We start from the raw sequence: 72,089 nt of genomic DNA, 5'->3' as shown, positions 1-72,089 counted from the left end.
CTGGGTTAGAATCCGACAAGGAAGATAAAAAAATAAAAAGTAAAAAGCAGGAGTGGTATTAGGATAATCCTAGCCAGGGAAGTATGTTCTGAGGTAAAAGGTAAAACACTAGTGTCTGCTTGAGTCTTTATCAATGAAGTACATTCTAAAATGATCAACCAGATCTTGATCCATGAAACCATTACATCATCTAACAAGAGCTTTGGTAGAGATGGACAATGAAGAAACAAATCGCTAAATCACAAATTCTCTTGTGTCTAAAGAGAATGTCTCACAACCAATATAATCAACTCCCTAGAATTCATTTTAGGGAATGACATTGTCGTTTTGTATAGAGTACACACATTCAAATAGCTGATTTTTGCAGAGGAATTCACAGACAGTCATTAGGTAAGCGAATAAGGTGCTAATTGACTGAATGAGTATAATTGACTAATCTGCAGTATGTGGAATAAATTCTTGTGTTCTCAAGACACAACTAAAATGTAAGTACATATCCCCACAATCTGATACTCCTAATAAGTTAAAAAATGTTAACACCAAGTTTCATTACAATTTAAGAAGCAGTTTTCTAGATATATGCAAAAATGAGGGTGTGGCATATTTATGTATCACTCCATTATATCCTCTGCTGGGAAATGAATGCAGAATTGAAGGTCAGTGGGTGTCTTATGATCCCACCACCACACCAATCACCTTTTTACACCCTGGAGCTCTACAGCGGATGTCATTGAGCTACAGACAGCCTTGCCTCTGCCAATTGTACCTCCACAACCCGTGGGATCCCCAGCTATGATAGGCAACTTGGCACAGGCAGAAAACTAACCTGAGCCCCTGACTGCATGATGTCCTGCACACGTTTAGTGAATTGGGCCCAACATTTAAAACAGACTAATTCAAGCTGAAAACAGGACTTACCATGACGCCACAGCATAAAGCTGTTCTCTGACTGCAGTAAAGAAGAACTCAGATTGCATCAATAAACAAACAAGACACATGTGTCGTAAGATTACATTTAATTCCAATTACAGTCCATAGCCTTATTCTCTATAACAGAGTTATTTGTAACATTGTTATTATGAACCAGGCTTACCAAGAGTTATTTACAGTGGCTATCAAAAGTATTCGCCTCCCCTTGGACTTTTCCACATTTGATTGTGTTACAACATGGAATCAAAATGGATTTAATTAGGAGTTTTTGCCACTGATCAACACAAAAAAGTCCATAATGTCAAAGTGAAAAATAAAATCTACAAATTGTTCTAAATGAATTACAAATACAAAACAGAAAAGAATTGATTGCATAAGTATTCACCCCCTTGAGTCAATATTTGGTAGAGGCACCTTTGGCAGCAATTACAGCCATGAGTCTATTTGGATAAGTCTCTAACAGCTTTGCACATCTGGACACTGCAATTTTTGCCCATTCTATTTGGCAAAATTGCTCAAGCTCCGTCAAGTTGGATGGGGACCTTTGGCGAACAGCAATTTTCAACTCTTTCCACATATTCTCTATTGGATTGAGGTCCGGGCTTTGACTGACCTTTTTGTTTTTAAGCCACTCCAGTGTGGCTTTGGCTGTATGTTTGGGGTCATTGTCCTACTGGAAGATGAATCTTCTCCCAAGTCCCAGGTCTCTTGCAGACTTCAGCAGGTTTTTCTCTAGGGTGTCTCTGTACTTTGCTGCATCCATTTTGCTCTCTATCTTCACAAGCTTTCCAGGCCCTGACGCAGAGATACATCCCCACAGCATGATGCTGCCACCACCATGCTTCACGGTAGGGATGGTGTTCTCAGGATGATGTGCGGTGATAGGCTTGCGCCAAACATAGCGATTAGCGTTGAGGCCAAGAAGCTCTATTTTGGTCTCATCAGACCATAGAATTTTCTTCTACTTGGTCTCAGAGTCTCTCACGTCTTCTGGCAAACTCTAGCCAAGATTTGATGTGAGTTTTTTTCAACAATGGCTTTCTTTTTGCCACTCTCCCATAAAGGCCAGTTTTGTGAAGCACCCAGGATATTGTTGCCATATGCACTGTGTCTCCCAGCTCAGCCATGGAAGACTGTAACTCCTTTAGAGTTGCCATAGGCCTCTTGGTGGCCTCCCTGACTAGTGCCCTTCTCGCCCAGATACTCCGTTTTTGAGGACGGCCTGTTCTAGACAGAGTCACAGTTGTGCCATATTCTCTCCATTTCTTAATAATGGACTTTACTGTGCTCCGGGGGATATTCAATGCCTTGGAAATGTTCTTCTATCCTACCCGATTGGTGCTTTGGAAGAACCTTACCGGATTTGCTTTGAATGTTCCTTTGTCTTCATGATGTAGTTTTTGTTAGGAAATGTACTAACCAACTGTGGGACCTCCCAGAGACAGGTGTATTTAACCTGAAATCATGTGAAACACCTTAATTGCACACAGGTGGACTCCATTCAACTAATTATGTGACTTCTAAAGACAACTGGTTGCACCAGAGCTTATTTAGGTGTGCCATAGCAAAGGGGGTGAATACTTATCTAATCAATTATTTTCTGTTTTATATTTGTAATTAATTTAGAACAATTTGTAGATTTTATTTTTCACTTTGACACTATGGACTTTTTTGTGTTGATCAGTGGCAAAAACTCCTAATTAAATCCATTTTGATTCCATGTTGTAACACAATAAAATGTGGAAAAGTCCAAGGGGGGTGAATACTTTTGAGAGCCACTGTAAAATAAATCAATACAGTTGACATTTAGTGCTCCATTCCTGAATGGGGTAATGGATTCAATAACTTACCTTCTTATTATGCTGTTGAAAAATGTTGGTCTGCTACTGTTAAGCTGTTACAGAAAATACCACAGTGTGTCATTCCTAGTCAAATTATTTTAAACAAAAGTGTACTGTAGGTCCAGAAACTAAAACAGCACCCTATTTAGTATTCTAACAGTAAAATATGGCAAGTCCCTTCAGGTAACAGTGTTTAAATTCCTGAAAGACTATGTCCTCTTCTGATTTACTGTTGGGAAACACAGTTTTGTTAAAGGAGAAAACAACCAAGGTTTTAAAAGACATGTGTTTCCCTCTCATCAGCATAACAACATTGTCCCATGTTTTGCTGTTTTTCACTTGGTCTTGCCCAATTTTTTATGGGCACTTTTTTTGTTAAAGGTAATAGGACCCACCTGAACCTTACTCTCCCATTCTTTGCTGCATATAGAAACTATGGGCCGCACCAAATCAAACCCTGATCGCTCTTGCGAAAGAGTGTTTATGCAATAATATTGCTAGTTTCCATATCGCATTTTCTTTATCATGAAACCAAAACTAGCAACTTCCAATCCATGAAATGGGCGGAGAGAAATTTCACAGTAGGAGGGACCGCCGAAAGCAACATGAAAGCAACATGAAAACATTATGTAAATCCAAGCCGGTATTTGTGACATTTTGAAGGGGCGGAAACAAGGCGGTAACATGCGAAACGGCAGGCGAAGACATCCAGGGCAGAAAAAAATAAATGTCTGTGTTACTACTGTTTCGTTTGAATATCAGTGAATGCTATTACATACAACTAGTAGTAGTAATAATAATAATAATAATAATTGCCTGCTTTCATTTTTATTGTGTAAAATATTGAGAAATACGGACGTGAGTTTCAAAGAAAACACACACAAACACACACACACACACGGCAATTACCTCGTTTCCATGACGTCTGCAGCATCGTGCTGCATTCTTCTGTCACTGTTATGAAAATGTGCCACATTGTTTTCATGATTTTTGTAAAAATCCATATATTATATTTCTTAGCAGATGCCCTTATCCGGGGCGACTTACAATTGTTACAAGATATCACATTATTTTTACATACAATGACATTATTTTTTTACACATTATTTTACATACAATTACCCATACAGTTGGATTTTTACTGGAGCAATCTAGGTAAAGTACCTTGCTCAAGGGTACAGTAGCAGTGTCCCCACTTGGGATTGAACCCACGACCCTCCGGTCAAGAGTCGAGAGCCCTAACCACTACTCCACACTGCTGCCCTGTAAAATGCCCTGGCTTGTGCCAGCACCATGCAATGCCAGCATCCTCATACCCGACTGGCACGTCCAGAGCCCTGTTGTGCACAAGGCTGCATAGTAACTGCACAAGAACGAAGATTAAAAAAAAAAAAAAAAAAACCTTGAGGCAAATAGAACATCCAAAAACCAATGTAACACTGTCATCAGGATCAATATTGGTACATATTATATACAATAAGAAGTCGAATATACAATTTTCTGTCGAAAACTCTGAGATGACCTTTATACGTATTACATAATTGTGTTATTTACATGGATTTATACATTTCGAGGGGACCGCTTGGCATGCTGAAACGGTATAGCCAAAATGTGCTCCCTTGTACTGGAACGATGGTCTTGTTCTTACATGCCGAGAATTTGGGCTTCATAATGTTTCTGTGTAGGCCAACATGTTGGAGTACTTTACAGAGTAACCAAATGTTTAAAACTAAAAGTTAATATATTTAAAGTGATTAAAACATTCATACGTTCTTTGATAGTATTCTAGTTTGAGATGTGATTTATAGCTGGAATTGAGTAGATTTGGTCTGGCGATAGCAAACCACTCCCCCTTCTCAACCCACTTGTGCTCTAAATTACTTAGTTAGACCAATAATTGCCAGGTGGGACACCGGCCCTCCAGGACCGGAATTACCCACCCCTGCCATAGAGAATGCTGAAGGGATGGGTTTCTGATGCTGAATCAGTGAGACCCTTTAAGAACCGATTTGACAACATTCTGGCATCATTCAGCTACTAGACAACCGACAAGCATTGGTGGGCGTAATGACCTTCTCTTGTTCTTAAGTGTTATTTACTGGGGAAGGGACTTTATTTGAGATTTTAGCCAAGCTGAAGTTCCATGGGGGGCACTTCTACAGCACAATGCCTCAAATACCATGCTCAGACCCAAAGAGAAGAGTGCTTCTACTTGGCCACTCAACACCACCTCATACTCTGCAGCCCCCTTACTTGGAGGACACCCATCCAGGCCCAACCTTGATTAGCTGCTGATAGATTTGATGCTAAGGTGGTCGGGCTGACGGCTGCAAAGAGGAAGTGCAGGTTGGAAACCAAACTTGTCTAGCCCTTGTGGATCTGATACACGGGCTTTCCAATAATAAAGCCTTACCTTTCTTTCACTGTGCAGGGGAAGCAAGGAAAGGAAACAGAATGAGAGTTACCAATGAGTACATACAGTACGGCTCAGCAGAATTGCAGGTATTTCAGTATTTCACTGTACAAATAACAACAAGATCAGCTGCAACTCCCAAGAAGAAATAGCAATCTACAGATATACAAGCAAACATTTTTAAAAACATGTAACAGCCACAACAAATAAAGAGTGATTTCTATCACCCTGAGCAGGTTATGATCTCATGTCTGGTTAAAAATGATTTGATAATCTTGAATACTTAGGGAATATGATGGTTGCAGCCTAAATTCCCCTATATCCTTGTAAATACGAATGGTGACCCCAACGTTTGCATCAGTCCAGTACATGCCAAGCTTCCAAACTACTGTAGACAATATCACAGTGTGCCTTTCCTTGTCAAGTTATATGCACTCTACGTCCATAGACATTATTCTTCAGTCGGTTTCACAGATTACCTTATCTAAGATAACATTAGGTAGTGCCAGATTAGTGGTAATCAGTGTTAAACAGTTAATAATCGTTTCCCATTCATAAGCATTGCGCACATTCAGAGAGTCTGGGAAAAGAGAAACGGCTCAGAGAGGCCAGTGCCACCACTACATTGACCCGACTCAGGGTTTAACAGAAAGTCATACTACTGACATAAGGGTCAAGGACGATTGTTTAATGGTATGTGAAGGAGATGAAGAGGCTACCAGAATGACATCACCATACTGTGGACACCAACAAAGGGTTTGGAATTCCAGAGAACAAGAGAAAATTCGACACAATTAAGCCATTTACACAGTTATTAGTGACAACACAAAACCATCAAAAAACCCTGTTGATAACCCTAACCCAAACGACTGCTTCTGAAGCATTGTAGTTTGGACCACAACCAGCCAGTACACATCACTAAACCGAGTAGACAACCCTGTCAATAAAGCAAGTCGCAGAATCAGTACAGCTATCTGCAGTGGGGACGGTGGAAACAAACCCACAAAACCAGGTTATAGCAACTAAAATACCACATACCATTCTGGTGACTGTTTAGTGCCAACAAAGTAAAACTCTCTTCCCTACAGGATATTTAAGAGATCTTGTTCTATGGTTATTTAATTCACGATTGTTACTGTTCAATTATTGACACAGTTAATCTGGCATCAGTGTCCAAAAGCCTACCATTAGGAGTAAGACTACCATCACAGTTCCATTTTTATAAAACAAGGATGAGCATGGATTAAGTTGAAGCAGACAATACACACTGTTTATCACCCAGTACTTCTGGAAACATCCTAACACACTCCCTGCAAAATACAGTAAACTAATCATAAAGAGCAACTTGGAAAGTTAACAAAATATCGCATCTTGTATATCTTATCTCAACAATGTATTCTTCTTCTTCCTGTTTAGATTTACTCTGAATAGCGTTTTCTGTTTCAGTCATCACATCCTGGAGACTTTTAAAACTCAAAGGCCTCACAAACACGTCTTACATAAGTTCTGCTGGTACACAAGAGTTGAACCGTTTACCTGCCCCCCTGCAGCACTGCTGGATCTAAGAAATTCCACATTTGTTCTATGAGGTATTTCATACTGATGTATTTCTACATCCACTTATCATAAAATCTTATCATATATTTACTTCTCTTAAGCTTTTGCCTCACCTGCTCTTAAATATTAAGCTTCCTCACCTGGGGTGCAAACTGTGACTTCAGGTCTGTCCCATATTCTTTCAGCTTTTTTTGTAAACCTTTGCTTTATACCTGCTCTGTCAAAGAATACCCACTTGACTTCCACAGGGGTATATTTCTTCTTTTCCCAACACATTTTTTTTTCCGAACCAACAACCATACAGCACATGAGTTTAATGTATAATATGCTTAATTATACTTATACTAATTAATTATAATTATGCTTAAATATATAAATTAGATTATACAAAATTCTGTGTGACGAAAATCTTGAATTAGTTTTCACCTGTCCTACCGTTTAATCGGGTGCACTGCCACCTAAATATGCATTGTCATCTAATTCTGAATAAAAACAAAACAAAGAAATATGCTCAGACTAAATCTGGGGTTTGTTAAGAACACAGTCAAAAAGTATGCTAGTTCAAACAAGGCTGTCTGCAATTTGACACATACAAACGCATACCCCCCATCCCAAACACCAAGAGCAGTCAAAATAAAGTAGACTGGAGCTAGAAATCTGACACGGTACTGTACCTACTAGTTTTTTCTAGTCGTGCATTTCCATTGGTTATACAAGTCTGATAGGTCCAGTTTTGAGAAACGTTGATGTAAACATATATATTTTTTTATTTTAAAACACAACACAATATCTGTTACTCCATTTGCACTGGCTTATTCCTGTCAATCAGCTGCTTTCCTTCCCTATTGGGAAAATGGCCCAGAAAGTGCAAGTATAACAAATTACTTTCTTTACCCGAAAACATTTTTGAGCAACCTTGATTAACAAACAAATAAAAGCATTCAGGAATGACACTCAGGCTTGCCTAGTGTTTGCCCATCCCTACAACTGATGTAGCTAATCATATTACACTCCATCTTGTTATTGTTGTATTGATCTCAATGCAGAGCAGAAATAATACTTAAAGATGGTTATGTTACATTTGCTCATACCTGGCTTTTCAGTATCCAGTAGTAAACTCACTTTCTTTTTTTTTAAATAATTTACTGCTTGGAAAGAAGTAAAGGGATTGTTTCTTGTTTTGCAGTTAATGTATGTCATTTATTCCTGTTTTAATTAATACTTGCAGACTTAAAAAATGTTAAAGGGAAGCCTGCACACCTCTATCTTTTTGCTCCACCCTGCAGTGCTATTAATCTGTCATGTATACTGTGAAAATAATTGTCATAGTCACCAGTTAGATGTAAAGCATGTTTAATAAACAATGTTCACTTGGGATAGGGATCCTGTAATTGAACTGGGCCCTAGAATGATATTTTTATTTTTTATTTTATTTTTCATTTATTTATTTCTTAGCAGATGCCCTTATCCAGGGCGACTCACCAGCTTCTGGTTTGAGGTGCATCACACGGAAAGGCAACTCCACTCCAACCGCACTGTACAGGGAGACTATGATTAGTACACAGACACGGGCCAAACAAGCCACTACAGTCAATAAGTCCCATTTATTTGAAACCAAGAAAGGGTACATTAAATTTTAAATATATTACTTTATATACAGTTTATATTTTTCTAATATTGCCAGTTTCAGATCTTATTATAAGTGTTCTGTATGATCCTCTATTGCTGTCCCTGCTTACATTAATAAGAAACAAGGATTACTGTATATCCCGGTAGCTCTTCCATTCTGAGTGCATAAAAGTATAAATATATATTTATAGTGTCACATTATTTCCGTATATACCTTTTATCTGACAAATAGTAATAAATACTATTTGTCATTTAGCCAAATTGGAGGAGTAACAAGCATTCAACCACCTTTGGCTTTTATGTTGGGGGTATTCCTTAATTATATATATCCTTCCCAACAAGCAATTCGCCACATTTTAGGCCTGCTTTTCAGTCATATATGTGAATGCGCACAGCATTGATAGCTGTAGTATAACATGTAGTATGGAACGATTACACTGTTTGGCCCAGGATCTTGCCTTAGACCAGCAGGAGCTGTCCTCAATCAAGGCTGGGTGATGGAGGGCCATCGACCCCCAGAAACACAGTTGCAAAGGAGGCAGGGGGAGGTGAGGGGGACAGACTGTCAGAACGTTTAGTGAAAGGTGGGCTTCGTCTGTATAGTATTTGTTAACCAATAGGAATAGCGAAACAGGTTGAACCACACCTCTAGAATTACAGCAAGCCTCCTATTAACGAAACCTCTGAAGTACATAATAAAACATACATAGAAATCACTTCTCATCTGGCAGCAATGTCACCCAAAATCCTGGGATAAAAACAGGACATAAGATTTGAAGAACATACAGTTTAAAGCAGCCCTCCAATTTCAACAATTTCGACTTCATAATTCATATTTGCATTTGTGAATTTTATTTTAATGTTTTCTTTTTCTGCAGATCAAAAAAAGAAAAAAAATTTAAAAGAAAAATAATTGTATACTTCTTTCAATAGTTATATAGCCTATGCTGATGTATAGAAAAGAAGGTTTACAAACATCTCCCTCACATCTTTCATTTACACTTATATTTATCCTTATGGGCACTTATATTCAGGTGCAGGGGCTTATACTGCATATGAAACCAATGGATGAATTTAATTTTCTCAGAAAACAGCCTATAGCTAAGCCCATGTGTCTGTTTCCTCGATTATACTGTGCTGTTAAACTTGTGTTCGGAACACTGTCCCCCCTTGAGCACTTGAGTATGATACATGTTGAGGGAATATATCCCAGAGCACTCACCCTCCAACAATGAGCTTGACCACAACCCTGTATGAGACCAGGATCCCAAGAACCTCCTTTAGGACTCCTTTCTTCACACTGCATCAAGGGAAGCCCGGGGGTAAAGAAGGCGGACATTAGGTCATCATTCAGAAACAAACAAAACAGCTTCAAGTTTGTCTAATGATTCAAACTGCTGCCTGGCCTTGTCTGATATCTTTGGTGTGGAGTCACAACTGAAAATAAGACCGGTCTCTCTCACTTACATGCTGGAAGAAGCCAGGTTGGTATCTTCATGCTTCAGCTTGCCATCCAGCACCAGGCCTTGACTCTCTCGGTTGTTCGCCAGCAGTGGCAAAAGGGTGTAAACCTTTCTGAGACTGGCAGAGGCAGCCACCTTGTCACTGAAACAAGATAAAAGCTTAACAAAATAATCTGAATATTTTAAATAACTTTGTCAAAGGGGTTTGGACAATAGTTGAACTGTTTGAAGAAACTTATCTGAAACTTGCTGGTTTTGTATTTCACTGTATTTATAGTGAGTAAGCTGTATCAGCAGTGTGTGGAGTAGTGGTTAGGGTTCTGGACTCTTGACCGGAGGGTTGTGGGTTTAATCCCAGGTGGGGGACGCTGCTGCTGTACCCTTGAGCAAGGTACTTCACCTAGATTGCTCCAGTAAAAACCCAACTGTATAAATGGGTAATTGTATGTAAAAATAATGTGATATCTTGTAAGTCACCCAGGATAAGGGCGTCTGCTAAGAAATAAATAATAACTAGAATGTAAGTTTCTGGAGAAACTTCGTCTGCGTTGTAAAACACAACAGGTCAAGGTCATTTTTGGATATGGCATACTTGGGTTTTCTATACAGTTTCTATAGTAGATATGACTATCTGCAGTGTTTAAGGAGCAATATACTGTCAAATCTGCAGTTACAAGATTTGGCCACCAGGGGGCAGACAGAGAAAGTTGGAATGTGGCATTTTTCTGGGCACTGCACCCACATTTCAAATTCGATCACTACAAAAATTAATAGCAACTAAATTCAAACATATTGGAAGAGCTGAGTGAAAAAATCGAGTTGATCGGTTGAAAACTGTAGGAGGAGAAGCTGTCCAATATTTAGCGGTCATTTCTAAAATGTCAAAATGTCCATATCTGGCTCTGAGAAGGTCACAGGTCAACGGAACCAGCGTTGACTTTTAGAGAACCAATAGGTTTCTATACATGTTCAATTATAACTATGACCCTATTTTGCTCCTAAAAGGAGTTATAAGCTGTTTAATTTTTGGGGGTCATGACCTGTTACCCCCAAATCCAACAGTCCGATCGCCACCAAATGTAATAGCAACTCAAGTGAGATGGAGTGCAGTACTTGTACAAAGTTTTGAGTTGATCAGTTCAAAGCTCTAGGAGGAGATGCATGCGGAATTTTGTTGGAAACTGGAATAATAATAATAAAGAAACCGAGAGAAAACAAGGTCTGCGTTTTACAATGCAGACAATAATAATCAAGCAGAATATGAGTTTTCACCCAGTTCTGTACTGCAATTATTAAATAGGGTTTGTTCTGCAATGCGGTTGGCAAAACGAGTTTCATTACTGGGAGGGTACTTACTCAGTCTCTTCCACAGCCACATTGGTGTATTTATCATCAGAATACAGCACCACGTTGGAAATCTGCTCGGCTGTCAAGAGAAATAGAGACATACAGGTAAGTCAGAAGCAACAACACCACAAATTCAAATTGAAACTGGCTTTATTAGCATGACAGGAGTGATCCAATGTTGCTAAAGCATTTCAACACAAATGTTACATGAAGTAAAATATAATGTCAATGACACACAATATCAATCCCTCCGGTTTGCTAACTGGTATGTATTTTTTTGGTGGTGAAGGTAAAGAAAACACGGCACCTGTTACAGCCAGGCCATGGCCACCTCAATCCTGACCCGAACACTCCTTGCCCCTTTATTCTTTTCTCAAGCATAAGAACATAAGAACATAAGAAAGTTTACAAACAAGAGGAGGCCATTCAGCCCATCTTGCTTGTTTGGTTGTTAGTAGCTTATTGATCCCAGAATCTCATCAAGCAGCTTCTTGAAGGATCCCAGGGTGTCAGCTTCAACAACATTACTGGGGAGTTGGTTCCAGACCCTCACAATTCTCTGTGTAAAAAAGTGCCTTCTATTTTCTGTTCTGAATGCCCATTTATCTAATCTCCATTTGTGATCCCTGGTCCTTGTTTCTTTTTTCAGGTCAAAAAAGTCCCCTGGGTCGACATTGTCTATACCTTTTAGGATTTTGAATGCTTGAATCAGATCACCGCGTAGTCTTCTTTGTATAAGACTGAATAGATTAAATTCTTTTAGCCTGTCTGTATACGACATGCCTTTTAAACCCGGGATAATTCTGGTTGCTCTTCTTTGCACTCTTTCTAGAGCAGCAATATCCTTTTTGTAACAAGGTGACCAGAACTGAACACAATATTCTAGGTGAGGTCTTACTAATGCATTGTAAAGTTTTAACATTACTTCCCTTGATTTAAATTCAACACTTCTCACAATATATCCGAGCATCTTGTTGGCCTTTTTTATAGCTTCCCCACATTGTCTAGATGAAGACATTTCAGAGTCAACATAAACTCCTAGGTCTTTTTCATAGATTCCTTCTTCAATTTCAGTATCTCCCATATGATATTTATAATGCACATTTTTATTGCCTGTGTGCAATACTTTACACTTTTCTCTATTAAATGCCATTTGCCATGTGTCTGCCCAGTTCTGAATGCTGTCTAGATCATTTTGAATGACCTTTGCTGCTGCAACAGTGTTTGCCACTCCTCCTATTTTTGTGTCGTCTGCAAATTTAACAAGTTTGCTTACTATACCCGAATCTAAATCATTAAAGTAGATTAGGAATAGCAGAGGACCAAATACTGATCCCTGTGGTACACCACTGGTTACCTCGCTCCATTTTGAGGTTTCTCCTCTAATCAGTACTTTCTGTTTTCTACATCTTAACCACTCCCTAATCCATGTGCATGCATTTCCTTGAATCCCTACTGGGTTCAGTTTGAGAATTAATCTTTTATGCGGGACTTTGTCAAAAAGCTTTCTGGAAATCTAAATAAACCATGTTGTATGCTTTGCAGTTATCCATTTTCAATGTTGCATCCTCAAAAAAGTCAAGTAGGTTAGTTAGACATGATCTCCCTTTCCTAAAACCATGCTGACTGTCTCCCAGGATACTGTTACCATATAGGTAATTTTCCATTTTGGATCTTATTATAGTTTCCATAAGTTTACATATAATAGAAGTCAGGCTTATTGGTCTGTAGTTACCTGGTTCGGTTTTGTCTCCCTTTTTGTGGATCGGTATTTCGTTTGCTATTTTCCAGTCTGTTGGTACAACCCCTGTGTCAAGAGACTGTTGCATGATCTTGGTTAGCGGTTTGTAAATAACTTCATTCATTTCTTTGAGTACTATTGGGAGGATCTCATCCGGCCCAGGGGATTTGTTTATTTTAAGAGCTCCTAGTCCCTTTAACACTTCTGCTTCTGTTATGCTAAAGTTATTTAAAACTGGATAGGAACAGGCGAACTGTCTACTTTTGGGATGTAATTGTTTTGCGCCTCTAGTACTACATTTTTAAAAAACAGTGTGGCAATGTGGCCACGCCCTTGTGCGTAGTTTGTTTATATGTTACGTGTTGTGTGTAAATGTTGGTGTATAGTCATCGGTACACGGGATATAAATGGGTCTGTGTAACACGAGTATTTAAATTGTATATTTGTATTTAGGCACGAGGATGGCACATCACATCACGTGCATTTAAAGTATTAGTATGTGAACACGGGAAAGTGCACTTTAATTAATTCACGTGCAGTTGTACCGAGATTCCAATTGAATGATTGACTAGCAATCGAGTCTCGGTACAACTGCATAAAAGCAGCACGTTTTCGTGTGTTCATAACTATGTTATTTTTTCACATAAAATGTAATATGTTACAACGTTTAGTTACCTGTCTGAAAAAAAAAACATTACATTGAAAATGACTGAAAAAAATCTAATTATATTACAGTAATGCGTTGCATGTGTGCATCATTCCCCAACACTGTTTGAGGTGAAGTCGGTGAACACGGGGGATTGTCTGTGCATAATAATGCTGTAAACTCCTGTAGTCTATACAAATGGAAACGTCACCAACTATAGAAAACATCATGTACATTTTTGACAAACTTGTATCTTCATAATATTTGGCGTGGTTCCCCCAAGCCCCCTAGCAGTGCCATTGAGAGCTGGTGGATTGAAAAGCTGGTCTGTATCTCAGATATCATTAAAGAAGTGTCTTTGATTGTTGAGAGGATAGCAACTGCAATAATGGAGCGAATGTGCTGGGTAAATACAAAGCTGGTCTGGGGTCCATGCTCAATGTCACCTCCGGCTGCTCGCAGCAATCGAGAATTCAATAATCCAACTGTCATAAGGAGCTTGATCCGAAAATCCTAGACAAGATATTAGTTGTTGTTTGCTGTGCACAGCTTGTGCTTTAAATAGAGTTCTCAGACATATTCTTACCTCTCTCCCCATTGGAAACTAAAGAGGGTTCAGTACAGTAACAGGTTCAAGGCTCATCCTGATATTGAAATGCACTTGTAAACCTGTTAACATAGGTGAGCTATTAAACACTGTGCGTGTATTGGTTAATACATTGGTAAGCAATGATGGTGATTAGATTATGATGTACAGGGGTTTGGGGCACAAAGGTGTTTAACATTTAGGATAGCAGTACAACATGAATGGGGTGAAACAGGGCAGATCTTGGTGTCACACCAGTAAAACATTATCTCAGCAAACAGCATGCTCCGTTACACAGCCACAATTGTGAATTACAAATCTACAGGTTATGCTTTTAAATCAAACACCTATTAATGTATTAATTTTACAACATAAAAGGCTGCCCTTCCTTCACCTTCACAATTGAGTACCAATCAATGGTAATTAACTTCCTCATTGAATGATTTAAAAGGTGTTGATTGGTATTTACATGAGATGCAAATGTTGCTGCCCCTATCCAGAAGCAGAAGGGTTGTGCTGAGTCAACTAAGAGTTTGGATACCACAGGGAGTTAAGTTTGCATAGCAGCACGATATGTCCAGGTCGGTTTTTGAGATGAGAAAGTTGAGCATGAAATGAGAACCTGGACTGTGATTCAATTCAGTTTGCAGGAGCAAAGGCCCGGCAGGCCTAGAGATGGAAAGAACAGTGAACTCAGAACAGCAAAAAAGAACAGAAGAAAGCGACTAGACAAAGGGGTTCCTTAATGAGGTAGTTGAAGGAGGAGAAACAACCACGTGGATGGAGGTGATTTGGAGAATCTGTAGCAATGTGCAGGCACAAAGGGGAGGGGGTGTTGGTTTTTGACTGAGGGGAAGGATGAGAGAGAGGGATGAGATATAGAGGAGGCATTAGTACTGAACCCAACCTGCAGCAACCCAATCAATAACAAAGTAACTTTGAATCACAATCAATGGAAACATGAATGCATGCATTAGATCATGCTACCATCAGATTGAAAGGAGTATGATCTTCACAAAACAAATCCTCTTTCAGACAAACACTCCCTAGTGAAAGTTGAATACATTTTGATTTTATTCCCCAGATGATTTATGATCCACTATGTGTGAAAAAAAGGATTCGGTTGAAAAATACACTACTGTGATAGGTTTCTTGCAAACACTGCAGGTTGTTCTGTAATCCTTTCACAGCCTGGAGCCCAATTCAGGAATTGAAAGAATAGGTAAAGGTTAGGGTTCTTTTCACGTTGCGAGGGAATGGAATACATTACCATGCCTTGTTGTGAATGTGGAATCACTGGAATCTTTTAAGATCCGGCTTGATAAAGTTTTGGTATTAATCAGCTTCCATTCAAGCACTGAACTACTTCTTGTTCCGAAGTTCTCATTTTTTTAATTCTGGGGTTGACCCTGCAACATTGTAGATAATTTGATCTGCAGTCAAAGTTTTGCATAATAAAATTAAAATCAGACACCTTAGACATTTAGTTTTAATTAATATGCTTTACATATTTATTTTTTATTATTATTATTTACAAAGGAGCGAACCTTGTGATACAACAGTTTCTTTCATTTGTCCAAATGAGCTAAATACAATGAACTAAAGTGCAATCAAACTCTGGACTGGGAGTGCTCATGGCCTGTGCATACCTTACCTGGAGAAAGCCAAGAACTCGTTAGGCTGTGGGAAACCAGCAGATGACTGCATGGTTAGATTGAACTGTGGGTCTTACAGCTCGAGTACCTACAGCTTGCCCCACAAACTTCCCCAGAAGGTATCCAAAAGGGATAAAACAGACATCAACGTACACTATTTGCAGCCTGCTGTCCTTTACAGCTTCAGTAGCATTATTTAAGATTGCACACACATTTAAAAATGTCTATACCAGAAAACTCACTTTGCATAAGAGTCTGTTCTATCAGATAAACCACAGTACACTTCCTAACATGGAACAGTTAAAAGCACACCAAGGCTGTGGGGAGGATTTCTCATGAGACTTTGAATACAGAATAATTTGCTCATACTTATCTACAAGTTTGAACTTAAACTCCAGATACAAATTCTTAGTTCACATGTAATTTAAGTTTACAGAACCATGATACACAGAGCCCCTTTGAGATATGTTTAAGTCTCTTGCTGTTTTACTCCTTGTAGACACTTTTGCAGGGAAAGCATTGTCACCATTCATGACACTAATGTTAACCATTAGTTACAGCACCCCCTTCTAGATAGATAGTCTACTGTTACTTTTAAAATAGCCCTGTTTGCAGCAGTCTAATCTGAAATGCAGGGAGGTTTCACATATTAAATATTAAATATGCAGTGATTTCCATTGATCACAAATGACAGTCCCTATACAGCCAGTAATACACGTTCATATAATTACATTATTCTCAGGCTACTTCTCTGGGTCTGGCTGGAAGAAAATCATGGATTTAGGCCTGACAGAACTGGGGTGGTGTAGTAGATAAAAATAAAGACAAACCCATAATGCCTTTAAAAACAAAATCTTTGCTAAAAAATAAACCGCTGATTGATAATTCTGCACAGAGTAGCCTACTTTTCCATTTCAGTGTGTAGATATTTTTTATATTTAAGATGTATATATTTTAATATATTATAAATATGGTTACTGTACATGTATGGAGAACACACAGCAAAAACAAACACAATTAACCCTCTGGTCTTTTCATACAAATCCTGAGGAAGTCCTTAGTCCAAACATCTCCTCTTCCTAATTCCTTGTCTTTGGCATTTTGGCATGGCAATATATGACTTGATTTGATCACACCTGTACTGTAACCTCGCTGAGGACTACAACACTATGTAACACAATTTTTGTTCCTGGGTAGTAAGTGTTTCCTAATTGCTTATGCCTCAAAAGTATAGAAAATGGCTATTATTTCCCCACAAACTTTGCTTTTGTGACCAGGACAGTGATATTATGAAATTTACCTATTTCCAATGAGAAAACTGGCTAATTTGTGTCTTTTCGTTCACATAAAGTCAGAAAAAAACAACATATGAATCCAAATTAACATGTATTTATACTAAAGTAATACAAAAATGACTACAAAAGATTTAGAAGGGAGTAGTTTTTCGAGATTTACGATTATACTGTAAATCACTTTCACGAATCAGCCCCCAAATGTAGTCTCCCATCATGTTCTCGTTATACTGTCCTTGGTAGCGGCGTTCAAAGTCCAGTATATCCTGGTGGAAGCGCTCACCTTGCTCCTCCGAGTACGCTCCCATGTTCTCCTTGAATTTATCAAGATGAGCATCAAGGATATGGACTTTGAGGGACATCCTACAGCCCATTGTGCCGTAGTTCTTCACCAGAGTCTCAACCAGCTCCACATAGTTTTCGGCCTTGTGATTGCCCAGGAAGCCCCGAACCACTGCGACAAAGCTGTTCCAAGCTGCTTTCTCCTTACTAGTGAGCTTCTTGGGGAATTCATTGCACTCCAGGATCTTCTTTATCTGTGGTCCGACGAAGACACCGACTTTGACCTTTGCCTCTGACAGCTTAGGGAAGAAGTCTTGAAGGTACTTGAAGGCTGCCGACTCCTTATCTAGAGCTCTGACAAATTGTTTCATAAGGCCCAATTTGATGTGCAGTGGTGGCATCAGCACCTTCCGGAGGTCCACCAGTGGCTCCCACTTGACGTTGTTCCTCCCCACAGAGAACTCGGTCCGCTTGGAAGGGTCCACCATGCAGAAGTAGCAGTTGCCTGAGTGGTCAGTGGGTTCCCGCCAAATTCTTGAGATAGCGAACTTCATGGCTCTCTTTTCCCCTCTGTACCATCCTACAAAAATACATTTATTTCACCCATGACTAATGTGTAAGAGATTCTCGCAACATTTTTCATATAAGATATATTTTTTCAATAACATTGAAAATTGTAAAACATTTTAAAATTAAAAACTTTTACAATTTTAAAAATGTTATAGTATAAAATTCCGAGCAACAATTGTCCATCTTACCTTCCAGAGTTTTTTTGCAGTGCTTGCAGGTGAAATGAGGTGCTCAGGGTTTGTATTGATCCCAGACAGGCATGCCGAAATATGCCTTGTAGGCCTCACACATCTTAGCAGATGCTTCCACGGAGTACTTTTTCGCTCTTGTCTTGATAAATTGGCCGCAGACATAGCAAAATGCGACTGCCGGATGCTTGCAGCCTCTTGATGCCAACTCAGAAAAATGCAGATATGTATCCACTTAGGCAGCTGGAACTAAACTGAACTGGTGGGCTTAAGGCCCCTGCATTTATACTACTATTTATATTACTGGAAAGTTCTAGAAGTTACTCCAAGTTTACTCAGCACTGAATCTATCTGGAATGTTCTGGAAAATAGGTATATTTCAAAATATCACTGTCCTGGTCACAAAAGCAAAATTTGTGGGGAATAATAGCCATTTTCTATACTTTTGAGGCATAACACTTACTACCCAGGAACAAAAAAATAAATAATTTGTTACACAGTGCAATCGTTTAACATTGCTTTTAAATCAATCCATTCATTCATATTCACTTGTAGCCTTTATTGTTATGGACTCTTGTTAGGAACATGTGTTCATTTTTCCAAGTTTATTTTCTCATACCTTTTTTTTCCCCTCATCCTTAATGCTGGTGTAAACATGTGTACATTATCTGTAAACGATTGCCACAACACCAAACCAACGCATACCCCTTTGCAGAGGGTCATTCATTTGAAATGATCACATTGGGGTGTATTTTTTGGGAGTCACCATCAAAAATGAAACCGAGTGTGTTAAGCATCTCCATAGAGAAAACAAACCAGCCAGTCTCTATATAACCCATAGATAAACACGGGTCTGGAGGGAATTTGATTTTCATGTTTTAGTGATAAATCATTGCAAATTGGCTCGGAATGAATTCTAGCTCTAGACTACAGTCAAGGGCAATTCTGATAAGTTGACCTTTCAACTCTATGAAGATTCTATAGGGAAAGACCTATCAGTATGCGGTCCCAATGTCTAGATCAACATTCCCTTGCCTTAAACATTTTTATATGTAATTGGGGGGTTATAACCAAGATTTACAAATTCATTGTTGCCAAAATGAAGACAGACACGTTAGCAGCAGTGGGCACTGTGCATCTAAAACCATGCCCAGGACAGTCTTCGGCTCGACTGTGCCCCAGCCCTCAGCTCCTACCAGTAGGCCACACCGGAAATCCAGTCCCCAGCCTGACCACTAGACCAGTCCATCTTCCACACACCCCTGACCATTAAGTGAGGTACCTCCTATTACAGACAAGCCATGCTTGAAGCTGAAAGATTTAAACACTGTGAAGCAGCTTCAGTCGTGTCTTGAAATTCAATGTACAATTCAAAATGATATTCCTCACAACAGGTTACATTCTGATTTGCACACTACATCATTCAATACAGATTTATATTAATATTCTCTGAAATAACAACACAGCTGGGATACAGTTCCAGAGATCATTGCTTGTCGTAGAAGGAACATCGGCCACAATTTGCAAGTAATATACAAATCAGAAGGATGGTCCCTTCACCTCCAGTCTAACGAAAGCTTGCACATGAAGCGCCAAGCTCTTCTGAGGTCCAGACACAAAGCAGCACTCCTTTAGCTGTGTATTTGGGGAGCGGGTGGGACTGTCAATCGTCCAATCACAGATCAGACCAGAGCACGGCCTTGCTGCCCTTCTCGACACTGACCACATGGGCTCCAGAGGGGGACCAGGCCACAGCGTTGATAGATGAGCTGAAATTTAACAATTAAAAAGCATTATTTTACTCAATTTATCCAGATTATCTTTTAGTGTATGACAACATGACCTGAAATATATTTATATATCCTCAAGCTATGTGCTATGTATTTCTAACTCAAAAATATAAATGTCAATAGGGTTTGGAAATCTTTTTTTTAAGTTGGTGATTTAAAGCAGTTATATTTAAGTAACCCCAAGCAGAAAATGTGTGTTCCACTGCCTGCAGTGAAGATAACAAGCTAATTCTAGAGCACAAAAACAGATATGGGGTGCTGTGCATACATTTCTTCATCTAGTTTTTGTACATTGTGTAACCTCTCTTTTACTTTGTGGTGGCAGGTGGTGTCCCAGCTACCTCTGTGCACTTTGGTCTGCGACTCACCTGTGGTGTTTTCCCAGCGCCTTCTCCACTTTCCCCGTCAGCACGTTCCACACATACAGAGTGCCGTCAGCAGAACCTGCAGCAATGTAGCTGCCATCAGGGCTGGGGAGCACACAGGAGACAGTGTTAAAACAGAGGAGCACACTGCTCCACATGGGTGCCAGTGTACCTGAGTGGTTGAATATTGTTTAACGGGCAATGCAAACATAATGTACATGATAGTGGGCTTATCTGTTTAAAATGTAGATATCTTGAGTTTCATGTTATGTTATATACTTTTTGCAGTATCAAAAGGTTATATTTAAAGTGATTGCAGCTCACAAAATAATTCCATAAATCTTATCTGTTGTGCTCTTCCATTCGTTATGCAAGTCTCAAATTTCCAGTTTTGGAAGCAACACGTGGTTAAAGAAATCACTGTTTAATATCAATGCTTTCAGATAGTGTTGCACCTGCTTGGTCGTTTCACCTGAAGCGTGACATTGTTCCCACTCCTTCAATGGCTTATTGCCTGATAATAACCAAACAGCTGCTTCCTCTATCGACTGACACGCTTTCAGCCAGTAACATTCTATGAACCAGAAGGGTGAAGTGAAATAAAACAGGAAGTACAAGTGTAATATTTCCTGTGAAAAGACAGAGCAAATTAGATTCAAAATAAAGTAGTAACAAACATCATAACGCGTTTCTTTCCAACCTTCACATTTGAAACTTATGCAGCTCATGGAAGTGCAAAATAAGTAAGAATCATGGAATTATTTTGTTAGCTACAATTACTTGGGAGTAATAACAAGGGCTTTCTGTAGATCTTCATTTTATAGAATTTATTTTCACTTTGAATTGGGTGCAAGCCATTTATCCTGATGCAACATTGTATATTCACTCTCTGTGCAGCAAGTATTAGAATCCTACTGAAAAATGGTTGTTATGCTGTTAAAACCTTTATTACCACCACTTTAGAACACACAATTTCAAAAACCACCACATAACTAAATCTTGGGGGGAAAAAAATATCCAAATTTGGTGCCATAATTCCTTGTACTGAAAGTTTTGAAATTGCCATTTTGAAACTAGTTATTAATTTATTTATTGTATTAATATTTTTAATAAATTTTGTTCTTATGACAAACTTGTCAAAACTGAGCATTTTTCTTCTATTTCCCTGTGTTAACCAATTCATAACATTTCCTCGCACATCAATTAGTATCTCTAACATGACCCATCTCTTTATATAACTCTAGTGTTGCTTGATAACTTAAAAACCATATCCACTAAAAGTTCATACAAAGCATGTCATAAAACAATGACTAGCTCACCATGAGAATTATTTAAAAAAATGTTCCCTGATTTACACATACACAAAAAAAAACCCTCTGGATATAAACTTTAATTTGTATGACTGGTATGCTTTAGGAGTTGCTTCTTTTGGTAAACTTCCTCTTTCACCCATCAATCAGTTATTCATATTGGCTTTCTACAAATTAAATTAACCAAATTAAATTAATTTCTGGCATATTAGATAAATATTGTAACCTATAGGCCGAAATCAGCTATCCTATACTAATCAGTTCTGGTAGGTCAAACAGAAAATGTTGTGCAACACAGAAATTGTGAATGTGAAAAGCAAATCATGCAAGACTCTTTTGGCAATACTTTTCTCGTTTGTGGGTTATCTGTCCTTACCCCACACAACCTCTGTGTATTCATGTCTATCACTATCTAGAATGCATGACTTTCTCACATTTGCTTTGGTCTGAACAGACAGTGAGAGGATCCCCCTTCAATATGGTTTTTCTTACCTAAACATCACTCTCGTCCAATCGGAGCCACACTTGAAGCCTTGGACGCTGAAAAGGGAAAGTCAGCATTATTAATCACTGAAAGCTGGCATCATTTTTATAGAATAAATCTGTTTATTTCAATCAGAACAACTGCTTGCAACAAAGTGTAATGTATCACCATAAAAAAAATCATCAATAGAAACACTGCCTGTCTTTCCTCTTCCCTGATTATGCCTCTTCACTAAATTGCTGTCCTTTAGCAGCCCCAGCTGAATGCCTCCCTTATTATTATTATTATTTATTTCTTAGCAGACGCCCTTATCCGGGGCGACTTACAATTGTTACAAGATATCACATTATTTTTACATACAATTACATTATTTTTTTACACATTATTTTTTACATACAATTACCTATTTATACAGTTGGGTTTTTACTGGAGCAATACAGGTAAAGTACCTTGCTCAAGGGTACAGCAGCAGTGTCCCCACCTGGGATTGAACCCACGACCCTCCGGTCAAGAGTCCAGAGCCCTAACCACACTGCTGCCCTAACAGACTGCCTCCCTTAGCAGACTGGCCCCTCACCTGAATGTCTGCCGCACAGTGTTAGTCCGCAGGTCAATGATTTTCAGCAGGTCATCTCTGGAGCAGGTGAGCAGCTCCGTTCTGTCAGGGTTTAGGTCAAGAGATGTGACCCTCCCAAACAGCTCCAACTCACGTACAATACTCTCTGCCCTGAGGACAAGCAGACCAGACAGGTTAGGTAACATTCACATATGACACCATACTGTGTCCAAGTGCACAAAGAATAACCGTGCTCCAAAGCAAATAAACCGGACATGGTATGGGTGAGATATTACTCAATAAACTCCAAAGGCCTCTTGCTGTCTAACTTTTATGATGTTCTTAAGTTGTAATTGTAAAATTACTAAGAAAGGATTCATTTAATTTTTCAATTGTATTTGACCGAAAGAATCACAGAGTACAGTGAAAATTAACTCAATATCTACAAAGTTATCATGTGGAAACCATAAAGTCACATGACCCAACATGGCAGCTCACAGGTCAAAGAGGAAAGCACCATTATTTTGCCGGAGGAGTTTTCATAAACCCAAAAATATTAAGTCAACATCTGAAATGTTTTAAAGAGATATTAGCAGTTGAAGCAGTGATTGCAGTTTAACAAAAAACATATAAGCTCCCTCTTACAGGGAAGCTTAATAAAATGCTTCACTACTACAGACAAATAGGCAAGCACCATAATCTCCTAGAATGGGAGTTTAAATCCCATGTCTGAGGTACAGCTACTGTCACTACCATAGCCATCAAAGCTACAAACCTCACCTGATATCCCAGTAGCGGACTTTCTTATCGAAGTGGCCACTCATGACACACTGCTCAGTGCAGACAATGTCATTGCAGCTCGATCCTGCAAACACAGTCTTTATACCTGCAGATATACAGGAAAAAATTATTAGCCCCAGAGCTGCACCACAATGCTACCCACCCAAAACTGTTGCAAAAAATGGATGCATATTATAGCTTATAAATCCATCTTGAAAATGTGCAGTTTTTAATTTCTTACTGCAACATTTAATTTCTGTAGCATGCATTTTTGGCTTGGAGGTATAATGAAGGAGGTTTGTGTCTCTGAAACTAAAACTACCTTTGGGGAATGTAAACAAACTGGACTGTCAATAAACCACCAAAGACTAGTACAGTTGTAAAATTGAACATGATGGGATACTGCCACTTACAAACACAAGTCTCTCGCAAATACAAATATGGCACTTTTATTAGAATCATTGCACTTTTTTCTAGATTTCTCACATTAACATCCATGGTCACCAATAGGCAATGTGTTGACACATCACTAAACTAGAAGCGCAGTTCTGTGTGTGAGGCGAAGGGATCTTGAATACTTTGAAAGATCGTCTTCTCAGTGCTGTTTTCCATCCGTCATGGGCACCCCCACTATAGACCCATAACTTATAATGAGAATTGACAGCAAATATATTGGGATTTTAAAACACTTGCAGGTGTTTCCATATGCGATATCAAACAAATCTGAAATGAGATAGTAAGGTGGGAAAGAGCCCAAAATGTTGCTTGTAACAGCAAACGGCCAGTCTCTCAGCACAATAGTGAAAGAGCATTTTGTTCTATAGAATATATATACTGACCAGTTTGAGAAACTGTTGGCAAATCAGTTCACTAAAAATGTGTGAGTACAGAGCAAATGTGAAAAAAGCAAGAGAACTGAATACACGTAAAATTGCATTGATGTAACAGCCCCCTGCCAGCCTCAGTGGAAAGGAGTAACACTTTGTTCTGTAGAAAAGTTAGAAACACTCCGGAAACTGCTGATGGCAACAGGTTTGTGACGCACCTACTTTTAGAATGAGCACAAAGCAAACTTGTTAAATATTTGTGAGTGTGTGTGTGTGTGTGAGAGAACTAGCACTATTCAATAAAGTAGGGATATCACAAAACATGTCAATGTGAACTTCACTGCCCAAACTGCTTGCTTTGGTAGCACAGCTTATTGCTAGAAACAACTTGTATGGTGGATGTGTAGTTAACAACATTTAGTACAATTCCTGTAGTTGCACAACACAAGTCATTAGATAAGACTTCAAAGAAGGAGTATCGTCTCCAACTTCATCCAGCCGTTGGTCTCTTTGAGACTGCCTGCAGACCCATTTCTAATCCTGTGTGGTTTTGTGGTGCAGACTGCTTTTCATCAGGGGCTACGATGCGACCTCCAAACTCAGCTATGATGCAACAGATACAGCTGATCAGATTGGAGGAATGCAGACAACTGCACCACTGTGCACCCTCAGACTGTAAGGTGTCTTTCAGACAGACTATTACAGCAGACACGGTTGTATTACTAATAACAAATTTTAAAAAAAGAATGTGAAAAACTGTTCAGCTTTTTTTTGCTTTTATTTACAGGAAATTGTCTTTTCGCAATTTAAATGATACATTCCTTGCACATCCAGCTGTATGGTTCATAAATAAACAAGTATGTCAGTTACATACATCTCCCCCACAGCTGTATATTTACAATTCGAGCTATCAATATGATGAAAAAGTTGATGACTGTGACATCTATCAACAGTTTGTACCGAAAAGTATAGATATTAATTTTGCAATGAAATGTTTAATTGCAATATGATAAGCGATTCTCCAGACATATGCAAACATGTAGAGTGACTGATGTATGAACAGGCAGACAACCCAGTATGTGCCCAGAATCTGATATTATCAATAACTTGTGTTAACGTTAAAACCAGTGCCCTCCATAAGTATTGGGACAGTGAAGTCATAATTGCTATTTTTGCTGTACACTCAAGCAATATGAAAATACGATTAAAAGATGAATATGAGGCAAAGGTACAGTGTCACCTTTTATTTCTGGCTGTTTCAACACATATGTTTTACCAACTAAGAATAACAGCAATTTCAGAATTCCATCCCCCCATTTTATGTGAGCATAAGTATTGGGACATTTGGCTCACAGGTGTTTCTAATTCATTAGGTGTTTCCTGTTGCATTGATTGTTCACACATAAAAGAGCTGTGAATGTGTAGTCTCAGTTCTATCCTTTGCTTTTGCCTTTGGAGTCTGCGTTTGGTGTCAGTAGGCATAATCCAACATGAAGATTAGGGATCTGTCTATGAAAGAAAAGCAAGCGATTTGGATGCTAAAAGAAAATAGGAACTCAATTAGAACCATAGCACAAAAGTTGGGCATAGCCAAATCAACAGTTTGGAATGACCTGAAAAAGAAATCGGCAACGACTAGGTCGGCCAAGGAAAACAACAGCAGTTGACAGAAAAACCAGAGCTGTGAAAAACAACCCTAAAATAAGTGTCAGTGAAATCACCAACAACCTCCAGAATGCTGGGGTGAAAGTGTCACAATCTACTGTTCGCAGAAGACTTTGGCAGCAGAATTACAAAGGCTACACTGCAAGATGCAAACCTCTGATTAGCACCAAAAACAGAAAGGCCAGATTAGGATTTGCTAAAAAGTACAGAGATGAGCCAGTAGAGTTTTGGAACAGAGTTTTATGGACAGGTGAGATGAAGATGAACTTTTATCAAAGTGATGGTAAGGCAAAAGTGTGGAGAAAAAAAGGAACTGCAGATGATCCAAAGCATACCACCTCATCTGTGAAGCATGGTGGAGGTAGTGTCATGGCATGGGCATGCATGGCTGCCTCTGGAATGGGCTCACTCATCTTTAGTGATGATGTAACAAATGATGGCAGCAGCAGAATGACTTCAGAAGTGTACAGAAGCATCTTGGCTATCAGTGTACAAGAAAATGCCACCAGACTCATTGGGCGGCGCTTCACAATGCAACAGGAAAATTACCCAAAACACACTGCCAACGCAATCAAGGAGTTCATCAGGGAAAAAAAGTGGAAAGTTTTTGACTGGCCAAATCAATCTCCTGATTTAAATCCGATTGAACATGCATTTCACTTGCTGAAGAGGAGACTGAAATCAGAAACTCCCCAAAACAAGCAACAGCTGAAAATGGTGGCAGTAAAGGCTTGGCAAAGCATCTCAAAGGACGATACCAAGAGTTTAGTGATGTCAATGGGTCACAGACTCACTGCTGTTATTGCATGCAAGGGATTTGCGACTAAATACTAACTTTTATACTTCTTAAATTTGCTTTAAGTTGAATTGTCCCAATACTTATGCTCACATAAAATGGGGGGATGGAACTGTAAAAGTGCTGTTATTCTTAGTTGGTAAAACATATATGTGTTGAAACAGCCAGAAATAAAAGGTGACATTCTGTACTTTTGCCTCATATTCATCTTTTAATCGTATTTTCATATTGCTTGAGTGTACAGCAAAAATAGCAATTTTGCCTTCACTGTCCCAATACTTATGGAGGGCACTGTATATGAAGAAATATGTGATGTGTGACATACAGACGTACAAATGTCATCCCCAGCACGGATAATAAATATGGGTAGATTGACAAATATTATTTACTTTCATTACTTTAAGTAGGTCTACTTCATAACCAAAATTAATTACTTCCATGTTTTCTAAATATATCTATTAGTTGTTTTCAACACAAATATTTTATTTAAGACCAGTAACTTGTCAAAAAGCTTTTCAGATAAAAAACAAACAAATAATAATAATAATAATTCCTTCAACAATTAGTCTCTGTTCTTGATAATAGTCACTCACTAAATGCATTCCACCATACAAAAGCACAACACATTTAGTTTAAAATGCAAACAGTTTGAGGATCCAGCACTGATTTTCAATAAGCATTTCATTAAGCAGCATGTTTTTCTATTTATATATTTGTGGTCGGACACAGACTTATGAAAAACTAAGACAAGCTAAATGCCCTCCTGTAGTACTGTAGGCGAAGAACATTTTCCTGCTTACAGACTTTGCTCCTGAGGTCCCAGAGTTTGAGTGTCCTGTCATGGCTGCCTGAGACGATGCGAGCGTTATCCAACAGGAAGCGAGCAGACAGCACCTTCCCGCTGTGACCCGTCAGAGTGTGCTGGCAACAGAAGTGACAGGAGGTTAAAGGAATCACAAGCCACAGAGGCATACAGGGCTAACACATCCAGAACGTCACACTCTGAATCACAAAAAGTCTGTCCTGAACTAGAGGTCTCAGCTTGAAAACTGCAGATCACGCACGGCCCCTGCCCAGGCCCTGAGTGCTCCTTGCTGATTGGCTATATCGGATGTGTGTCGTTGCCGTGGCTCCTTGGTCTCTCGGAGACACGGACTGAGACTTCATCCTATCTGTCAGGAGCCCCTGAGCCCATCAGTGCACAACTACAGCATGATGGCAGAAAGCAGGGGCTGCTGGGAACCAGGAGTTTCTGGGAGGGGACCCTTTGCATCAGAACTTACTTCACATCACTGACCTCATCAACTCTCCTGGGGCTGGATTTTCAAAATTTTTAATCTGGATAAATGTAATCCAGCAGTGACATTTTCTGAAAAAACAGATCAAAATGATCCAGATAAAAGTAATCTCGATCACAAAATCCGGATCACCATTATCCAGATTACAAGTTTTGAAAAACCAGCCCCTGGAGTTAACCATCAACCTCCTAAATACACTAAAAAAATCCTGTATGTCATTTTTTGTTAGTGTAGGGAAAATACATGCACCTATTAAGGGTAAAATGACTACTGACTTGAGTCTTACAGTGGAAGTAAAACATAGTCGAACAGGTCGCCACTTTCTGAATGTCTGGTGCTCTTTTTGTAAATGGACCATTTAAAACGTTGCTGTTTTGCGCTATATTTTAAAACTGCTTGAATTAAAAAAAATATATATATATGTTTATTAAATGTTCTGAAACAGATTTTCTGTCCTTGTCAGCCCAGCTGCACTGCACATCACATAAGAACAGTCGACTTTCTGAGGTTCATTCTGAGACTCATTTTTCTATTCGAGTAGTCGATGCTGCCCCTAATAACTACAACATTTTTATTTTCTTTCAGTATGGAACACAAACTATTTAATATGGTTGGTCTTTCTGTTATTTCGTACTGAAATGCATTTAGTGCGGCCTGGACATTTGTTGCTTCTAACAAAGTCATGAAACACATTTAACATGACATGCAGGCGAGCCGTAACTCTGAGCTCCGTGGTGGGTACTTACTCGCAGTCTGAAGTCATCCACTGTCCAGATCCTGCTGGCGAAATCATTGGAGGCAGCGAGCAAGTAGGAGCCCTAAGGGAGAGGGCAGAAAGAAAATAATAATAAGTATTCATGCAGGTCCAAGCAATGCAGCTGCTGAGTGGATTTTTATAAACTAAACAATTACACAAAATTGGGTCAGCCTGCTGTAATACCTCCCGTCATTCCCACAAAGGGTTTACTGGAAAATATATGCAGTTTCATGGGGATAAGATTTCTAAATTGAATGGTAGTTTTTACAAAACAAACAAAACAAATCCAAAAATCAGCAGACACAGGCGAATAATTTGCAAAGCAAGCCTGGCCCAAGTCTGCTTAAGGCTGCCTTTTCCAATCTATAAATGGACTGCACTCACCGCGCTGTCAAACTCGATACTGGTGATTCCAGCATTGCTGCCTGTGAGAGCTCCTTTCAGTTCACAACGACCTAAACAGAGAGTCACATTAGCTACACATTGGGAACACTGAGGCCTGCATATCACAAACAGTAGCTTCCACTTTGCTGATGCCTTTTCAGAAACATAAAATAAGACCAAATAAGGCAATAGAATGGACGAAACAGCTATGCAATGGAAGTCTTATTTCCATCCCAGCTTTTCTAGTTATGCCTATTTACAACAAAAAAATAAATGTAGTTATTGCTCAAGGTTACTACTTTAAAGACACACATATATTAATTTTTTGCATTCCAATTCTGGTTTGTTATGGTAGTAGAAACAGCTCTTAGGAGTTTACATGGTTAAGTATTTTGGTAGTCTCTCGAATTATACTTTCAACCCTGATTAAAATGAACAGGAGGTCTCAGCTTAAACTTGAGATCACACACAAGCCCCTGCCCAGGTCCTGAGTGCTCCTTGCTGATTGGCTATATTGGATGTGTGTCGTTGCCGTAGCTCCTTGGTCTCTCGGAGACACGGACTGAGACATCATCCCGTCTGTCAGGAGCCCCTGAGCCCATCAGTGCACAACTAGAGCATGATGGGAGAAAGCAGGAGCTGCTGGGAACCAAGATCTACAGGGAGGGGACCTACTAATCAGACCTTTTACATCACATCACTGACCTCATGCTCTCTGCTGGGTCGTCAACTGTCTAGCTGTATATGTATCACTTGGCTTTCTAGAAATCTACTTACAACCCAACAGTCTCCTCTTCTCTGAAGCAGAAGCAGTTTTAAGAAAAGGAATGAAAGAAGTAGCTAGGCTGTTAGTTTTAGCATCATAGCATGTTACCTGAAACAATCTCCCATAGTTTCACTCTCCGGTCCATACCCCCCGTTGCTAGTAGGCGAGAGCCTGGGCTGAATCGCACTGCATTCACTTCCCCTTCATGGGCATCCTAGGAATACAGTCAAAAAAGAAACATAAGTTAAAACCTATTGACATGTGAAATTTTGTTTAGTGCAACGACATAAAAGAAGAACTAGAAATATCAGGTGGCTGAGTGAGTAAATTAGTGTATTATTGAGCAGACCTGTGTAGTCTTGCAGCCGATTCAATGGTGCTCGGGGATCAACTAATAAGATACTACACCTGCCTATATGTGCTTTGAGTATTCTCTACAAAACGCACTCATTCCAGAAGAGAATGACTAGACACGTCTCAGTCTGTGTCTAGCCTTTTTTCCCGTGAGCCCAGATTTATATCTAGTTTATGTCACAAGTGAAATGTCTTTTGAACTTAGACCTCAGTGGACAGTGGTTAGTCCACATCAATAAACACCCCCACATAACTGGCACTGGACACCCTTACAATGATCTCAAAACCAGTAGCCACATATGGGATTAGCATGGAGACACTCTCTTACCACCCTTACTGGTCTCACAAGGTCTTGTGGGAGAAGCTTATTTGGCCTAGTTTTATGCAGTTCCAGCTCTGTAAATACAGGACTCAACTATTTAGTACTGCCAACCCAACACATTTCATAAATGTAAAACTGCAGGTTCTATCTTTAGCTATGAAACTTGTGCAGATGGCTTTATTGCAAGTGAAAAAAGACACCACTGCTTCTTCTTTTTACATTTTTACTCACATCCCAAATACAAATAAAAAAAGAGAAACTTTTACAATAGAAACTTTAGTCACACATCTTTTATGGCTGGTTTCAAAGATCCTGATTATTATTAATATTGCACTTCCTACTGTTGCCATTGGTAAGGTAGACCAAAATGTGTGTTAAATGCGGTCTTTGAAAGCAGTCGTTAAGAGATTTCAGCTGGACAGTATTCCAACAAAACTTTTTCTAACTTCACCAATTTGGCCAGGTTTCTAAAACAAAATTGAGGTCTCAGCTTAAACTTGAGATCACACACAAGCCCCTGCCCAGGCCCTGAGTGCTCCTTGCTGATTGGCTATATCGGATGTGTGTCGTTGCCGTGGTTCCTTGGTCTCTCGGAGACACGGACTGAGACGCCATCCTATCTGTCAGGAGCCCCTTAACCCACTGATGCACAACTAGAGCATAATGGGAGAAAGCAGGGGCTGCTGGGAACCAGGAGCTACTGGGAGGGGACCTGCGAATCAGACCTTTTACATCACATCACTGACCTCCTCAACTATCAATTCAATTGATCTACATTGATCTGTTTTGGGGTTACATTTACATACTATTCTACTATAGTAATCAACACAGATGCCCCTTTTTCCACCTAACCTTCCTTCACATATTCCTGTTAAAAGGCAGATACTCACAAACACATGCAGGGCAGTGGTAGGCACACGGACCTCTGCACACACTCCTGTGTGCACCTCTGTGCTTTCAGGGGAGCTGCCATAAGAATTGACAGATCGACGCCTACACACAAAGGGAAAAAATTAAATTACAAAATAAAAATTACTACAGGTTTTATAGAAATCTAACTATTACCACAACAATGATTCCAATGCTCTTTTACATTGCACAACATAGACATTTTGCTACTGTCCAGCTGATGGACACCATTTCACTTTTAAATAGGGAGTATTATACACTTCAGTGTTTCCCAATAACTTCAGAACACAGCACCCCCTTACGCACACACTACGTAAAAAACTAAACAGGGCAAAACTGAGCATTCATTTAAGGTAAAATCAAAAAGGAAAGCAGATGTATACTTTTGTACTCAAAATCCTTTAACCATTTACTGACAATAAGCCCCACGACAGTGTATTTGAAGACCAACATACAAGAAGGGTACATTTTGCTTTCAAACTAAATCAGCTTGATTTGTTTCCTTGCACACCACCAGACCCCAGGATGGGAATCATTGATCAATTTGATCACTGCCTCTGATATAATATTATTCACTTGACTGTTAAGTGTCTCTCTGTTCCTCAATCTGGTGTACCCAATACAAGGTGACTGCTTTCTCAGCCCTCATTCTAAGGCATACCCTTCCTATAGACTGTTGCTGCTCGCTTACTCCCATTCTAGTTTTCTGTTACACTCTATCCGATACAAGACTAATACAGAACCTTTGCTAATTGCATGGAATTAGTTTCCAGTTGTATGATTTCTAAACTCTGGTCCTCTGGTCCTCAGTAGGTTAAAGTGATATCTTTGGTGTTCATTGTATTCTCCTCTCGACAGAAGTGGTCCTTGATGCGATTTTGTAGTCAAATGGCTCAAACATCTGATGAGCAGCAATTGAAACCAAAAAAGGGAAAATAAACTCTCTCCCAGAGCCAGTGTTTGGAGCAGAGGTATTTCTCGTTTTGAAAGATTTTCCTTTAGTGAGTAGTCTGGCTGGCTTACAGGTATAAAAAAAAAAGACAAAAATAGAAGGAGCAATGTAATTGGCTAACAGGTTTTGGCTTTGTCTCGTGCTGAACACCACCCCCACTCTGGACCATAATTGAACACCATGCACTACAATATACACATCCAAACACAGTTTTTTGCTAAAGCTTCACCTTGTGATATCAGGGGTGCGATGTCCAAGAATCGGAGACTCAGAGAGGCTGCCGACACAGGTGACAAAAAATCCCAATGAAAAAGTAGGGGTATTGGGGTTGGGGAGAGTAACACAGACAAAAAGAAAATAGGAAATGGAGTTGAAGACATAGAGGGCAGATTGAAGGTAGAGGAATTTGAAGACACAAGATTTCAGGAGGAGACACAGGAAGTCAAGTTGAAAACACAAGATTTCAGGAGGAGACACAGGAAGTTGGATTGAAGATACAGGAAGTCACGTTGTTGAGTTGACATAGAAAAAAAAGGCATGGGAAGAGAAACAAGAATCGTATCACCGTGGGTGGGACTGAATCATCACGTGAAAGAATTTTAAATGTAATATTAAAGAAAATAAAAAGTGTGCTAACCTACCCAAAGATATTGGTGATAGAGTCCAGAAGGCCTCCGGGTGGCTGAGAGGCGCGTTTACTAGCAAAACACAGAAAGAAAAGACTTTGATTGGAAACCAGTGCTTTCAGTCTAGGCTATGTTAGGCAATGCCTGGATTAGGATTAGCAGGTAGGGTTAAAAAAAAAGATTTTATCCATGATAGCTGCAAAACATTAAAGTAAGGGATCGGTCAGGTTACTAATTTTTTAACCCTGATTTAAAAAAGAATTCCATTTGGGGGGTAGAAATCTGGCATTATCAGATATGATCTGAACCCCTACTTATATAGTCCCAATATGCGGAGGACAATTCTGCTTCATTAAGTAGAAGCATTTAAGGGCACATAAAGTTATACCACTGTAATTGTAATACAATAAACTGTTTTATTTGGATAAAACAAAACTGGCAAAGAACAAAAATGACAAAGGACCTTGAAACTGATCTTTACATTGTTTAACCCTTTCACCCCCTATTTCTAAAGTTCTACTAACACTGCGGTGGGTTTGCATTCAACCCTTACCTAGGTGTGCGGGTGATGGCCTTCCCAGGCGACGTCTCCCCCCCGGGCTCAGCAGTATCGTCGGACAGGACCTCAATGTCATCATCCCTGTGGAGTGAGCACAAGCTGCACTGGTCAGCCAAGGAGCTTCCGTAACCAGAGGAGCAGCAGTTATTTGCATTGACTGGAGTGGGCAATTTTGCTTAGCCAATCAGCAGTTAATGTTTTCAACACATTAGTCAACCAATCGGTTGTGCAGGGTTGGTTGAATGTGTTAATTAGCCACCCTGTAGAGAAATGAATAGCACAATTTGGTGCGAAGTTAAACAAAACCACGTTTTACCATGTTTTCTTTTGGTGTAAATATAAATCTTATTTTTGCAGCACACATTATGCATTTTTTAAAATGTACTTTTGACACTGAAAATATGCACGCGCAGTAATTATTGAGGCTTCCATTTTAACCCTCCCCACTGCGTTATCCTGTGTTAGGATGGGATACGGGTTGTACGTACAGATGAAAATTGTTCCTTTATAACATGAAGTTTGCATTGTGCATCTCCACAGACACATTAGTTTCTTGCAATTCACTTTCACTTTGTGCCCGCAGGGCCACCACAGTGTGGGACATATTCCCTGAATATGATAATACATGAACAGAAATATAACTGGATTCATTAATGAAACTGTGTGTCTTGAGAAACAGGGCAAACTGCTGTGTCTTGAGAAGGGGGCTGACATACTGAACTATGTGACCTACTGATTAGAGGACCGGCGCCTGAACTGGATTAGCTGAGTGGACAGTTGAATTATGTACAGATAATTCACACGTGCAACAACAATCGTTTTGACACAAGGAAGACATAAACTAGCGATGTCCCAGTGGAAAAGGACATTAAAACATCAAAGGACTGTGATCTTAAAAAAAGGCAAGATACACAAATGATCACATGAAAGTGGCTAGTTAGCAGAGTGAAAAGGACTATAAATATCCAAGCAAAATTGAATATGTTGCGCTCCACATCGAATGCTAAACAAGGTGCTGTCACTCTAAACAAAGCTGCAACTCCGGGACTCTAAAAATGGAATCAAGACGGGACTCTGCCTGAAAACTGACCCAAGAAGAGGAAGCAAGCTGCAAGCGAGTTGCTACCACAAGCAACGAGACTGAGGCCCAGCTGGAGGACTGTTATCAGACAAACCAGTCTAGGTCTGCAGTACACCTAAAACCATAGTATCCAAAAGAAACTGTGCCCTGCTACTGGCGTAGCTAAAAGATTCAGCGAAGAGGACAGAGCGGACGGGCGCTGTTATGGATCCTATACTGAGGACTAAAGACTTTGTTGCAGCTTTTTGTTGATTCTATCATGAACTGAAAGCTTTGTTACCGAGTTTGATCCAATGTAAGATTGAACACTTAGTTGCTGAGAGGAGAGTTTTTGTACTGGACACTTCAACAGATTGAGTTTCCAAGCCAGCAGACCAAAAGTCTAAGTTTCAAGGAACCGTTGAGTATAATTTCAGTTGCATTTTCCTTTCATGGAACTAAATTAATTAATTGTAACACATTCACATAAAATTGAACTGTTAATTATTTAGTTCGCACACTTTTCGTGTGAAATAACTTTTAGTGAAACATGATTTAGTAACTATGTAATCTACCTCACACTGTTGTATGAATTTATTTAAAAGTAAACTTGCCATATACTTAATCTATATACCATTAATAAGCTTAATGTGATATATTCTAAGATTGTCTGCATCGTTTCAGTCTGTGGGTGTGTGCTTGCGAGCAAGCTACTACGACGTTACAGCTTGCTCGAGTGCTGTTTGTGTGTGAGGAGACAGGCAGCTCATATTTTAATTGCCTGCTAGCCAGCATGAGTGTAGTGAGAGCTTTTTGAATTGTGTTTGTGCTTTGAGACTAAGATTTATTTCCTTGTGTCTGCATGTGTATGTGTGTTCATAGTAAATCCTCGATCTCTGTAACACGTCAATTAAATATTAGATTAAATGGCAATTAAATAAGAGAACTAATCAACCCAGATAAACATTAAATGATCAATTATTGAATTGTTCCTACAACAGGTATATCTCAATAGTGCGAGCACTAATACAAAAAGAGACCTGAAAGATTGTTAAGAAGTTTTGGACTGATTTTTATTTTAACAAATACTGCAGAAATATTCTTTTAAGGTTATCTTAAGGTTATAGTCTAAGTTTAGGAAAGTATCCAAAATACAAAACTATATGTATTATTTTGTTCCATTTTAGACAAATTAGTAGGTGAAATCCAAACCTTTCTGCATAACCGTATATTTGAATTGTCACAATATATTAATGCATTTCGCAATTCAGAAAATTCAAAAGTAATTTGAACACATCTTTCTTTGTAATTGTGTATAGTTATCTTTTAAAAGATTTACTCTTGTATATGTGTTTATGAATTTTGAGATTTAATATTGTGAGGTGGTTGTTTTGTTTAGATTTTTTTCTCAATTCTATTTCATTTTGATTTAGTTGATGAAGCTTTTTTTTTTTTTAATCTTCCAACAGTGCCAGTGAAAATCAGCATAGACAACTTTCCTGATCCAAAAAGACTGGTGGTGATTGTTATACAGTTTGATGTACTTACAGGAGGTAACACTACAGCCATTGCTGTCTATCACCCCAAGGGTTTATTGTAATTTCCATGGGAAGTACTTTTTATTTTGGATGTTGCATAAATCCATCCTTTCTTTCACTTTGGAACTTTAAATAATAATTCATACTTTACAATATAAATATTTCCATATTTTAGGTTAGTGGATTCTAACTTCTTATGGGTAACTTACTCAAAGTGTCCTTGCATGAAGAACATCATTCTACATATACAGTAAAAAGATCCTGTTTAGGTTCTTGCTAATTAAAACCTTTTGCCTGTTGCTTAGGTTACTTACTCAGTGTCCATGCATGAAGAACATTGTATTCCCTCAGAGTGATTTATTTTGCTATTTGCAATCATTGCATGTGAAATGTCAGTGTTTGTCACCCTTAACACTTCCAGACAATGGTAACAATCTCCCTTCTCACCAGGTCTGCAATCCACCACAACAGAAACTGGCTACCTCGCCTATCGAAAACCGAACTGTAAATGGTCCATTAACAATGCCTTAAGCAGGGATAATCATGCCCCTCTTAATTCACAATACAACAATTTAAAAAAATGCAAATGTGTAACGAGCAAAAGTTCATTAAGTAAAAGTATTGTAGAGGACAGAAAAGGTTTAAAAACAGTAAAAAAAAAGTTTATATATATATATATTATACACACACACACTTTTTTTTTTTCGTTTAAGTCAACACCTCCGAAGGTATCTGTATTTACTAAAATATAGCAATTCAGGACATCCTAAATATTTAATATATAATATTTAATATATTCTTAAAATGGTATAAAATAAGAAATGTAGCAATTCCAATGACAGATCACCACAAACCATATCCTCAGCAAGTTTCATCAGATTAATGTAAATGCAACATACAGATGTCAGGACTGCCCAGTCCCTGACCACATTCCGGCGCCTCCTTAAGACTCACCTCTTCAAAGAGCACCTGTAGAACTCCTCTGTTGTATCCTGGGACACTATCACCCTTCATTTTAAATATGCTTTATTTTGCTCTTATCTGCCCCCTATTTTACTGCATTTAATCCTGTACCTCAGAATATTGTAATCTGCCAAGTGTTTAATCTGTAGTATTTTGTACTTAATCATATCCTGATGTAACTATCACTATTTAATCATATCCTGATGTAACTTTCACTATTATCTGCTGTATTATTGAATTGTGGTTTGTCACACTTGAGAATTATTGTATTTCTTGTTCTTATTGTATGACTTATATTGTAACACTTGAATGTATTTGTATTTGCTTTTGATTGTAAGTCGCCCTGGATAAGGGCGTCTGCTAAGAAATAAATAATAATAATAATAATACAGATAGTCAGACAAATTGCTTCACTACTCCCTAAGAATATTTCTGAAGGTAAAATGAAGAACACCTATCCCACTGAATCACTCTGCATGTACAGTAAAAAAAAGATAATGTTTAGGTTCTGGCTGATTAAAATCTTTTGCCTATTGCGTATAAAGGGAAGAATGATCTAGGTCAGGGATTCTGAGTACACAGGAGTCTCGGTGGGGTTAATGAGAAGGGAATATTCTTTCCATAACATTTGTGTTTATATAATATATATGGGGCAGCAGTGTGGAGTAGTGGTTAGGGCTCTGGATTCTTGACCGGAGGGTTGTGGGTTCAATCCATAGTGGGGTCACTGCTACTGTACCCTTGAGCAAGGTACTTTACCTGGATTGCTCCAGTAAAAACCCAACTGTATAAATGGGTAATTGTATGTAAAAATAATGTGTAAAAAAAAAATAATTAAATAATTAAAAAAAAATAATGTAATTGTATGTAAAAATAATATGATATCTTGTAACAATTCTAAGTCGCCCTGGATAAGGACGTCTGCTAAGAAATAAATAATAATAATAATAATAAATAATAATAATAATAATAATAATAATAATAATATTATATAAAAACTATTCATTATTCAGGGACACTCCTAGATCAGTGAAGTCTATTAGTGTATTTGTGGCTAGAGGCTATTTCAATCATTTATAATGGCAGCTACATTTAGATCTGCCACTATGTAGATGATTAAAATAGAGCTCGATGCATTCAAAGTATTATGCACTAGTGTGATCCCACTATCATGACATTTGACTGACATCTCATAAATGCTACTATGAGTGTTCTCTAAATGAACTGACTTAATAGTCCCAGCTATTTTTACAGCGCAACTTTAGGCGTTCAAAGTGTTTTCCAAACAAGGTTTGTGTCCAGGTTGTTAAAATAACATTTTGGGGGGGGGGGGGGGGGGGGGGGCAGATTCACAGCTACTGCTGTTCTTTTAAAGTGGAATATTTACATCCAGAACATGAAGATACAGCTTTGCTGATCTCTGTTTACACTTGCCTGAGGACAATATACAGTCACAAGCTCCCATTATGCAGAATGCTGGTTAGCTGGCTTTCAGCAGTTTTAGCAGCAAGTCCTGTGAAAGCTTTACTCACAGGTCCAATTGCAAGGGCTCCTTTGCTGCATCAGCCAGTTCCTTCTGCAACTTAGCTTGTCTTCTCCTGAAATGTACAGAGCAGTAATATTATCTGACTGATGACAAAAATATTAATTTTTGATTTCTTGTAGAGATGCATCAAAATAAAAAAACAAATTCTTGAATCAGCTATTAATAAAAAGCTAAAATACAAAGTCTATATTATACAATAGTATGTAAAAAGACAGTTTCCTTCTTTGTTGTGATCTCATCTGTTCAATAGCTTTTTATAAGAAATGTTCATGCAAAGTCTGCTTGCATTAGTAGGTCTGCAGGACTTAAATAATACAATCTCAAAGAATCCACAAGGGATAACATATAGCAAGCCAAGATTTTAAAACGGGCATCACTGAGAAATACAAAACGTTTGTCATTTTTAAATTATTACTACATATAGCACTTGAGTGTTTTATGAATACGTTAAATCAAGTTATCTGACTCGTGAGCTGTAATTGTTAGAAGTTAGTGCTTCAAACTAGGATTAGGGCTGCATTTTTTTCAATGTAACAAAAGGCTTATTTCCCAACATTTCACAGTAGCATTGTCACATTCAAAATTGATTATTTTCTCTAAGTTATATGTAGAATATTTCATTTTTTCACCATTAGTCAATTAACAAACAAAACAAAAACAAATAAATGTAAAAATAAACATATGAAATGTCCCCTTCTTGTACTGGACAGAGGGATCTTTAGCAGCAATGTTTCTGATATTTGAAGCAACTGGTGCCTTTAAAGAAAACGTGCAGCTCTATGCAGTGTGTTCAATCGTTTACCAGAAGCAAACTGAACCTGGCTGCCGGGTTTCTAAATGCAGTGTAACAGGTAGTGCGTCAATAAGGCAAATTTGCTATATTTATTTTTTTAGATCCATTTTTTTTTTTTTAAATTTTCCCGAGAAACTACATATTAAAACAACAATGGGTACATTTCACGGAAATCGCAAAATCTGTCAGGGGTAGAAAATTCCAGAATTTTTTTAACATGCCCGGTCAGACATGTAGCTCCAACTTTTACATGCCCAATGCAAAATTCTACACGCCCAAAGTGTGAAACAAAAAAAAAAAAGCTTTACCCTACCTTAAAGTGAGCCGTTCCAGCCTTTTCGGATTCCTCAGTGACAGATGACTTCTTAACTGCATGTCCAGCTGTGTGCCTAGTGCCATGAGTCTCAATACACCCAATGTTCCACAGCAGCATCTGGCTGAAAATCAGCAAGATGAGGTCCATCTATGCTGATTGTCATGAACTCATTCATGGTGTCCATTGAAAGGCGAGAGCGCAATGGAGTTTTCAATCTGTTGCACTAAACCCTCTTTCACATGCATACGTACTTGGAGATAGAGCCAGCATAATTTCAACTAAAAGAAGAACATTTTTAATGTTCTCCTCTGGCTTGGTTTTGAGCAGGTATTTATATAGAAAGCATACTGCAGGTATTCTCCTTGATTTTATTTAGTTAGTTTTAGAGCAATCCACACACTTTGGGCACAGTCTTTTTCTACATTACTTAAAATTCGCTGTGTGTCTAATCAAATTAAACATTTCCAAAAGTTGCAAGAGCTTCTGCATTCATTATAGGCCATGTAGTCAAAGACATTGAAGTTTGACAGTAGTTTCTGTAGTAAAACTTGAAAACGATTTCCATTGCAGCTAATGGTTTCAGTCAGGACTTCCAGTTATTTTTCTTGATCATTTGAATGTCCAGACAGCCTTATACACTTAAAGGTTTTCTCAGCACTGCCACTAGAAAATGCCTGCAGATAAAAGATCACGTTGGTGTCCGAGTCCTTCTAGTCGTACGCAAGCCTCTTCCAACATACGACAGACTTCCTTTATGCAGCAGTCATCAGATTGAAACTTTTGACACTGCCGTCAGTATGTCAAGCCAGTAATGCAAAATGTTCATAAAACGCACACTTCGGATCTCATTTAAATAGCTCTTAGCTTTAGGTGATTTGTCATGCCTCCTGTCTACTGCAATGTTTTCAAGGTGTATATCAATCTGTACAGTGTTTTTCAGCACGGCCACTACTGCTTGCTGTTGGCTAACTAGCCACTTAATTTGTTTCAATGTGCCCATTTTCGCCACAGAATTATCTCCTTCAAAGTTTCGGAGAATACTGATATAGTTTTAAAATGCCTTTGACTGTATCCTCAAACTTTCCTTTCAAGTAGCTAGATTCAACAGCATCTGCAATAGCCAATTCAAGATTATGCGCTATGCAATGAATGTGTATGAGATAAGGAATGTCATCTGCTATTCGTGCTGCAACACCAGAGTTTTTTCCCACATGTTTACAGCAGCGCCATCCATATTCAATCCTACTATTTTCTCTAACCGTTGTTCTTCATTTAATTTAATTTCTTCTAGAGCAGTGGTTCTCAAACTTCATGGCACTGCGACCCCCTTCTACCAGTAAATATTACTTCGCGACTGCCCTGTATTACTGCACAATAGTGAGCACTGTTAGTAAAACATGCATTACAAGGCAATATCAACAAAACTAAAATATAGCCATTGCTTATTTTTACAGCCAACAGTATAGAAAATAATATAAAAATTACATTACTTACCGAATGGGAGGGGTGAGCTTGCATGGATGAACACAAATGCTTGAAACGGGGCTCCATGTGGCTGAGGTAAAGATGAAGGTCATCTTCAACATTGAGGCGGGTCCTGGACTTGTTTTTTATTAAAGTGAGAGCAGAAAACCCTTATTCACAAAGGTAGGTAGACGGGAAAAGCATGAGCGCTTTCAGAGCTGCAGATAACAGCTCTGGATATTCTTGTCGCACAGAAATCCAAAAGTTAGGAAGAGGTTGCTGAGAAAATTTGGGCTTCAGTGTCTCGTCACAAGAAAGGTCCATCAATGTTTCTTCTGCTGTAGTGGCAAATTAGCACTTGCAGTCACTTCAGTAATAAAGGGGTTTCTAATCCACCCCTCTGCTTTCCAATCCTTTTCAAGGAAGTACTCTCGAAACCGTAGCTGAAGGCTTTCCAGGTGGCTGGCGATAATGTATTGCAAGTCACTCTTTGAAAAGGTGGTCTCATCAAAAAAGTTATCTAATAAATAGAATGCTTCCAGACTGCCACGATTTACACAATTGTACCACAAGGCCAGCTTCTTGATCCAGCTTTCGATTTTGTCAATGAGAGTAAGGACAGATGTATCTTGTCCTTGGAGTAACATGTTAAGGATATTCAAGAGATCAAAAATATCTCCCAGGTAAGCTGGCAAAGCAAGCCATTTAACATCTACAAACTTTTCGGCCAGCGGAGAATTGTTGCCGGAAATAAATACTCACTTCCTCTCTAAGCTGAAACAAACAAACAATGAGTACCTTGACCTGCGACAGCCAGCAAACTTCTGTGTGGTAAAGTAGCTGACAGTGCTCTGCTCCCATCTCATCACACAAAACTCCAAACAGACAGGCATTTGTTGGATGAGACTTGATAAAGTTGACAATATGAACAGCTTCTTCGAAAACTTCTTTCTGAACGGGTGACATTTTTTGTTTGTTTGTTTTTTATAAACAAAGGCTTGCCTGTGTATCATGCAGTGAGTGCAAATGGCATGTGGTGCAAGAGCCTGCACTCTGTGACTAACCCGCTGGTTTTTCCTGTCATGGCATGAGCACTGTCACTGCAAACGCCTACACAGCGCTGCCATTCCAAGCCACCATCGGAGACAAAACCATCCAAAAGAGCAACAAGTTCACATCATCTTCAAATCTAATGTAGGTCAACATCTGAGCAGCATCTGACACATCAGTCGTTTCATCCAATTGAATAGCAAAAAAAATAATAATAATACTGTGCATTACCTTGACGATCACTTGCTCATACAGGTCAATAGTCATATTGTGAATGCGCCTGGCACCAGGTGAAGCAAATCAAGCTGGCTGGCAGTACTTTGTCCCATCATAATCGAAACCACCTGTTTGACACACAGTAGAAAAAAAATGTTTCGCCAATATTGTGGGGTGTACCAGTTTTGGCTATCCAGTGTGACACAGTAAAAGATGCACGAGAGCCTTCTCGTTAGTTGTAGCCGCTAACTTGAGTACTTTCGTCTGGCCCCTTAGCTCTGTCAACTTTCACTGAAAGAAATCGATAGGTTTCCCATGAAGAGAACCGTGCTTTGTCTTCAAGTGCCGCAACATTTTCGATGGTTTTAAACTGTCCTTAGCCAGCACTTCACCACACACCACGCACTGTGCCGTGGCTCCTCTTCAGAACCAAACCAGGTAAAACCGTATTCCAAATATTTATCATCATACTTTCGGGTTCTTGGTTTTTTGTTGCTGATCGGATCCTTCTCAAGACTTCTTTTGCTTGTAGTGCTTGACTCCCCTTTATTAGTACCATTTCCAATACTATTCTTCAGAAAACGCTCCATTTTAAAATACTGTAGCAAAATATTACTGCTATGGCAAAGAAGGAACACTGACAGATACTGGGTAGGGAGGGATAGAAAACAGGTATGCACCAAAACACACAATAATATAAAAAGGGTAAACAAAATAAAAACAAACGGTCTCGTACACTACACTTTCTTTATCATTTTCCAAATCGGACAGAAGCTTCCCCCCAGTCTCCAAACTAGCTTGTGGAGCACAGATTTCACCCAATATTTATACCCAACAGCGACCCCACAACTGCAACATTTAATCAGCCTCCAACCAGTCACACCCCCATTATCCTGTAGCGGCAAACGCTACAATACAGCAAAACTTCCATTATACATATAAACCTTGCTTCTTCCAATTACGTTACTAAATCTTTCTTTAAGACTTCTGCTATGTGGTGAAAAAACTCCTTGCTGCTTTTGTCGTTTAAATAGTTTTGTCCGCAAACAACTCAATTTTTCACTTGCAATGCACACAGTTTTTCGAATTCTGTAAATGACATTTCGTCCTTTGCAATTAAATATGCAGTGTTAAACAACACTTTCATTTTCTGCATTTGTTCTTCAGTCATTCGAATCATACATTTTTGAATGGGCGTAGCTTTAGGATTCTCTTCTGCTATTTTTGCTCGCACAAGCTGTGCTTTTTTGTTTTGTTATGTGCTCTCACAGAAGTAACTCGAACTGCATCACCCTGTACACCTGATTCCAAGTATAAGCTACTTTGATCAGCAATATTGGGAAACTGACGACACATTTTGCACCACATGACCATATAGTCTTCGTTGCTTTCGAGCCACACAAATTCTTGTAGCCATTCTGTCTGAACAACACATTTGCGGTTTTTTTCATACTCACTTCTTTCTCTTTTCTGGAGGTTCCGTCCCAGCAGTTTGTGTTGGAGTGGTTGTGGAAAGCTCTTCAACACTGGCATGAGTTGACATAGATGGCCTTTCTTCTTGCTCTTCTTCAATATGGTCAGGCCTCGCTTTAAAGAACTTGCGAATATCCATGTTTCTGTTTTTTTTAAATCTCTTAGATTCAAATCAAATAAGTGGAAGCAGGACTCCCGAGTGGCGCATCCAGTAAAAGCACTCGCGTAGAGTGCATGATGCGCCCTATAGTCTGGACGTCATTGGTTCGGCTATTCCTTTGCCGACTGAGGACAGGAGCTCCCAGGGAGTGGCGCACAATTGGCCAAGCGCAACCCGGGGGGAGGGAGGGTTAGATCGGCCAGGTTGTTCTCGGCTAACCGCGCACCAACGACCCCTGTAGTCTTGCCTGTAAGCTGCCCAGAGTTGCGTTGTCCTGGTGAGTTTGCAGTGTGAAAAAAAGCGGTTGGCTGACGGCACACACTTCAGAGGACAGCGTGTGCTAGTCTTTGCCGCTCCCGAGTCAGCGCGAGGGTGGTAGCATTGAGCTGAGCTGAACAAAAATAATTGGACACTAGTAAATTGGGGAGAAAACTACAAAAAAATAAATATATAAGCAAACTGTATGCAATCAAACGATGTTGAAAAAAAACGGTCAAAGTATTATTTAAGAATGTTCCAAATTTGCTTTCTAATTGAGCTTTTTGTTATTTTTTCCTAATAGGAGGAAATTTAAAAAAAAAAAAAAATAATAAAAATAAAGCGCCACCGACTGCCTCTTTACTCCAAACGCTATGCTGTTTGCACAAGTGCACAGGCACTTTATTTATTCATGTATTTATTTATTTTTTAAGACAATGCCATACTGAAACCGGAAATTCTGAAAGTACGGAGGACGCATATACGGAAGTTTTAATCAGTCATAATAGATTAAATTAATAGCTTGCTATCTTTTCAGGAAATGAACATTTTTTAGATGCCCGACTCGGGCATGTAAGCTATGCCCAGCCAAAATTTTTACATGCCCCGGGCATGTCGGGCAATATAATTTCTATGATAACCTTGAAAAAAATACAGCCTTAACTATGCATTCATTATTTGAAGTAGCAACATTTTAGCTGAAACTTATTCCACTGCAATGAACCAAATGAGACAATTTAACATCAAGATATCAGAAGCAGGATGCTTTGGTCTGACATGTACCTTCTAGTGCTGGTGACACTTTCAGTTAAAGTGCAAGTAGGTTCAGCTGTCATTTTTACTGACTTTTTTATATTTTCTTTAATATTTACATTGTTTCATTCTGAGTGGTTCTGGATTCTGTCGCTCCAATATTACCTAATAGCCTTCCACATTTAATTCAAGTCAAGGGACAACATAACCTTTCTTATATGTGGAGTAGGTGGGGCTAGCTGAGTTGGGCACACTAGCTAGTCAGTCCAGACTCTTCAGACACTCTAGACAAGCTCAAAGCTTGGTAGATTTAGAGAACAATGGGAGCAACAGAACCCAGAAACACTTAGAATGATTGCAAACAAAATCAAATAAATGGGAAATGTAAAAAAAACAAATTAAAATGACATTTGAAGCTAAACAAAAAGATGTACCGAGCGGTCACAGTCAATTTTGAAAAGCCTACAATGTTAAAGAAGGCTCTCCCATGTGACTCTTCAGGGACTGAAAAGTAGGCCCTTGTAAGTAACGACTACCAACCAGCCCCCCTGTTCACCTGCAGTCCTTCTCGTTCTCTGCGTTGAGCTGGTTGGCCTCCTGTGCTTTCTCAGCCATCCAGCGGGAGACGAGCTCCTGGTTGTCCTCGGTGGTGCGGCGCAGCTTCTCCTCCAGAGCGCTAAAGGTGATCTGCAGGGCGTCGTACTCGTCCTTCAGGGTCTGGTTGGCCGTCTCCAGGTCCTGCAGGTTCGAACGCAACTCTTTGCACTCGCTCTCCAGCTGGGAGATCCGCTGCTGGAACTCTGCCATCCTACACAGCACAGGGACAATAGTGAATGTTTTCTAAACATAAATTACATTAACTTGGCTATGTGAAGAAGAACTAGATCATGGATATGTTCAATGGATAAAACAAGGTGTAATGTGTATTGAAAAAAGAAGAACATTTAAAAAGTCACATGACCCTAAGCTCAGAGGTCAACATTATGATCTCCAACACATTTAGCACGCAGTGTTTAAATAACACTTCAAATATGAGTGTGTGACACTGTGGCAGCAGCAGTTTTGTAAAATAAACTGTCACGAAAGGGACATTTCACATTCGACATTCATGAATGAATCTGTCCTAGGGAATGAGTACAGCTCTGTACGGAGTATGAAGCATTACGTCTATCATCTGGAAGCTCATATATATATTGTGACCATAGACGTGGGCTGGTCACGAATGGTAAATATGTGGGTCCTAGCATATTATGGTATACAGGACCGGGGCACTGGAAAGTGCCGGATTGAGCAGGGAAAGACTACATCTCCCAAGAGACAATGCGGGAGATGTAGTTAATAGGGCCTACAAAAATGGCAGCCACCAAAGAAACTACAAGGGCCAGGGGTACAAGGGTTTAATTGAAATGTAAACCAGCACAGCTGCAGGTGTTTAAGATGTGTTAGTTTTGTAAGTGGCTGGACTGGTTTACAATAAAAGGAAATTATCTCCTTTGTTCAGGGTTGAGCTGGGGGAGGCTTATGGTGGTTGCGGTTAGACTTTGTGGAGAAAGGAGAAATTAAGGAAAAGACAAAAAGAAATACGGTGCAACAAGTTTAAAACTGGTAAGTAGCTTAGCTACCCAGTGGATAAGATAGATAAAGGGGGGGGGGGGGGGGGGGGTCAGATCTCCAAACTGAGATAGATATTGTTTTGTTTTGTTTATTATAAATAAATATACAGGCACCGTACTGTTTTATTTCATTTCTGTGGTCCTGTGATTCTGTCTTACACCAAAGAAGACAGTGAAGACGGTCCTGCAAGTGACAGACTTACCCCAGTGTGTCACATATGGTGGAGAATGCGAGCAATCATCTCCACTGATAAAAGATAGCGCAAACACAGCAACATGGAAGCGGTGGTACAAAGCCTCCTACAAGCGGTGATGTCTCAGCAAGAGGCAACCCGAGCTCAGCAAGAAGCGACCCGGTTGCAGCAGGAGACCAACCGCATATTTTTGGAGGAGCAAAGAAACACTTCCCAAGCACTGCGACAGGAGGTACATGTGTTGGATCAAAAAATCCTAGCTCTCAGTACCAGAGAACCCCCCCACTCCCTACCTATCAGGGCTAACAAGTTCATCCAGAAAATGACAGAACAGGATGATGTGGAGGCGTTTATCAAAACTAGACCAGTGGGCCGGGATTATAGCTCTGTTCTTAGTGGGAGATGCACAGAAGGCACACTACGATATGGAACCCGAACAAGCGGATGATTTCACCTTGTTAAAAGCAGAGATCTTGGCCCGGTTCAGAGTGACCTCAGCGGTACGAGCCCAGAGGTTTCATGGGTGGGCTTACCAGTTCAACAGAGCACCACGGTCACAAATGTATGACCTCATACATCTTGCCAGGAAATGGCTACAGCCCGAGGAGTGTAGCCCGTCTGCTATTGTGGAATGAGTGGTCATGGACCACTTTCTTCGTGGATTACCCTCCAACATCAGGAGATGGGTCGGACAGGGAGATCCGACAGATGCAAACCAGCTCGTTGCGTTGGTGGAGCGATACCTCGCAGCAGGAGACCTTGTGAAACCGATCGGAGCGGACCAGGGCCCCCAGAAGAGAGACACCGCCTATACCGGTAAGACTGTTTCAAGTAAAAGGGGGGCAGAAGGGCAGCGGCATGCTGCGAAGGGACTGGAAAGTAATAATGAAAAAACATTCTGGCCGTCAAAGTCAGAAAGGGGCGCTAGACCAAAATCGGGACTGATACAACCACATATAATTTGTTTTAAATGTCAAGGTCCAGGTCATATTGCTGTAAATTGTCCATTAAATGTTGAACCCATGCAATGTAATGTGGGGGAGGGAGACGGTTACGAGGGACTGTATACATGCACTGTGGTGTCGGTGCTGACGGGTCAGGTCGGAGGGAAACCCGTGTTGTAGAATAAACATAGGAGGTAATAATGTTGTAGCTTTGCTTGATTCGGGAAGTATGGTTACATTGGTCTCGACAGGTTTAGTCAGGCCCACACAATTGATTAAGTCTAGGGACCTTGGGATTACCTGTATACATAGTGACGCCCAGTCATACCCCAGCGCCATGGTACCGTTCGAGACGGCCGTAGGATCTGTGCAATGGCGAGCAGCTGTGGTACCTGTAATGCCATATGAGGTAATCCTGGGGCGAGACTTTCCATTGTTTGAACAACTTTGGAACAAAAAGGGCCTATTGGCTTCGCCCAATAATTCACAGGAGGCTGACATTGAACCCCGAGCGAAGAATTGGCAATGTTATTACCTAATTTTGAGCCTGACCGGGCCAGTACTGGAACGAAGCCACCAGTAGTTATGGTGGGAAATGAACCGGGACCGGAAGTTCCTGGTCCCTCAGGTACAGGGGATGGCAGCAGAGGGGAGGAGTTTCCAGTACATGGTGTAAACCCTGATAATTTTGGCACAGCACAATTACGGGACCCTACGTTAGCAAACGCGAGGGGAGCCCAGGCGGAGCCCAGGTAAAGATATCCGACACCCTGTCTGTCCACCAGCAGCAGGAAGTTAGAGAGTTCCTGAATAGAAACAGACAGGTGTTTGCAGAGTCTCCCGGGCGCACTAACGTGATATTCCATGACATCATCACAGAGCCGGGGAAACAAGTTAATTTAAAGCCCTATCGGGTACCAGAGGCCAGAAGGAAGGCTATACAGGAGGAGGTAGAAAAAATGCTAAAAATGGGAGTCATTGAAGAGTCGCAAAGTGAATGGTCAAGCCCCATAGTTTTGGTACCAAAACCAAATGGTACTTTACGGTTCTGTAACGACTGTTGCAAGCTAAATAATATTTCTAAATTTGACGCCTACCCAATGCCACGGGTAGACGAATTAATTGATCGACTGGGCAGCGCCCGTTACCTGACAACTCTGGACCTAACTAAGGGGTATTGGCAGGTCCCCCTAACTCAGAAAGCCAAAGAAAAAACTGCGTTTGCAACCCCAGACGGATTGTTTCAGTACACAGTACTACCGTTTGGATTACATGGGGCCCCCGCAACATTCCAGCGAATGATGGATCGGATCCTTAGACCACATAAGGAATATGCGGCGGCATATATTGATGACGTGGTCATACATAGTGAAGACTGGGGGTCTCACTTAATAAAGGTACAGGCAGTATTAACCACAATTAGACAGGCGGGGCTGGTGGCAAACCCAGAGAAATGCACGATTGGGCTGGAAGAAGCCAGATACTTGGGATATGTGATAGGACGGGGGGTAGTGACACCCCAAATAGACAAAGTGGAAGCATATATATATATATATATATATATATATATATATATATATATATATATATATATATACACACACACACATATATATATATATATATACACATATATACATATACACACACATATATATATATATATATACACACACACACACACACACACACACAAGCACACGCATATATATATATATATATATATATACACACACAGTGTAAAAAACTGCTTTCTACTTTCAAATCAATTTCAACAGTGCAATAGTTTAATTTTGCAGGTCAGTCACAAAACTGTTTTATCTATGATAAGACTGTACTTTGAATAAACAATTATCAGCATAAATGAATGGAGCTACAGTTTTACTTAATCACAAGATTCTGCACTATAATCGAGATACTTTTGGTAACAAGTAAGAATTTATCCAGATAAAAAAAAAAAAAACAACTGTACCAGAGATGCATTAATATTATTCACTGCAAGCTGTAGTGTGCAAGATATTCATAATGTCCTGTACTATTACTCACAAATTACTGGCTTTTGTAGGGTGCTTCAGTATTATTTTTACTGAATGGCTATGTCAAACTGAAATGGGCCAACAAAGTGAACTTGGACGAACAGGAATACATAAGAAACAGCAAAGGTGCATGAAAACATCATTACTATGTTTAAAACAACACACACACACACACTCCCCAATCACCAATTCATAGTTCAGATAATTTGTACTCACTTTGCTTCATTTGCCTGGATCTCCTTGTCTTTCTGTTGCATTTGGTTATTCAACTCAATGACATTCTGGGCCAGCTGGAAAACAATTATTAAATAAAGCATATATAAATCAGACTAAGGATACAGAACTACATGTCAAAAGAAAATACAGTACGTCACATATCCGACCCCGTGGACTGGGGTATAGGCGGATATAGAAAAAGATTTGCGAACATCTATAGAAAAAGCATTGGGGACATTTTTTTCTTTAAAAGTAAGCAAACGTAAACGAGATTAATTAGGCTACAAATACAGTGTTGCTATGCGGTTTGCATAAGCCACCTCCACACAAAGCTTTAAAAAAAAAAAAAAAAAAACACAAAACAGTAAATGTACAGTAACCTGCTGTTGATGGCTTCTTTCTTAACTCTAGAAGTCCCTGCCTCCCTGGTTCTGCTTTCTTAATATCTGTGTCACGGTACTTTGAGCTCTTTCTTGATATTACAAACAGCCGATAAGCAGCTTGGTTTGAATATTGCTTCGGCTATTTTAAACAAACAGCCGATAAGCATTACGTTTATGAAGCTTGCTTTGTTTAATTCAAATGCATTTAAAAGCTACAACAACATGCTGCCAATCTCCGCAAGCATGCGCTCCATCATATAAACACATTGCACAAAAAAAAAAGCTCACTCGACTGGTGTACTGAAACGTCACTGCTACACGCAGCTGACACTCACGCACACAGCCCACCTCTCTTAAAGGGGAATGCACCAAAAGGCTGATTGCTATAACGCTTTTTTTCGGTGTATCGCGGAAGTTGCATTTGCTGCCAATGCCACTACTCTCGTAGCCTACTTTTAATATATATTTATTTATTTAGCAAGACGGTTAATTGATCAGGGCAGTTATGTGACGGTCAGATATGCGATGTTCCACTGTATGCTCTAACTGAAAAGCTTTAATTGAGTATTGGCATCAGTTAAGCTAACAATAGTCATGCTTATCCAATTTACTCTCATTTGACAGAGGCAATGTGGTCTTAGGGTTAGAGCAGAGTGACTAGGAGGCAGTGTGGCATCGAGGTTAGAGCAGAGTGACTAGGAGGCAGTGTGGCCTCAGGGTTAGAGCTGAGGGACTGGCAGGCAGTGTGTCCTCAAGGTTAGAGCAGAGGGCCTGGGAGGCAGTGTGGCCTCGAGGTTAGAGCAGAGGGCCTGGGAGGCAGTGTGGCCTCGAGGTTAGAGCAGAGGGCCTGGGAGGCAGTGTGGCCTCGAGGTTAGAGCAGAGGGCCTGGGAGGCAGTGTGGCCTCGAGGTTAGAGCAGAGGGCCTGGGAGGCAGTGTGGCCTCGAGGTTAGAGCAGAGGGCCTGGGAGGCAGTGTGGCCTCGAGGTTAGAGCAGAGGGCCTGGGAGGCAGTGTGGCCTCGAGGTTAGAGCAGAGGGCCTGGGAGGCAGTGTGGCCTCGTGGTTAGAGCAGAGGGCCTGGGAGGCAGTGGGGCCTCGAGGTTAGAGCCGAGGGCCTGGGAGGCAGTGTGGCCTCGAGGTTAGAGCCGAGGGACTGGGAGGCAGTGTGGCCTCAGGGTTAGAGCCGAGTGACTGGGAGGCAGTGTGGCCTCAGGGTTAGAGCCGAGTGACTGGCAAGCAGTGTGTCCTCAAGGTTAGAGCAGAGGGGGTGGGAGGCAGTGTGGCCTCGAGGTTAGAAGCAGAGGGACTGGGAGGCAGTGTGGCCTCGAGGTTAGAGCAGAGGGACTGGGAGGCAGTGTGGCCTCGAGGTTAGAGCAGAGGGACTGGGAGGCAGTGTGGCCTCGAGGTTAGAGCAGAGGGACTGGGAGGCAGTGTGGCCTCGAGGTTAGAGCAGAGGGACTTGGAGGCAGTGTGGCCTCGAGGTTAGAGCAGAGGGACTGGGAGGCAGTGTGGCCTCGAGGTTAGAGCAGAGGGACTGGGAGGCAGTGTGGCCTCGAGGTTAGAGCAGAGGGACTGGGAGGCAGTGTGGCCTCGAGGTTAGAGCAGAGGGACTGGGAGGCAGTGTGGCCTCGAGGTTAGAGCAGAGGGACTGGGAGGCAGTGTGGCCTCGAGGTTAGAGCAGAGGGACTGGGAGGCAGTGTGGCCTCGAGGTTAGAGCAGAGGGACTGGGAGGCAGTGTGGCCTCGAGGTTAGAGCAGAGGGACTGGGAGGCAGTGTGGCCTCGAGGTTAGAGCAGAGGGACTGGGAGGCAGTGTGGCCTCGAGGTTAGAGCAGAGAGACTGGGGTATCTCTGGAAACACTCTCACTCTTCTGTAGACTGGCACTAACCTCCCCACGCTTCTTGTGCAGCTCTGTCAGCTCCTCTTGGTGTTTGATCCTAATCTGGGCCATCTCCTGTAATAGGGCTTCACTCCGCACTCCATCATGACCTGGGCTACAGACACAAACACAAAAAAATACATGCATTTAAACAGAGTAAACACATTGGAACCTAGTCTCAAAACAGGGAAGCTGTGATCTTCATCTGGGATGATGATTTAGAAAACGGCTGTGTTTCTACCAAGAAATCCTCAACGATCAGTCTCCTGTGATATATTGTCTGCAAATCTACATTACCATTGAACCCTTTGCGGTCCTATGTCAGACCAGGTCTGACATTACAATTTTCCCTTTCCGGTCCAATGTCGGACCCTGTCCGACACCATCAAAAAGACGTAAAAAACAGGTCTCTAGTCGTTTTTTCTCAGGAAAAAGCCGAAAAAACCATTCAATGGCCGAGTGAGACTGATAGGAGCCGGAGGAAAAAAAAAAAAAAAAGGGGGCGTATCTCTTGAATACAGATAGCCCCGGCACCACAGAGATAACACGGACATAAACAAACAAGACAGCTGCTTCTGCATCCAGCGCTCAAATAATATCATGGACATTTGCAGAGCTTTTTGAGATGTTACAGTAATAAAATAATGACTTGGATCGCATTATTGAGGAGTTTGGTGATAAAACGAGTGATCAGGAGATGATTTATCGGTATGCACGATTATGATGAGGTATAGTGAAAAATACAGCGAACAAGGAGTGGGGCGGGGCTGGGCTGGAGATGCAGTACTGAGTGTCCTGTTAATATGCAGTGCCTTTTAAACTGTGAAAAAAAATACTTTTAAACAGCGCGTGTAAAATAAACGGCACGTGTGAAAATAAATTGGACCTGACACGCTGAATAAATGGACCGCAAAGGGTTAAGTGTCATACACATTTTACATGAAAGAGTAGACTTTATTTAGTTTTTAGTCATTCATTTCATAGTATATTCGTTTCAAACGTCACAAAGATTTGCCCTTAAACTATTACACTGCATTGGTTTAGAATGCATCAATATACTGTAAATGTTTAAACGTTTTTAATGATGCTTTGTTTTTTATTTCAGTTTATATCATAAGGCTGTAAAGGTATAAACATACTCTGCCTGTAGCACTTTCAATCAGACAGGTAGAAGACACACGTGCCTTTGCCTTTTAACATATTTGGATCACTCAGATTACCGATACTAAGAAGTACTCAGTAGTTTAAAATAAATGACTACAGTATTCATGTTTATGAGACTATATGTGTACAATACTAATGTGTATATGGTACAGACTATGAATAAATACCACCCTGACTTTTTTGCTGGCACCCTGCACTTTTTTGTGGCTTTAGTTAGCATTGATGGGCTGAATGGTCTCCTCTTGGTTGTAAATTTTCTTGTGTTCTAATGGTCCCCTGCCTTTCCTCAACTGTCTAACATACAAGTAATTCTCAGAAGAGAAGCCAAGTACCCATTCAGGAAGATATGCTGTCTTTTTCTGAACAGATGAAAACTGGAGGTGCAATACAGAGACTGTGGGTTGCTTACCTGAGGTCATGTCTGCTGTGGCTGTCAAATTTATCAGTCTGGAGCCTCTCTGAAAGAACAGCTTGCAGGTCAGACTTTTCCAGCAGTCTATTATCTATAGGTGAGAGAGGAAGGGGCTAATCAATCTGGTTAATTATACACAAGCTTCCTTAGCTATTCAGAGATTTAACCACTATGACCCCATTCACACTTGCGATTTAAGGTGGCCCAGGGCCACCTCAGGGCCGCCTTTTCTCATATGTGAACGCTCCAAAAAAGAAAAGGCAGCCCAGGGCCAGCCTAGATTTAGGCCGTCGGTTCGATGCGGCCCAGGGCCTGCAATGCGAGGCCTTTCGGTTCACATTACCAATTTGATTTTCTATGATAACACGGAAAAACGCGGATTTTCTATGATGGAGATTTTTTTCTTTTACATTTGGTGAGGGGCAAAAAACATGCAAGGCTTTTTTTGTTTGTTTGATAATAACCAAATCAATACATGTACCATATATACACATTAACACAGGCAACTCTGCTTTAAATTTACGTAAACATACCTGTCTAATAAAACTGCATCCGGTATTCAAGTTCAGTGCTGAATGAGGCTTCAGTTTACTTCAGTCAGTATCCAGAGCTGTTCAAAGATGCCGAAAACAGTAACAATCACCCCTAAAGATCGGATCAACGAGTTTGGCAAGGATGAATTTCGTGCCGATGGTAATGTGCTGTTTTGTACTTCATGCAGCAAGGCTGTAGATTACACTCGTAGACAGACGATTGTAGAACACATGGGAAGCACTAAACAAACACTGAATGAAAGGAAACGTAAACAGCAAACTTGGGATTCTTTTCTGTGCTCAACAATCTGGCTGGAGAATGCTGCAGTTCTATTTTACAATAGCCATCTGGATGACAAAGACTAACTCTGAGTTGAATGAACATGAAGTTTGTTTGTTTTATTGATTAATGGCACTAGTAAGCTTGTAACTTGCTTAGAATTTGTCACTGTAATATTTCAATGCCTGTTATTGTGATTATTATTGTTAATCTTATTCTACTGGTGATAGAGCAGTAGTTGATTATGCATTGTGCATGTTGTTGAGCAAAGTGTATTTGATATATGACGACGTATTGCTGTATTTAGATTAGGGCGCTTCTCTTTGAAGTTGCTGTAGCTACAAGTGGAACAAGGGTTTTGTTGTAGCCAAATGTTCGACAGTCCTCCAAGAGAAGGGGTAATGATGATGTTCAGTCTTTACTTGTAATGGTTAGGGACTAGAGAATAATAATGACAATAACAAGTAAACAATAGAATAGTTTAACGATCGTGTTTGTAAACAAAGACAGTATTAATGCAGGTTGAACAAATACATATAACTGAAAAGAAACACGTGTAATGTAAATTATATGAATGTTTATTGTAAATTGAAAATAAATAAGGTTGTATTTTTGTATAAAATGACTCTAGGTATAACCAACCTTTTATTGAATTCATTAATTATTTAATGCTGTGTCTTTCCTTAGGAGGGAGCAGTAGTATTAGGTGGTCAGTCGTGAGCTTGTGACCCAAGGTCTGCACTGTGGCTAACGTTTGCTAACAGTAAGAAAAAATGTCAAGTGAATGTGAACTAAGCAATGGGTCAGAGAGACACCTGCATGAAATATTAATACCTAAATAGGCATATATTTTTTACTCGCAAAAACATCTGAAGAAAGAGAGAGTATCAGACCGTTATTAAAAATTACATAGATTTTAGATTTTAGAATGAAATAAAAATGTGGGTAATATTGCCGCAGGGCCATGAACAAGTTAATCCCACAAACATCTTTTATTTAACTCAGATTAAGCAGTAGTAAATCTATCAAAAAGTGGCATTTTGCAATCACACAAGCCTGATTTTACTTTAGTGAAAACAATTTTATTGTTATTTTTTAAATAATTTATGTATTTATTTACTTTTGCCAGGGGCCCGTGAGATTTTTTGGAGGGGGGGGGGGGTGGTTGGGATAGCAGTGATGCCATTGGCTGGATATCCCTGTCTCAGCCAGGGAAACCGTACACTGCAAAATATATATGGATAAGGTTAAATGTACATGTTTTGAATTTTTTTTTTTTTTTTTTTTATGCGATCCAGTGCCAAAAGATCACCTCATTTCAACAGCATTAAAAACATGGACCCGTTCAGACTGTTGACCAGTAAAGCAATACTAGTGAGCGTGGCTTCCAGAGTTCCTATAACTTATTTCAAGATAACTCAGAACTACTGTACATCGCAAGGTCCCATTATCAGTGTTGCAATGTTTAACATGGGCGTTTTGTCCCATCCAACTCGTAAAACGTTGTTCTTGTAACTTGTAAGGTATCAGTAGTTGACAAATAGTGTTTTCTATTCTAAGCATTAATTGACATTGCCACGCTCTAATAAATAAAACTGTTTAGCTTTATATAAACCAATTAATTAAAGAATACCCCTTAGTTAATTAATCTGAATCTATATTCATGTTAGATATGAAAACAAATTTTAATATTAGCTATTTAATAAGCTAATATGGGGACATGCATTTTGGTTCCATTTTATTAACGTTTAAACCTTAGGCAGCACAACGCGTACTGCCTTTTGGTGCTACTTGTGTTTGTACTTAATAAATGCTCAGTTAGTAGATATTCTATATTTTATGTTGAAACACCTGTCCAATTGTGTGGAAAAACTGTAACTTGAAAAAGATTGAACAGTAAAAATTAGGTTTACACGCAAAGGTATAAACATGCGGTGGCCCTGGGTCAGCACAGTAGTGTGAGCAGGGTCTATGTTAGCACATAATGTGCCGAGAGAAGGATTTTTTTTTTTTTTTTTTTTTCAAACACATTCTTTCAAATCACACATAAATCAAGCACACTTTGTTTGAAAGAATATTTCTGCTGCCGTCTCTTTGTTTCAGCTGTTCTGCTGTGCATCTCTTGCAAGAGCACTGTCATTTGATCTTCATAAACTGATACATTAGGAATGCAGAAGGGCGACTCAAAAATGCACAGTAAGCTGCAATGGGCCATATTTTCAAAGCATTTAGTCTTTAGTTAACTACTTTTTTTTCTTTTTTAAAAAAGATGAAAATTCAACTGTCAGACTGAGAAATTAACATGAGAATGCTTAAGAGACCTCCAGTGACATTAGTTAGATATTAGTTTTCCAAAGTCAACAGATGTTTACCTCCTTTCAAAAAACAGGAGTTAATTAATGACTGAAATAAACTGTGAAAAAACAGTTGACCATTGTATTATGAATCAAAGCTTTCCTGAGGGAAAGTGTCATTCAGAAAGGGTTCTAGAACAGTGTTTGGGTAGTGATAACACAGAATACTGAATCATAGTAAAACCTGGAACCTACATTGGTGTATAATCTCCTCAAAAGCCTGTCTCTGAACCCGGTCTCTTTGCTTCAGCTGCTCTGCTATGTGTCTCTTCCAGGTGCATTCAGTCCGGCACCCTGCCCCAGACATTTTTATCTGAAAATACAACATATTTTTTAAACTGTAGCCACCTGTATTGTGTGTGTATGTGTAATTATATATATATATATATATATATATATATACATACAGTGCCTTGCGAAAGTATTCGGCCCCCTTGAACTTTGCGACCTTTTGCCACATTTCAGGCTTCAAACATAAAGATATGAAACTGTAATTTTTTGTGAAGAATCAACAACAAGTGGGACACAATCATGAAGTGGAACGAAATTTATTGGATATTTCAAACTTTTTTAACAAATAAAAAACTGAAAAATTGGGCGTGCAAAATTATTCAGCCCCTTTACTTTCAGTGCAGCAAACTCTCTCCAGAAGTTCAGTGAGGATCTCTGAATGATCCAATGTTGACCTAAATGACTAATGATGATAAATAGAATCCACCTGTGTGTAATCAAGTCTCCGTATAAATGCACCTGCACTGTGATAGTCTCAGAGGTCCGTTTAAAGCGCAGAGAGCATCATGAAGAACAAGGAACACACCAGGCAGGTCCGAGATACTGTTGTGGAGAAGTTTAAAGCCGGATTTGGATACAAAAAGATTTCCCAAGCTTTAAACATCCCAAGGAGCACTGTGCAAGCGATAATATTGAAATGGAAGGAGTATCAGACCACTGCAAATCTACCAAGACCTGGCCGTCCCTCTAAACTTTCAGCTCATACAAGGAGAAGACTGATCAGAGATGCAGCCAAGAGGCCCATGATCACTCTGGATGAACTGCAGAGATCTACAGCTGAGGTGGGAGACTCTGTACATAGGACAACAATCAGTCGTATACTGCACAAATCTGGCCTTTATGGAAGAGTGGCAAGAAGAAAGCCATTTCTTAAAGATATCCATAAAAAGTGTCGTTTACAGTTTGCCACAAGCCACCTGGGAGACACACCAAACATGTGGAAGAAGGTGCTCTGGTCAGATGAAACCAAAATCGAACTTTTTGGCAACAATGCAAAACGTTATGTTTGGCGTAAAAGCAACACAGCTCATCACCCTGAACACACCATCCCCACTGTCAAACATGGTGGTGGCAGCATCATGGTTTGGGCCTGCTTTTCTTCAGCAGGGACAGGGAAGATGGTTATAATTGATGGGAAGATGGATGGAGCCAAATACAGGACCATTCTGGAAGAAAACCTGATGGAGTCTGCAAAAGACCTGAGACTGGGACGGAGATTTGTCTTCCAACAAGACAATGATCCAAAACATAAAGCAAAATCTACAATGGAATGGTTCACAAATAAACATATCCAGGTGTTAGAATGGCCAAGTCAAAGTCCAGACCTGAATCCAATCGAGAATCTGTGGAAAGAACTGAAAGCTGCTGTTCACAAATGCTCTCCATCCAACCTCACTGAGCTCGAGCTGTTTTGCAAGGAGGAATGGGCAAAAATTTCAGTCTCTCGATGTGCAAAACTGATAGAGACATACCCCAAGCGACTTACAGCTGTAATCGCAGCAAAAGGTGGTCGCTACAAAGTATTAACTTAAGGGGGCTGAATAATTTTGCACGCCCAATTTTTCTGTTTTTTATTTGTTAAAGTTTGAAATATCCAATAAATTTCGTTCCACTTCATGATTGTGTCCCACTTGTTGATTCTTCACAAAAAATTACAGTTTCATATCTTTATGTTTGAAGCCTGAAATGTGGCAAAAGGTCGCAAAGTTCAAGGGGGCCGAATACTTTCGCAAGGCACTGTATATATATATATATATATATATATATATATATATATATATATATATCTAAGCACAGGATCAACACAGCAGCTCTTGAGCCTCTATTTAAAAGTTTTAGACAGCAAAAAGTAAACAAACCAGATTATGCACACATACATGGTGATCTCTACGGAACGCATTCTGGGACAAAAACGTGTTGTGCTGCTTTAGAGTGAGCCAGAATCTCATGGGACAGAAAAAAGGCAAACACGTAATTCTGAAATGTTTTGCTTACACAGTACCCAGCTTCCTGAAAATGTTGTGTAGTGATTTTTATATAGATTGTATTATCAAGGCTCAACGTTCATGTATATTTGGTAGCATTTTGCTACCCAAAACTCTTAATTTGTTCCTAGTTTTTTTTTATGCAGTAGCATTTTTCTGATACCTTACGCTGCAGTATATGACCGACTCTGAGAGAACACGTACATAATTACTGGTATTAGTTTTTTTAAACTCGTACATTATTAATATATTTCATAAAGTGGGAAACAATTGCTAATAGAGCTTCCCGATTGATGACTGAGGTTTGTACCGCCCCATGTAGATGTGCGTGAGGCTAACAATGCAAATCGTATTGGACAGTGGAGTACAAGTACCTACAGTACAGAACAACGTGGATACAATTGAAAAGGTATGAAGTTTATTTTATAGACCAAAAGTAAAATTAAATAACTGTTAAAAACACTGCAATTTTATAAGATAACAGACAATGACCTAACAGGATATTAAGTTTATTCAGTGTCTATAAAATGCTAATTTAATCTGTCGTGGATATTTTGTTATAATGTTAACCCTGGTTTCAACCAAGCTAAATATGAACACATAATAGGTAGATAATTATTACTTTATCAAAAACAAAACATGTGTTTTAACACAAAATATTATATATATATATATATATATATATATATATATATATATATATATATATATATATACACACACACATATACATATATACACACACATATACATATATACACACACACACACGGCTAACTAATGCCACTGTTTAATAAAACAAACCCAGCTTTTTTTTTTTTTTTTTTTTTTAAACCTTGGTTGATATGCCTTATTCTGTTATTACTTAATGTATTCAAAATTGTACAGCATTTAAAATTTCGTACCACTTAATTTACACTGATGAAACATAACGTTAGGTTATGGATGTAACCCTGGTTCCCTGAAAGAGAAGACAACCACCAACAATACTTTTGGGATAAACCTGTCACAGGTCAGGTATTCACTGAGCATTTTATATCAAAGCTGCCAATAAGCCCCTCAGGGGAGCGACGTCCCAGGTCCCGCCTTCTGAGGAAACAAATAGTCACTCCACGGAGCGCACTTCCTCTTTTGCATCGAACTCGCGAAGGCGGCCGATGCGACCTCGCAGGTTGGTGGTCGTCTTCTTCAGGGAACAACCTAACGTTCCCTTTCAATTCAAAGATGACCACCAACAATACTTTTGGGAAAAGTATACCAAAGCCGTTGCGAGGGAGTGCGAGCGATGACAGCAGACGAGGGACGTCTCGAGACCGCAAAACCATGGTTAGCGGTGCACACCTAATGAAGGCATAGAGGGATCTACCACATTAATTCGGCAGAACCTGGTGCAAGTATGCGGAGTAGCCCAGCTAGCCGCAGTACAAATGTCAGATGATGAGGCTCCTCTAAATGGCCCATGATGTACCCAGATGGGGGTAGGCCGGCATTAGTATATGCAGTCGAAACTGTGTCCACAATCCAGTGACAGCCGCTGCTTTGAGAGGGCTTGACCCAGGGTCCTTTCACCATAACAGGAAAGCGGGGGTTGTGCATAATAGGAGGCTGTGTGGTCCAGTGGTTAAAGAAAAAGGCTTGTAACCAGAAGGTCCCTGGTTCAAATCCCACTCAGCCACTGACTCATTGTGTGAGCCTGAGCAAGTCACTTAACCTCCTTGTGCTCCGTCTTTCGGGCGAGACGTAATTGTAAGTGACTCTGCAGCTGATGCATAGTTTACACACCCTAGTCTCTGTAAGTCGCCTTGGGTAAAGGCGTCTGCTAAATAAACAAATAATAATAATACCGTTTCCATCATCCCAGATGTGCATACAGGAACTGTGCACCGACAGAGCCTGTTGCTGACCTGCTTGGCGGACGTGGCATGCAGGGTCCTTATGTAAACCTCCTACTGGAAGCTAGCGGGATTGCCCATTTCACTACACTTGGTGCAGAGGCCGGGTGGTTCCAGGAGGACTGTACCTCTTCCAGGAAGTCCGGGAAGACCGGGAAGGGCTGAGGGTGGGGCAATGCTGCCTGCGTCCTGAAGACAGACCGGCGTGGTTCAGGTACTGCCGTCCACGGTACCTGCAGGAACTTGGAGGGAAAGTGCTACTGTTCCAGGAGGCCGCGATAGAAATCGCGTCCTGGTCTTCCTCGTTCACAGCCAGGCCTGGCTCTGAGACCTCCGGGGCGACCACCGGAAAGGACAGAGTTAGTTCTGAGGTAGGTGTTAGCGGCAGAGCCGGGGCCGGAAAAGGGGGTTGCCCTTGCTGCCTGGCCAAAAACTCCATCTGGTCCTTTAGGTCAGAGATGTCCTGTGCCTGTTTTGATTATCTTGCCCACTTAGCGCTCAGCGCAGGAGATCTAGAGCGGCTGCAAGTCTGAGGCGCCGGAGCCCAAGCACAGGGAATGCTGTGTGAGGGGCTCTGGGACAAATGAAGGAAGGGGGAGGCCGGGGCTCTCAGCACTGCAGATAGTTGAGAGGCAGAGGAGGTGTGCTGTAAGCCCAGGCACCGGACACAGAGGGGGTGCCTGTCCTCTGGAGGAATGTTCCTGCTGCATGACATGCAGGCGTGGAACTTTTGTAAGCTCGCCATCACTATCATACGACATGTATGCGGTATCAGTACCAAGGCACGGGAGTGTGGAAATATCTTTTACCCACGCACTGAGGGCGTCCATTAATGGAGGCGATGGGGCTCCAAGGTCCCGGACTTAAGTCCCAAGGGTGTTGAAGCACCGAGGGGGCGAAGCACTGGGGGTGCGACAATCAGTGGAGCGTCGAGGCACAGAGGCGCCGAAGCAGCAAGGGCACCGAAGCTCTGAGACACGAGGTGCCAAAGCACCAAAGACTTCTAACACTGGCGCATTCAGGCACAGAGGGTGCAGAAGCACCAAGGTCACTGAGTGCAGCAAGGCTCTGAGGCCGAAGCACTGAGGGCCATGAGGCTCCGAGGATCCAAGGGTGACAAAGCACGAGGAGTGTCTAAATAACAGGGTACCAAAGCACAGAGGGTACCATGTGCACCAAGGCTCCGAAGCCCCGAGGGTGTTGGAGTACCAAGGGTTGATGAGCCCCGAGGGAGCACAACACCGGGGCAACAGGGGCGCCGAAGCACCAAGGTCCCATGGGTGCTGAGGCACCTGGGACACCGAACGCCTGAATACTAAGTGCCTGGGCGCCGAAGCACCAAGAACACCAAAGCACAGAGGCTCTGAAGCACCGAGGACACCGCGCACCGAAGGTACTGGGGTCTAACCTTAACCACATGCAGTCACACAACCCAGGGAAGTGTGTAGCATACGCCGGGGTGGATGCACAGACTTGAGTGGCTGCGATTAGGCAACAGGAGAGCAGTGATAGAAGCGCACGGTGCTGCACCGGGGTGTAGCACGGGTGATAGGAGCTGCAGTAGGTGGCTGAGGAGGGCACCGAGGAGGGTGGTCCGAGACAGCCAGTGGAGTCTACTCAACGGCTGGGCAAGGTAGAACCAGGCACTGGTGGAGGAAGCACACGTTGTCTGGCTGTATTATTATTTGTTTTCAGCTGCAAGAGCAGTAAAAGAAAGACACACACACACACACACACACACACACACACACACACACACACACACCAGCAATGCTGGGGGGTAGAACAGTCACCACGCCAGGCAGATGAACTGTGAAAATTTAATTTATTATTTTTTTTTTATTAGGCCAAGCACACCGAGCGGGCGGAGTCGACTCGACAGCGGGACGCAGCAGAGCCGTGGCCCCGGTGGAACAACACGCGTCTCTTCTTATTTTTAGCTGCAAAGGCAGGAGAAGAAAAACACACACAACAGCAGATGCTGCAGGGTTAGAAGGCAGGCTGCAATGTAGTGCAATGTGCAGACTGGGAAAAAAGAGAAAGATTTAACAAAGCGCAGTTGTGCAGCATTATAGCTCAGTTTACATAAGCAGAGTTTCTGATTCCAGCAAAGTGGCAAGCCGACTTCCAGCAATATAATTGCAGGGGAACTCCAGATCACTCGAGTGAGAGCTCTTTCATACAGACTCAATCACAGCAACTGGACAGGTTAGTACCCTACCGCAGTGAAAAGCAAAAGAGGAAGTGAGCTCCGTGGAGTGACTGTATGTTGCCTCAGAAGGCAGGACTTAGGATGTCACTCCCGAGGGGCTTACTTGCAGCTTTGATATAAAATGCTCAGTGAATACCTAACCTGCGACAGGCATATCCCAGAAGTATTGTTGGTGGTCGTCTTCGAATTGAAAGGGAACCTGGTTAACCGTACTCATAGCATATCAAATGCTTAGAAGACAGATATGGTTGCATTCTTGTAGAACTTAAGGATAAAACAAAATAGCCTACATTTTGACAAGGAATTGCATTAGTTCCATTACTTAGTTGAGCACAAGGTGGTTTCAATAAATACTTTCTGATTTAAATACAGGCCTACTATGTGACAGTTTGGGTTATTCAGTCTATTTAAAACAATAGGTAGGTGTTTATTTTAATTATTTTTATATATAATTATTAGTAGAATACACCTACTTTCCAGGCAGGTAGAAAATCCTGACTACTGCCTTAAAAAGTTAACTTCCAGCCCTGGTATTACATATTTTTTGTTACGACACGTGGAATGTAATAAACGAGAAGCAAATAGGTGAGTTTTTTCCACCTTAATTTGACAATGCCATTTCCACGTTTGTTTTATTTCAAGTGTTTAAAGTTTAAATTTCAGTTTTTGTTTGCTTGTTCAGCTACAAAAAGGCACAAGTAAACACTGTGTTATTAGTTTATGAAAACGTGCCTATGGCCACTGTTTACTGAGAAAAAACAGCAATGTCAAGGAATGAAATAAAATGAAATAACATGAAATAAAATAAAATGCTGTGTCAACTTTATGTACTATTTATTTTGTGTATAAATAAAACAATGTTTAACTTGAACTGTTATTTTGCATCCTTTGTTTTGTAGTTCATCCACTGGGGTAAAGTAAGACCTACATAACTTATTCTTTACTCCTGGGATATTTTTCTATTTTAATATGTTACATATTGTAAGGTCTTGCTGTAAAATAAAGGCACACACACAGGGGCCACGGCCATGCCCCCTGCTGCTATGCTGGCTTTCCATGCCTTCAGAGCAATATAATGGCTTTTATTACTTTTTGAAAAACGAACGAATATCCAAACGAATATTAAAATTATGAGCGAATATCCGAACATGAGAATCCTGTGTTCGTCCCAGCACTAATTATATACATATATATATATACATATATATATATATATATATATATATATATATATATATATATATATAGTGCCGTGAAAAAGCATTTCCCCTGACTGATTTTCTGCATTTTTTAATATTTTTGACACTGAATGTTATCAGATCTTCAACCAAAACCTATTTGATACATATTTCATTTATTTATTAAAGAAAGTTATGCAACACACAATGCCCCTGTGTGAAAAAGTAATCGCCCCCTTAGACTCAATAACTGCAACCAAACGCTTCCTGTAGTTATGGATTAGTCTCTCACAGCGCCGTGGAGGTAGTTTGGCCCACTCCTCCATGCAGAACTGCTTCAACTCAGTGACATTTGTGGGTTTTTGAGCATGAACTGCTCGTTTCAGGTCCTGCCACAACATCTCAATGGGGTTTAGGTCTGGACTTTGACTAGGCCATTCCAAAACTTTAAATTTCTTGTTCTTCAACCATTCTGATGTAGACTTGCTTGTGTGTTTCGGATCATTGTCTTGCTGCATGACCCAGCTGCGCTTCAGCTTCAGCTCACAGACCGATGGCGTGACATTCTCCTGTAGAATTCTCTGATACAGAGCAGAATTCATGGTTCCTTCAATGATGGCAAGGCGTCCAGGTCCTGATGCAGCAAAGCATCTCCAAACCATGACACTACCACCACCATGCTTGACTGTTGGTATGAGGTTCTTACTGTGGAATGCAGTGTTTCGTTTTCGCCAGACATAACGGGGCCCATGTCGGCCAGAAAGTTCCACTTTTGACTCATGTGTCCATAGAACATTGTTCCAGAACTCTTGAGGATCATCCAGGTGCTTTTTGGTAAACTTGAGAAGAGCATTCATGTTCTTCTTAGTGAGCAATGGTTTCTGCCTTGCTACTCTGCCATTTCTGATGGTGGAGTCATGAACACTGACCTTAGCTGAGGCGAGAGAGGCCTGCAGATCCCTGGATGTTGTTCTAGGGTTCTTTGTGACTTCCTGGATGATTTTACGCCTTGCTCTTGGAGAGATTTTGGCAGGACGGCCACTCCTGGGAAGATTCACTACTGTCCCAAACTTTCTCCATTTGGACAATATGGCTCTAACTGTGGTTCAGTGGAGCCCCAGAGCCTTAGAAATGGCTTTGTAACCCTTTCCAGACTGATTGGCATCAACAACTTTTTTTCCGGAAGTCTTCAGGAATTTCTTTTCATCGTGGCATGATGTGCCTCTAGAACCTGTGTGCTGACAACTTCACTCAGATGGTAAGGGCCAAGGTTAGTCAGATTTATATTGGGCAGGGCTGGACCAAATCAGGCCTGGTTGTTAACCAAAGTACTTAAACAGCTGACCCTAATTATCCCTTTAATTGGGTTGAGTTAACGGGGGGGGGGGGCAATAATTATTTCACACCTGAAGACTGCATGTTTGATTACCTTCCACACCAAACAAATGAAAGAAGCACCAAACTTTGGTGTCATTTTTTTTCTAACAGACTCACTATACATACTAATACAACCCACAAAAATAATCAGACCAAATACAATTTGGAAAATGTGCAAAAATGCAGAAAATCAGACAGGGGGCAAATACTTTTTCATGGCACTGCGTGTGTGTATGTGTATGTGTGTATGTATGTATGTATGTATGTATGTATATATATATATATATATATATATATATATATATATATATATATATATAATGTGTGTGTATATATAATGTGTGTATATATATATATATATAATGACAGCTGGAACGACTGCCAACATTGGGGCGGTTTGTGGTCTGTCCCAGTGAGTTACTGTAAACATCAAAGGTAAAATATAGCAGACGGAATAATGAGAAGTGATCCCGATATGAAATTAACGACAAGACACAACACATGAAATAACAAACCAATCAGGTCTAGATATTAGTAATGAGTGTGAGACATAATTAAGACAGCAAGAGCATAAATACAATGTTAGAAATGATCTGACTATGAAAATGGGTATTTTAGCAACATTAAGCCACCCACACGATTTCAGCTATGTCACTGTTGTAACATATGTCTGAAGTAGCGGTACCACATGAATATCAAACGGGATTTAAAATGATATTTTTTATGTATGATGCCCTACCTAATCCAAACTTCTAAAACCCACGGTCCCTCATAATTTAATAAGCAATGCACACAATTCCCATAGATTAAAAACTCTGTATGTTTACTATTATTTTGTTATTGACCATTACTTACTCCGAAGTACTTTATCCTCCAGTCCCTGCGAACACAGCACTGTAGTTAATTCAGTACGTGGTTCAGTCACACTGAGTATTTCAGTTCCTCCTACTAGTTTGTGTTTTTTTCACCCGTCCATCCCTCCTCCTTTCCGCCATCTTCGCTCCTCCTGCATCTTTGCGGGGTCCTGAAAGCCAGATTGTCGCAGACAAAATGCATCACAGGTGCCTGAATTTCCTTAAAAGACAATCGCCTTAAAAGCTGTTTTTTACTCGTTTACTTGGATGCGTTTCGCCTTCAGTACAGGATAAATGTTTTCGATTAAATAAAATAATAATTATAATAATAAAGACGGTATCAAAGACAGGCACTTAGGAAGTAAGGTTTAGCACGTATATTGCTCCCACTGCCAGGCAGGGACGGTATTTGCTCTGAGCTACAATATTTTACGATAGGCGTGGGGTTACCAGATTACCAGATTTCCAGATTTTCTTCAATTCATGGAAGCTGTAGAAACACTGTAGCTGTTAAGATAAGTATATGACACAATCATAATTTAAACATTGAACATTGTGTGTATGTATGTATGTATGTGTGTGTGTGTGTGTGTGTGTGTGTGTGTGTATATATATATATATATATATATATATATATATATATATATATATATATATATATATATATATATTTCACAGCAAACGTTATTGTAGCCTTTAAGAGTGGTTCAGGGGGCAAGAGTTAGGGCTCCTCCCCCATGTTCTACCAGCCAAAATATCTGTCAATCTCCCTATTTAAACCCAGATAACGCCCTTATACTCTATCTTGCTTTTATATATATATATATATATATATATATATATATATATATATATATATATATTATAAATTTCTATAACTGAAATCAGTTATAGAAATTGCTGTGATAATGAAAACATAATAGGGGCTAACTTAAAGCATAACTTGGCTTGTGGCACTTCCAAGATTGATCTATGTATCTATTTAGCTATAGTCCAGGAATTTTAACAGAATATTATTTATTAAACACATAATCAGAATTCTTAAACAAGTAAAACATATGTTTCTTTGTTTTGAATTTGTACTTGATTGTTTCTGACTGGGACAAAAAAAATGTAAGGCTGAAACATATAGCTGAAAACTGGTAACACTGATGCTGGCATCCTAGAACCATGCCCCTCCATCCCCCACCCAGCCCAGCCCTGTTTACTCACCTTATCCATCCCTTCCATTTCAGCGATGTTAACTTCCTTCATCACTTCTCTTTTGAGGTCCCCAATTGGCATATAATGGCTGCAAATTGCCCTGACTTCCAAGTTGAGTCTTAAAGGTTTTTCATGACCTGGTAACCCATTCTATACCCTCACTACTCTGTGTGAAGTGTCTTCAAAGCTCATTCCTTCAAGCCCTGTGATTAGTCTGGTATCTCTTCAGTGGACTCTTTGTGTCCTTTTGGTACTGCGGTGACCAGAATGTATATGGTATTCTATATGATAATATCACCAGTATTATACAACCTCATGTTAACGTCCTTTGCTTTGTACTCTACACTATTGCCTGTATACTCAAGCAATTTGTTAGCCTTTTTGATTGCTTCCCTGCACTGCCTGGTTGCTGAACCACTTTGGCTCTGCAGCCTTTAATGAGTTGTACAATATTATCCAGCCCTTCGTTTTAGTCCACCTGCACGTCAGCTCAGCTGCTCCATTAAATAACTACAAGACATATGACTTGCTTGCTTTTTCTCATCTCTGTAAAGGATACAGTAGCTAACCGCAGTGCAGTACCCACCACTACCACGGGACAGTCTCTGCATCATTAACATTTGTTTCCATTGTCGTCGTAGGGTAACACTTGAGTCATTCTTTCATGGGCAGGAAAAACAAACATTTTACAAAAGTAGAAGCAAATTATATTTTATTGTGTACTGTACGATATACAGATGTTTATTATTTCTTCAAACAGAGCACATTGAATTATCAAACACAAACAAGAAAACAAGTAAAAAAAAAAAGAAAACCGTACAACAGCTCTCCCGAACTATACCACTGTGTCCAACAAAAAATAATAATTTACATTCAAAAACACTGAAATGTTGAAATGCAGGTAAATGCAGCCAGTATCGCCTTGTTCTGTGCTTTTAGCATCCACAACACAAAATTAGACACTATATTTCCTTCATCAGAGCTTCTCAGAGACAGCTTCAGTCATTGAATTTTATATTTGAACCCTTTCCAGGAGCCAGCAATATGATGTAGCCTGTCTGGTGTTCTTACAGGAAGCGAGGTTACCTGTTGCTGCGGATAACTGCCGGTACTGTATTGCCAAAAGAGCTGGAGACAAGCAGCAAGCATTATCATATAATGTCCTCACAGATAAGAGGGCCTGAGGCTAACCCTGCCCTGCTGTACTTCAAGGAGAGACATATTCAAGCTACATTCTATGCCACATCATTTCTCTAAATCGTTCCAGTCTAATTCAGAGGTTGTTTAACATTTCTTGTGTGCTGGTAAGCAGCACAAGGAATGAGTTTGAAAATCATTGCGTATACACGGATCCAGAAGTAGATTAGTTATAAGACAAATAATGAGACTAATAGATCATACGTAACTTTTATGCAGATAAGTAGGAACTTTAAATGTAATGTCAAAGACACCAAACATAGCAAAACAGATTTGTTAACAGATAAGCAAAAATTAAAGTTTAAAATACTGAAATATTACCCTCTCATTGGGTAATTATTTAGATATACCGTATTAAGGTTAGTATCCTGCATTTAGACAGTTTACTAATTTTCATATTTATAGGATTGCAAAGCTTGCTGAAGAAGTTATTTTTATGAGGTCCTTTTTTCGCATCCCGGCAAATATACTATTTGAAAAAGTAGGACTCATTTTGAAATTTAACCATAGTTGACTTGACTTGAAGATTGCTGTCCATCAATGCTCCCCAAGGAACTTGACAGAGCTTGATCAGTTTTGTAAATGGTCAAATATTGACAAATCTAGGTGTGCAAGACCTATCCCAACAGACTCATAGCTGTAATTGCTGCCAAAGGTGCTTCCACCAAGTATTAACTCAGGGGGGTGGAGACTTATCCAATTATGATCTTCCAGTTTTGTATTTTTAATATATAACTTTTTTCCCCTTAACAGTGTGGAGTATGGTGTGTAGATTAGTGGAAAAAAATCCTCATTTAAATGCATGAAACGGAGGCACTAACACAACAAAATGTGAAAAAGTTCAAGGGGGTGTAGACTTTCTAGGCACTGTGTGTACAGCTCTGGAAAAAATTAAAAGACCACTGCAAAATTATCAGTTTCTCTGGTTTTACTATTTATAGGTACGTGTTTGGGTAAAATGAATATTTTTGTTTTATTCTATAAACTACTGACAACATTTCTCCCAAATTCCAAGTAAAAATATTGTCATTTAGAGCATTTATTTGCAGAAAATGACAACTAGTCAAAATAACAAAAAAGATGCAGTGTTGTCAGACCTCGAATAATGCAAAGAAAATAAGTTCATATTCATTTTTAAACAACACAATACTAATGTTTTAACTTAGGAAGAGTTCAGAAATCAATATTTGGTGGAATAACCCTGATTTTCAAGCACAGCTTTCATGCGTCTTGGCATGCTCTCCACCAGTCTTTCACATTGATGTTGGGTGACTTTATGCCACTCCTAGCGCAAAAATTCAAGCAGCTAGGCTTTGTTTGATGGCTTGTGACCATCCATCTTCCTCTTGATCACATTCCAGAGGTTTTCAATGGGGTTCAGGTCTGGAGATTGGGCTGGCCATGACAGGGTCTTGATCTGGTGGTCCTCCATCCACACCTTGATTGATCTGGCTGTGTGGCATGGAGCATTGTCCTGCTGGAAAAAACAATCCTCAGAGTTGGGGAACATTGTCAGAGCAGAAGGAAGCAAGTTTTCTTCCAGGACACCCTCCCGACCTGTGAGGGCGCTAAGTAGCGAGAACAGAGTTCCCTGGAAGGGCTGGCCTGACAGTTCTTTCCCAGAGTTCAAGGGAAGTCGACCAGCTAGAAAGGGAGCGGGACTCCGGTGCATTAACGCATTGACCCAGAAGGGAAACGACGTAGCAACCACAGATTGGAGGGGTGGCTGCACTTGTTTACCAAGGGGTCATGTGTGACGCCATAAAAGGGGATGGAGAATCACAATCTGTTCCTTCGCTAAACCAGTACCGTGAGTGTTTTGTTTGTTTGTTTATAAGTAATTTGTGTTATTTGTCAATTGCCAGGCAGCTAACACGTTCGCCGTGGGCCAGCACAAAGCCTGAACAACACTTCACCATTGTCACAAATATAAACTTGTATCACCCACCACAAGCACTACTGCACGTACCCAGGACTGGTGACCGTGTCTGTATTATTGTGGGGCGGATATTGTTTATTATTTGGGACTGCAATCCCCTTGTTATTTACCCCGTGGATTACTGTTTGGTCGCTAGACCTGGAAAATATAAATAAACCTTGTTTCAAACAGATTACAAATCTCTTTGTCTGTTTCATTCACGCACTGCATCACTCCTGCACCTGTAGCCACTTGTTCACAAAAACATATAAGATACTGTATGAAAGGAGGGAAACGTAGTCATTGGTACATGTTACCCTGGTAAAGAAGCATGTGCTCTGTCTGGGTAAAGTGAAAGTTATCTGCTGTAGGTAATAGGAATCGTTTCTCTAGCATTGGGAATGTGCAGGTTAGGGATGGGTTTCCCTGGATAATTTTTGGTGGCAGATGATATTTCAGGAAACATATAATATTTTTTGTTACTTTGTAATAGCTGTTTATGCTACACAATGGTAACAATATTGACAAAATGTCATAATTGAATTTTAGTTTTTTACATTTAAGGGGGCAAATTCCTCACCTTATAGGCAGCCATCCTTGCAAGAAACTGGAATGATTGAACTACTTGTTGCCTGTTAAGTCTTTACAGTTTTATTCCATTACAACTATTTTATTCCTCTCTAGAAAACTGCCTTTGTACTGGCTTCTAAACAGTGTAAGGAAACTCATTTGATGTCTGTAAATGAG

At 40.1% G+C, this 72,089-nt stretch overlaps 1 protein-coding gene, 1 long non-coding RNA gene and 3 other non-coding genes across 8 annotated transcripts; 1 reads left to right on the top strand and 4 right to left on the bottom strand.

The window, feature by feature from the left end:
• Positions 1-19,484: 19,484 nt before the first annotated feature.
• Positions 19,485-67,529, bottom strand: LOC117417113 (autophagy-related protein 16-like). Of its 3 annotated transcripts, none has more exons than XM_034028914.2 (20): positions 67,026-67,529; positions 57,431-57,548; positions 54,066-54,159; positions 52,502-52,607; positions 50,234-50,307; positions 45,787-46,038; positions 38,734-38,799; positions 33,635-33,721; positions 33,097-33,153; positions 32,685-32,732; positions 31,485-31,587; positions 30,027-30,132; positions 29,153-29,223; positions 28,758-28,829; positions 27,514-27,634; positions 23,426-23,531; positions 22,667-22,816; positions 22,098-22,145; positions 20,299-20,400; positions 19,485-19,909 (listed from the first exon to the last, which is right to left on the bottom strand). In XM_034028914.2, exons 2-20 carry the CDS (start codon positions 57,540-57,542, stop codon positions 19,816-19,818), a joined length of 1,869 nt encoding a protein of 622 aa, XP_033884805.1. In that variant the 5' UTR covers positions 57,543-57,548; positions 67,026-67,529; the 3' UTR covers positions 19,485-19,815. The 3 variants fall into 3 exon arrangements, with proteins under 3 accessions (XP_033884805.1, XP_058890637.1, XP_033884807.1); XM_059034654.1 differs by lacking the exon at positions 67,026-67,529 and adding an exon at positions 54,602-54,678; XM_034028916.2 differs by lacking the exon at positions 32,685-32,732 and having other exon boundaries at positions 67,026-67,527.
• LOC117417513 (small Cajal body-specific RNA 6) lies at positions 27,747-28,011 on the bottom strand. The gene has a single exon (XR_004546735.1). It is a non-coding gene; the product is annotated as a small Cajal body-specific RNA 6 (non-coding RNA).
• On the bottom strand, positions 29,594-29,858 carry LOC117417511 (small Cajal body-specific RNA 6). Its single transcript, XR_004546733.1, has one exon. It is a non-coding gene; the product is annotated as a small Cajal body-specific RNA 6 (non-coding RNA).
• Positions 31,077-31,341, bottom strand: LOC117417512 (small Cajal body-specific RNA 6). The gene has a single exon (XR_004546734.1). It is a non-coding gene; the product is annotated as a small Cajal body-specific RNA 6 (non-coding RNA).
• On the top strand, positions 34,628-37,917 carry LOC131740065 (uncharacterized). 2 transcript variants are annotated; one of them, XR_009330699.1, is made up of 3 exons: positions 34,628-35,016; positions 36,170-36,253; positions 36,689-37,917. It is a non-coding gene; the product is annotated as an uncharacterized LOC131740065 (long non-coding RNA). The 2 variants fall into 2 exon arrangements; XR_009330700.1 differs by having other exon boundaries at positions 34,628-35,120.
• Positions 67,530-72,089: the final 4,560 nt, after the last annotated feature.

The sequence above is a fragment of the Acipenser ruthenus genome, chromosome 12 (assembly GCF_902713425.1).
Source record: "Acipenser ruthenus chromosome 12, fAciRut3.2 maternal haplotype, whole genome shotgun sequence".
Lineage (NCBI taxonomy): Eukaryota > Metazoa > Chordata > Actinopteri > Acipenseriformes > Acipenseridae > Acipenser > Acipenser ruthenus.
This window is presented reverse-complemented; position numbering and strand designations above follow the sequence as displayed.

What these genes read in the sequence shown, in the direction of transcription:
- LOC117417113 (XM_034028914.2), bottom strand. Translation starts at nt 57,542, where the DNA reads ATGTCTGGGGCAGGGTGCCGGACTGAATGCACCTGGAAGAGACACATA. An exon ending in ATCCAGGCAAATGAAGCAAA is followed by an intron (nt 46,039 to 50,233) that starts GTGAGTACAAAT and finishes TGTGCTGTGTAG; the next exon opens with GATGGCAGAGTTCCAGCAGC. An exon ending in GCGCTGGGAAAACACCACAG is followed by an intron (nt 19,910 to 20,298) that starts GTGAGTCGCAGA and finishes GTTAAATTTCAG; the next exon opens with CTCATCTATCAACGCTGTGG.